Genomic DNA, 72089 nt, shown 5'->3' with positions numbered 1-72089 from the left:
GCAGAACCAAGTCAGAGCTTCACCCACCATATTCAACGTGACAGGACAGAGATATCTCATGAACAGAACAGTTATATAAAATATAGATATAAGGTCTCCTGCAGAGGGAGTCATACACATATAGGTTTTGGCTCTTTGCAGCAAACTTGCCATAATCTACAGGATTTTTGTCTTTTGTGTAGCACAGTGATAACCCTTAATTTCTGACCATACTTTTTTTGCCTATGGATACTGGATCTCCCCTATGTGGTGGGTACATACACCACCTATGTGGATGATATGGGATACATTGACACTGAATTCTGAAAACAGGACAATCTGATTTTTACAGTAGGCTGATGCATTGGCCCAGTGACCCTTTTCACTGTCTTCTTCAGTTTTTCACTCATAGGAAGGGAAAAACAATTTATTTCTTTTAATAAATTCCTTTGAATGAATATTAATATATTTATATGAATAAATTCTGTAGAGTGAATAAACTCTAACATTGCACTCCCAATAATTTCTGTTACATAAGTATCATAACATTTATATATGAAGAACTTAAGGATTAATAAGATTCATATGAATCTTGATTAAGTGTCTGCATTAAGATAAAACATTTCACAATATTGTTAAAATGCACAGTGCAAAACGTAGCCGAAAATTATCAATACAATTCCTCTAAGAGCCAAGTACACATGAACATCAAACACTTCAAACAGTACCAAAAATGTCTATTGCTTGGAAAAAAAGGAAATAAGAAAACAAATGAAATTTTTTGGGGTTGGAATTTAATTATTTCTGAAATTAGATTTCTGTCGGGAGTCTCGTGTGCTACTATTACACACTTACGCAGACCTGACCAACCTGCTCAGGGCAGGGGGAAAAACCCAAGAACCACAACAAACCAAACCAAAGTAAGAAAACTCACTGGAATTTGGAATTTACAATCTTTCTGCTAAAACAGAAGTATCACTGCTGTTAAAGTAATCTCCTTGAGCAGGCTCATGGGTTACAAATTTCATTTGAAACAAATACCTTTAGCTTGAGTCAAGGCACTTCAAAAGATTATTTTTCATCTCTTAAAATTAAAATTATCATTATTTTCTAGAAAACAGGAGGTTAATTAAAGAGACACTGAACTGCCTTTATTGGGACACTATAGTAGTTTTTCTTCTTTTCCTTCTTTTTGTAGTTTGCTTGGTTTTGCCATATTTTTAGCAACAAATAAAAATTCTGAAAGCCCAAAATTTGTCACTCACATTATCAGGTGATTTCATTAAATGAAGAAATAAAGGAAATAAGGACATGAAAAAAATTATTAATTCTGTTGACATAAGGAACACAGCATTAATACTTGGGGTTTTTCACCAGCTTTATCACTTAAAGAAAAAAGTCTACATTGTTAGGTATACTTTTTTTTTTCCAAATTACAACAGATATCCCTGAAGAAAGTTTAAATAACCCAACATTCCCATTTTCACTGCATATTGGCTCAGCCTCATAGCTAACCAGAGGTCATGTCTCTGAAACACAGGATTGTGGAACAGAATTATTACTCCTGCTCTGAGGGCTTAACCCTTGTTCTAGAAGGGTGACATCATTGCCAAGCACCAGTAAACTGAAATAAGACCGAGCTGATTTCCTGTTACTTCGTGTACCTCCCTGAAAGATGCACTTTACAGTCCAAGTTCACTGCTTTGCAGGAAGAGGATGCTTATTTTTAGCAACATCCTTGAATGTTTCGACCAGTGTGCAGATATAGAAGCAAACAGGACAATTGTTAAATCTCATTGCTCTGGATTTTTTTTGTTACTGAAGAACAAAGGTAAATAGAATAGGACAGTGGATTTATATAGCACAATCAAACACCACAGACTGGAAAGAAAAATATAATCATCTTATGTTCTTTTTAATTAATTTTTTAAGAAAAAAAACTAAGACGAATTTAGGTCACAACTTATTTTTCCAAAAAGAATGATTCATATCTACAGTTATGAAAACATTACAAAATTCAGACTATGCAACCAAATCCTGTGGTAAGATGCAGACCAGCTTCAGAAGATTTGACTTCAGAAACCTCCAGCAGCAAATCTGCCCTTTTCTTCTCACACCAACAGCATTTGTTCTGCCATGGAATCTGCCAAAAAATCCTGAAAGGAATTCTGTATTATTTCACCAGATTTTTCTTCATCCCTCAGTTCAGAATCAGTATTTCTTGAATTGAGACAAAGACAGAGGTTGCAGGTTCTAAGATTTGCCATTTGGCATGTCAGAATTCACATCTCTATTGTAGCTTTGGGAAATCTTAAGTATTCCATATGCTATAACTACATGGACCTCTGGGGCCACCGAAGGATTTAAACACACCCACATCACCTTTCTGCCTCAGTCACAAACAGCCCAGCCCCACTACTGTAAGGCAGAGAGCAGGAGGAGCCCTGCATGGCCTAGGTTATGTTTGTGTGAGCAGGAGAACGTGCCAACAGCAGCACTGGGGACACATGGTATGGGATGAAAGCAAGCAGCTGTGGGAAAGGGACATCACAAGACACAAGTCACTCAGGATGGTATACCTGATTACTATCCCACTGGCATCTTCCCTGCCCTCCACACTCCATCTTCTTCTCACAAGACCCTCCAAGCTTTTAAGACTGCTTCTCCTCCACCAGGACAGCCCAGCCATGGTATGGATCCCAAATATTGACCTCCCCAGAAGAAGGAATATCAGTAGATTTTCCTGCAGCATCCTTGCCAGGCATTTTGCTTCCACCAGAAACAGAAGCAGATTCCATAGTCCCAGATGTGGCTGAGAAGAGCAACTCCCAGAAGAAGGGCATGTTTCCTCAAAGGATGATGTGGCTACTGTGATTAATGACAGAGAAAATCCTTACACCAGTGAAAAGGCATCAATCCAATCCCTTCTGAGCAGGCAACAAGGCAAAACCAGGAACTGACCAGTAGTATCAAACCCTTCCCACAGCAGATCCAGCCAAACACTCCCAACTCAACTGCTTTTCCCACAGAAAAACTCATTTCAGGTTCTCATCTCTAGGTTATTACGAAAACAGGGAGATACTGCACACAGGGCACTGCCATCCTCTCCCTCCCCACATCAAAGGATGTTTAACAATAGTTAATAAATCATTTCAATAAAGACCCTTATCCAAGAAGATTTTTGTTTGTTTGTTTTTTTGGTATTGGCATCAAATTGAATATTCTTACCAAAACTTTTGAGATCCCAGTAAGCTAAACATACATAGCAGCAACAGTGCATGTCTTCAGACTAAAATAGTTCCTCACCACAAAAAGATGGGAGACTTCAGCCTCACCTCTCCCCAGGCAAATTTTATTTGCACATAAAATTCCACGTGGGTCATCCAGCAGCAGGCTGACTGCCAAAATGTTACAAAAAAGAGAAGAGGGAGCAGTAGTGTAGCAAGTTTCCAGGCAGAGGTCGAGTAGGCTGCCACTAAGACAACTGATACCTCATTCCAGTCTCCTCTCCCCACAGGCTGGCTGGATCCTTATTTAAAAAAAAAAAAATTCTTTCAAAAAAAGTTGGTTTCAGTGTTTTGATGGGAGCCTTTTCTGCTCCTACACCTCTCACAAATACTAAGCTTTTTGCCAACAAGGCAGCCCAAATAGATGGTTGATATGGTTGATACAGAAATCAAGGTTGCTAAACAGATATATGATGGAGGAATGCTTTATCTCCACAGATAAAAGGCTGCAAGCAGTAAGGAGAAACACCCAGAACATGTAGAAGTTTGGTCATAGCTAAAGAGCAGCCTCCCAGCAGCGTAAGAGGTTTCACAAAAACTTTCCTAGCCCTATATAATAAGGATTATCTTTTTGGTAAATTACAGCAACATATTGATTATGCCTTGTATTATACAAGTGTCCTCATAAAGTGCCCTTATGGTTATGGGATATTCTGTGCATACAGCAAGCTTTCACTGTGGAGAACAGATCAGTGCTCTAGGCGGGGAAACAAACAATAGAGATGAGTGCAATGTCTGGTTGGGCAAGAAGGAGAACAGGGCAGTTTGGAAAATGGCAGCCTTGGACAAGGCTGAGCCTGCTGAACAATTCACTGGGATGAATCGTTGCACAGCTCACAGCTCTGTGCACAGTGGTTTCAAGCACGTTACACTGCTTGTAGAAAGGCTTTTCCATACCATCCTTCTCCTTAGTGAGATGACAGAAAACACTCTGCATGCCAACCATGAAGAGTTAGGAGACTCTCAAAGCAAGTGCATGAGCCTCTAGGTTCATTGGTAGAGTTGAATAGTAATGAACACCATGGAGAACAAGTTTTTCCTTGAGGAGAAGAAATGGATCTTTAGTGGAAAAAGGCTGAGGTGTTAAAGCTAGTTTGTGATGTAAGCAGTTTTCTATGCTTTTGTTGCAGACTCAGAGACACAACTGACCTTTCACAACAGCTCACAGGGCCTGTGAAATGACAAAATTATAATTACTACTTAATTCAATTATAATTTTATTACGAAGACTGCATACAGAGATGCGTACTCCTTTTCAGTTGAGAGATCATTAATTACACACCAGTAGTGATTAATCTTGGGTATACAACGATTAAAGACTGAACTATACTAAAAGTGAAAAATGGCATCACAAGCTTAGGCCACCAGCAGGTGGTCATCTTACTTCAGGAGGAGGTCAATTCCTCACTGATCAGAGCAAGTGAAGGATTCCCAAGGTCCAGAGAGCAGTGGCAAGGCTCTCTTCCAGAGGTATGAGCTCCCAGGAGACTGCCCTTTCAGTGGAAATAAGCACTGGGCACAGTGACTGTAGACAGGTTGCTCCTTGTTTCTATAGCAGTGATACACAAAGGCTGAGCATCTGTGCACAGTCTCCCTCAAGTGAGTGACAAGGTGTGTGTGTGTGTCTACATTAAGTTTAATTTTCACCAGGAATGTGTTTCCAAAGGAAATGAATCCTCATTGTTTCCCAAGGTAAATAAGTTCTGCAAATCTGTACCAGGAGTGCGCCCAGAGCTCCTGAGGAGCACTCGGGCCAAAAGAGCAGCTGGTTCAGAGTAACAAATCTGAACAGTAACAGGGAAACAGAGACCTTGGGCATTGCACCCTTAGCAACAGGCATTTTACTTGAACAAATTGGCTTCTTGCAGTCTGTGCTGCTGGCTACCACGTATAGCCAAGGTGACTGTGAGACAAGTGATCCACGAGCAAAGGTGGACCAGAGACACATTCCAGAAAAAGCTGGAGTTAGTGTTCCAGCTGAACCACAGTACAGCCCAGGCACTGCAGAGCACACACAGGAACAGCATGGCAACAAGCCAGTCGGCAATACTTGGAAGGAGGACTCAAATACCCTCCCTGATGATCCCTACTAAACTTAACAGAGACACAACTCTGCACAGATCCTTTCTATTTGCAAGGTATGTTACAAGTGTTCTGTTTTCCTCTAATGGATATAAAAAGCATGCCATGCTGGAACAGGTCTGGCAATTTCAGTTTCAGCCACCAGCTGGTTTTAGTACCAGCTTTTATGAATCCTTGAAAAGATGTTCAATTTTGCTTTAACAGGATTGCTGATAGATCATATTCTAAAACGTTAGTACATAACATTTACTACCTTGTGTCTGGATTTGAGAACACTATATCTGAAGAGAAGCTATGAAATCTATTTTCTATGGGGAAGTTAATACCACTCTGAAGTCAGCTATTTTTTATCAGAGAGAAAATACGATAAAACCAACTAATTTAAGATAAGATTCAGATAAACATGTTTTCTAAAAGGACAAGCCCACATTTTCCAAGAAAAAGGTTACAGATATAGTTTCTAAAGCAGCATTTTACTCTGTCTCTCTGAAAAGTTTAGACTGCTTTTCTAACCTATGCCTTTAAAGAAAGGCTCAGTACCTTTACAGGACATGAGAATAATGAAATACTAAATAAATTATTTGTACTACATCACTGCAGCTCAGAGATCCAGATCTCAGAAATGGCTGAGGGATAATAGTGCAGCTTTAGGGATATCTAAAGAGTAAGGCTGAATATGATTATCTTATATTCACTTGCTCTGCCACAGACCTCACGTGCAACTTCAAGTAAGAAATTTACTAAAATGAGTGAGGTATGCCAGGAAATGGTCTTTCAGAGATTCTGCAGAAGTCAGTTTTGGCTTCTGTTTTCAGTAACAGAGTAATACTTCATGCCATTTCCACCAGTGGAAAAGAAGTTCATTCCAGTTTGTTCTTACAGAAAATACCTTTAATACATGATAGCACATTACAGCATGAAAAGGGACTGTTTTACAGGTAAAACTCTTCTCACATATACTGCACATGGTATTGTTTATATACTCATACATAATAAATTTAAAAAAACTGAACTCAGAATAAAAGGGAGGGGGTGTGTTAAAATATACAGAAGCACCATCCTGTTGCTAGTATTACCTGATGTTACTGTTTATAACAGCACTTCAATTTTTATTCCATCAGACTAAACAGAGACCATCTTAAGTGCTCACTGGATACTAAATACCATGCTAAAAAGTTCTGCTATCAAACCATGACACATGAGCCATTATAAGTCCTGCCATGTTAAAAAGTAGATGCTTACTTGACTTACTGGCCAGCATGGGGCTTTGTGGTCATCACAGGTAAGTCAACACTAGGTTAGCTGGTATCCTCTAACCTTAGTAGAAGCAGAATTTGCTGTGTGGGACAGACAACACTGAACACAAAACTCCCATCTATGCTGCCAGCAAAGCAATGGGCAGCATTGTCAGGTAGGTTTTAGCATTGTATCCTAGTCATAGTACCCCTTTATTGTGTCTTGAGAGAAATTCCCAACCTCTGATGCTGGTCTTGAGGGATGAAATGTGATGTGTTCTGATGCTTGTGAGTTTTATTTCCCTAAAGAGGATTTGTATCCCTCTCCAGACTAAGCTAACATTTCAAGCTTATTTACTGCAGTGAAACTCTGTCTGACTGATAAATCATGATGTCCCTGCACATGCGCCAGACTCCTTCAGCTGTGATTCACTTTGTGAAATGACTTCTAACATGTCCCAAATAACTGTGGGGAATTGAATGTCATGTCTTATTCTCATTAAATGCCATTCCAGATAATTCACCTCAAATGATCATTTATGGAAACAAAGCACAAAGAGGTTTGCTTACGAGGTCAGAGTAGGTATTTGTGTAGGAAATCAAGCAACTTCCAATTCAGGATGAGTTTGTTCACTTTAAATGGAAAAGACCTACAAAGTCTGGCTTTGGCAGTCCTCTGATTTGTCTTGAAGCATCACTGCTTCATCCCTGATTTAGCATGGTTTCACACTTGGCACTCCACTGCCTTGGGTCAGACTGACCAGCTGTGTCTCCCACCATTAAAACAGAAGCCAGCCGGGAGTTTTTGTTCCATCAGCAGGGTAAGAGTGACTGAAAACAACACTTTTAAAATACCAATCCCAATAAAGCCATGATTACAGTGTAGAGTGGAGCATAAAGCATTTAAGAACACAAGACAGCAAATGCTCAGAAACAAGTACCAAAACCTTCAATCATACATAGGACGTGTAGCTCAGGAGTTGCATGGAGGACAGCCAGCGGCTGTGTATGTGACCATGGAATCATCACAGGAAGTTGTTACAGAAGAGGAAGCACATAAGGATTCTATATTGCTTTAAAAGGGTTTATTCTTTATTTTTCCACAGAGTGCAGATCTGACAGCCTCTTTCCCTCTGCTTCCTCTCCAAAACACTAAATATAGCATTCACAAGACAGATGTTAAGATCTTATTTTTCAGCTATAACACATCTCACAGCCACCAGCACCCCCAGCTGCTTCCTCTTCCCCAAGATCCATTCACTGCATTTCCTGTTACCTCCCTCTCCTAATAAAAATCCCCCTAGATCAATTCATCACTTGGCAAGTGCATTTATTGTAGCTGTAGATAAATAATGAGAGAGGGGGCAAGAAAGCCCTGCAAATAGAAAGGTACACTGATCACAGCTTCATGGCACTACTCAGCTTTGATAAAAGTGTGTTTTGAGAGCTAATGGCCCAAGTTAAACTACCGAGAGATCTCAGGCAGCCTGAACTAAAAAGTAATTTTGAAAAGCACTAAAGAGTAATTTTAAAAAGCACTAGTCTTCAAGTGCAGTACTAAAACAGGAAAAGAAAACATGCATGACATTTCTAAACTGCAGAGGAAACAATTATTGTGTCCATAATAACTGATGTATCAGCAAGACTGTAAGTACTTGTGGGGTTTTTTTGACAATATCTTAAGCACAGCTGCAGTACTATAGAACACAGAAAAGAGTGCAACAGAAAAAAAAAATTAAAAAGGAAGCCACAGAAGGAAAAAAGACCTCTAAATTAGACCAAGTAAATATTTAAACCCATAGCAAGACAATGAAAAACCTTAGTATAGTTATTTGAGGCATTTTCCATATATTGTGGAAGATCGTAGCTCCAGAAGAGAGAGAGTGATGAGGGAAAACTTTCCAACAAAGACAGTAGGAAATTTTTTTAAAGCACTACAAACTACTAAGGCCACAAAATTACCTACCTGCCTCTTGAGCTGAAGAGCCTCCAGGGAGCAGCAGGCAGCTCAGATTTAAAACAAAGTCCCACTGAACAAAGCTATTCAAATATCCCACAGAACTATTGAGTTCTGTCACTCAGCTCAAGCTCCTCCATTATCTGCAGTCTTTGGCCTCTAAAGCAAACTCATCCTTGTGACAAAACACACTCTGATGATGCTGTTTCATGATTATCATTCTCTGCAGCATGACCTCAAGGTTGTTTAACAGCAATAAAAAACCAAATCAGATATTAATCAGTATAGGAGGATAAATTATTGTACCTCCTCCCCATACTTCATGTGGCATTTCTCTTCCAAAGAAGTCAGCATCACTGGGCACCTAACAAAGAATACAAGTGAAGAGGTGTGCTGATAGAATGGCCAGCAAAGTACTTTATTTTGGTATAATGAAACACTATAAACATCACTCTGCCGTGTTTAAAGCACAGAAGCCAGTGTAGATACATTAACTCTACAATTTTACCTTCTAGAACAAAACTCGTAAGAAAGATCCGCCTCAGAAGTCCAGCTTATACCTCCTGGGCCATTGGAAAATTGACTTTCTAAGAGTCTCTTTTTGAACACAGTAAAGATTAATGGCTCTAAAGCACGACAGTGGTTGGCAATGAGGCGATGCTTTCACAGCAGCCTTTAGTTAAAGTCAATTCAGGCAAGGGACAAACACCTTGCAAGGAAGCTGCACACCTTCATTCAAGAATTTAAAATTGTTCCATTATCTAAACTCCTGCAGTCCTGTTTCATCATACAGCTTCTCCTCAGTGTGCTACCTGAATTCTTTCAGAATGAACACAGTATTCTGATTTTTGTCTGTCTCCCCCTGGTCTAATGGCATGATGAGTTAATGAAGCCATCAATTAACTATTCTTGTCTGACCAGAAAGAGGACAGAGGCAAAAAGGTGGTTTAGTATTTTATCAGTTTTCCTTTCAGTTTTTTTTGTAGAAAAGCATATTAAATTGTTTACTAATCTACAAGCTTCTCAGGTAATGTCTAATCTTTAGGAATGGAAAATTTTGAAGCTTGTTGAGATGATTCAAATTGGTATTTTTTAGTAAAACACTCATTTCATATTCCATCCCCATCCATCCTACCAAAAGGAAATTAAAAAAAAAAAAAAAAAAGCTTTCCACTTTTAAAGCCCTTTCATTTATGAATAACTCACAATCCAAGACACACAAGGAGAAATGGAAACTGGTGCAAGAAAAAACTGCAAGAATGATCGGACTAAAAATGCATTGTACAGAAAGTCTCCTCAGGCCAAATCCATCCAGCTCAAGAGGAACAGCTAAAAGATGACCAGGCCAGTCTTAAGTGCACTGGTAGCTCAAAAATGATTAATTTCAAATTGAATTAGACATTGTGAACTATTATAAATAAGATGTTCTCTGTGGTGGAAAAAAATGTCTGAAAGGATGATTTTGTTATCCAAAGGTGAAGAGGAGGGACAGCAATATTCTCACACAACAGAGCATAACCAGTCCAGGTCCTCCCTCAGGACAGCGACAGAGTTCAGCTTCAGTTCAGAGCAAGGGGCTGAGAGAGGGTCTCACTCTGAGACCTTCTACTGGACACATTTTACTTAGTAGAAGATACAGACATTTGCTGCAAAGGAATGAATAGTTAGTATTGGTAACTGTGACACAGACTCTAGTCCTTGCAAGAGGTCAGTATCATATAAATGAAATCAAATCAACATGACAAGGTTAAAAATAACAATTCCAGAATATTTACTTGCCCACCATGTCAGATTTCATGGAAGATTTTTCTCAGATTTCAGCAGGCATGTGTAATTCAAATATCAGACTGAGTTTGAGACTTAGCACCCCAACTGCCAGTGGAACATCCTTGCAATTGGACTTTAGAAAAATACTCTTAGTGTCATCATCCCTTCACTTCTGTAGAAAGTAAGGCAGTAAGAAATGCTACCTGGCATAGATCTATTTCAAAAATTGAGTTTCTGAAATGCTGGCATAACATGATGCTGTGTGTGTCTTTGGAAGAATGCAAGCCTTAATTACCTAATATGTAAGTTTAATTTTTCAAGTTATTTCCTTAGTGATCATGCCTTCCTCACTTCTCAGAAGTACAAGTTTTGTTATTTTAAATAATATTAACTACACTTCATTTGCCAAATGCTCAGGAAACATATTACCCCATGCCACCTGACAGGCAATCACTTGAAACTCTTTTAGCTCCCTTGAAATGCTGAACATTAAAGTGAAACAAATTATGCGTTTCTAGCAGAACTGCTCATTGCTTTCTGCTCATTGCAGTCCTTTTACAGTGATGGAACAGGTAACTCCTTCCAAAGCTTTCAGAGAAAGCCAGTTTGTGTAAACAGCCCATCTGCAGCAGCCATCAGGATTTGGCCTCAAAAGACCTGAACATTTGTACTTCTGTAATTCAGGGTCCTACACCATTGATACCATTCCAGAATTTCTTTCCTCTTTGCCAAGGATGTCAACTGTCAGTATACTGGATTAACAACACCAGTGTTATCAGGAAGTGCTATCAGTTCTTAATTGAAATTCCACAGGAGACACAAATGCCTCCTTCTGCTTTTCTTACAGCCTAAGGAAGTGTCATATTTCAACACTGGTCTTGGAAAGACTCACACAGTGCACCTGGAGTTCTCTATTCATCTTCATTTCACAGATTTATTTGGGGAAAAATGAAGTGATATAAAATAGCTTGTTCCTGTCTCTGCACTTTAATATTTAAAACACTATAAAATTCATTTAACCTCATGATTTATCTTTCAGATCATATTTGAAATGCTGCAACACTAACATTTCTGGTGGTGAAGACAAAACTCTTTCAAGAATAGCAAATTATTACTCTGCTAGCTATTCTTTCTGGCATTGCTTTTAACTAGAGGAAGAAATATCTTGAAGGACTGAGAATCTGATAGGACAACATGCTCCAAGATTAAGTGTACAACATACCAACAGCTGTCTCCTAGCAGCACCCAAATACATCATCTCTACTTGTAAAATTGCATTAAGTGCCAATAGCTTTCGAATACAAGCTTAAAACAGGACATGAGAAGCACAGCTGTGTCCCTCCTCCTCTTCCACCTCTCTTCACTCTGCTGAAGAGTGCTCCCTCTCTCCTCTCCAGGAGGATCAGGGTGCCTCCCACCCATTTCTTTTGGCTGAGTAGCCCAGAACCCTTTCCCTCAATATATAGAAGATGAAGCAGCTTGAGCCTTTAACGCAGACATCAACAGCCTTTCCTGGGAAAAGGATAAGTAGCTGAGCATCTGCAGATACCTTACTGTTACTGTCTCACGATTAGAGCTCCAGATAACAAGGGCAGGCAAGAACATACCAAAAAACAACTTTATGCCACAACACTCTCAAAGCTGCTTCCTTCAAATGTTGGACAGAGCTGTGAAGATCATTGCTGAATGCTTTCTTTAATGCTTTCCCAGAACATTAATCTCATATATACCCAACTGACTACAAACATCTTGAAAATGTTTTTTTAATCTCAGTGGATGATAAAATTTATGACTTTCTTCCATTCCTTAAATTGAGTCAGAGGGCCAAAGACTGAGAACTTCACAAAGAATTAAGTTAATAGGTAGAAAAACAAGGCAAATTAACAGCATTTAAGCCAAACCAATGCAACACAGCTATGAAAGATACTGGCTGAATCTACATGCAACAACTTCAGAATTTGATCAAATGTTCTCATGACCATGTGCAGTCCCTAACAAATTCAATCTTTTTTCAAATCTGTCTAGAATCATGAAGGATTAAAACAACATTTTTGTTAGATGCCAAAACCAGTAGAAAGGCCATAATTAGAGACTGGATGTAATAAAGCGTCCTTGTTGACTTACAGACCTGCAGGCCAAATTCACATTTTCAACATATGCTTCCAATGTTTATAACAATAAAATCACAATGTAATTTTTTTCTGGTTGTGCTGTTTTACATTCTAGATTATGCAGTTGATAACTATAGTTTGGGGTATTTTTTTAATGAACTCACCTTTAATTGTCATTAATAGGAATTGAAATATATTTTTGGCAATTCACACCATGTCAAAGTTAATAGCATTCTCACAAAAAATCCTGTGTTTTAATAAAGCTCTTGATGAAAGACAAGGTTTATTAGTTTGTGATTTAAAGAATAAAAAAAGGAATAGCTTCATCTTTGTTTTAATCTACTAAAATAAAAATCCTGACTAACAGGCCAAGTATCAGCATTTTTTAATCAAAACTATTCAACATTCTCAGGCTGACAGTTTCACAGCATTCTTAGAATAGATTTTGTGGGTTGGGGTTGTTTTAATCACATTTCAAGAAAATCATGACACTGGAACAGAGGAACAGTGAAAATTTGTGACCGTATCTCCCCATATTTTTTCCACAGGAAGATGATATAAGTTCCAGAGACAAATTATGATGGAACTATGCACAAAATAGATGGTTTATTCATTTGATTTAGTCTAGAAAACTGTTCCTTTATTTTGACAAATGGAAAAAACTTAAAGTATGTTTCTATTTGCAATGTGTTTCCCTCTCAGTCACTTGTACTGTACTGTCTCACAATGCATTCTGATTTTGTAGACAGGGGGAGGAGGTATTAGAGATGTGCTTGGTGTTGTGTTGTGAGGACTTCTGATCAGACTGTGCACCATTGTGGAACTGTAAACTACAGAACAAAACGGCTTCACCTGCTCAGGTTCCTGGTTTCCTAGACTTTTCTTCATGCTTTTCAATACAAACACATGCAGTTTTAAGTACACTTATTTTCTAATCTATCTGCATACTCTTACATTACCATATTAATAATAATCTTACATCAGGCATCTGCATATCCTTTATCTGCAAAAGAAAGTACAGATCAGCATATTCTGCACGACTCAAGGTACCCATTCCTCAGATGTCGACACAAATAGCACAACCCGTGAGGGAAAGTACAGTGACACCACCTCTCTCCAAACTTCTCTTAGTGGGAGGACAGAAAAGGAGGAAGACTAAGGTAGCTGGGAACAGCTAGTTCTGTGAAGCTGCAGTGACTTCCAGTGAGGACATAATTGGTTTTAAATGTCTTTTGTTCCACTGCAATTAAAAGGAGTCAAATTTCAGATAGCACATTCTTATCAGTACATCCTTGCATGCATAAATCTTTCTTTTGTAACAGATGCTCTGAAATTCATCTCAGAATTGTCACATAGCACTAGAGAAATAGTTCTACTACAGAAGTGTATTTTTTTCACTGTGGGCTCAATTTTTCCTGTCCTAATACCCAGAAGGGAGTATGACCAAAAATGGTATAGTATTACACTACCCCATATATATCTCAGCCTATTGACTGCACTTTTAAAAATAAGCCTAACTATGCCTTAGATCAAATAAATTACTCCTACAATAAACTGCTCAATAATGCTGATCTCTGTTGTGTCAGGTAACAGTCAGTCCTCTCAATATCACAAAAAAGTAAACACAAGCAGAACAAACCAGCCAGAAGCATTTTGTCTGGAATCATGACCAACTTTGAAAAGCACTGCTTCTAAATACACTAAGAATAAAAAGCTTGATAAATGCATTTTAACAGCCATTTTTAAGAACAGCATATATTCATGATCTGGAAATATAACTAAAAAACCCTCTGGTGCTAGTTCCCTCTATGTCAAGCCAGATTCTTTGCAAGAACTCCAGAGACAAAACTACAAAATGGTTTTCTTGCACTTGTGCAACTGAAATTTCAATATTACTGTTCATCAGAGTCCAAAAACTCGACACTTTTGCAAAACCAACAAACACTGCTTGTAGTCCATTACTGTTTAAGTTCCTCTTTTACCAGTCTCACCTTCCACATTCATGGTCCGTGAGTGCACTTCTGCATTATTCAAGGATGAGGTGCTTAAGACTCCTGTTGCACCTTCTACACTTTTTGAAAAATTTAATATAGCTAAGGCTTTGAAGCTTACAACCCTAGCATTACTCTTTGACCCACAGGATCTTAGTTACTAATATGAAGTGTAACAACTTTAAGACACACTCACACAGTAGGATAGCCAGCATCTTGGCAGGGTTTCCTTTTTGCTTGATTTGAAACAGACAATTATCCTTTAATTTTCCCCAATTCTGAATGCACACCAGCCACCATGCTGTTCAGCATGCTGCAGATGGATCTTTTTTGCTCCCTAAGGTTTTATGTAGATTTTAAATCATGAAGCTGCTAATTGCCTGCATGGAACCAGAAACAGCAATCCGGCATATCTACACTGTTCCTATGCTGTGATCCTGGACCTTGTTTTAGTTAATGGAAGGTTACTACATTTAACACCAAATTACCTCCAGATTCCACGGGATAATGAAGCCAAATAGCAAATTTTCCAAAGCACCTTTTCACAGTGTTAAGCCCCTCAAAAACAACTACATGCCTAATGACAGCTGCATTTTACTGAGAGACTTCAACCAAAAAATATGCACAAGACCACAGGCCTGGAGAAGTCTCCTCAAAGGTCTGGTTGCTTACATTTACTACATTTACAATAGCCTGAAGCAATTTCATAGGTAATACAGGGAGCTTCTTTGTGACAGGCTAGAGAAAGCAGTTTGCCTGCACACTGTGCATGAAGAAATCAGAGGAATGGGGAACTAGAAGACAGCAGAGCTTAGGCTGCTGAGGGCTAAGACAGACACCCTTAGACAGTGGTGTACCTGCAGCATTTCCTCCATTTTCTGCAGTGCTCTGACAGAGAAGCTCCTGATGGAACAGAGATGTGGAGCCTTATTACAGCTGCAGTGAAAACTAAGTGTGTGGCTCCCACCACAACTACATGCAATTCCTCTTGCGGTGTTTTTTTTGTAGCTAGAGAATTGGCCTAGGCTGACAACTTTATTTCTGGACAAAGCTGGATCTACCAGCATAGCACCTCTACAAGGAAACACGCCTTCCGGACATGCACCAGGTCACAAAACCCAACATTATCTGTGGACTAGCAAGCCAAATTACTTCAGTTTTGTTTCTGTGTTAATATATGCAGACTTCATAAACCACTAGCTACAAAATTCCAAAAATTCTCCAACTGAAGGTGTTAAGAAAAGTATTAATTAATTAATAAAAATATTAACGCTTCTAGCACAAAGTTTTTACATTTACTCCTGACTTCCTATCTTCTCATTTTCATTCCTAGTTTCCTCCACAGAATGGATGCAAAAAGATTTCCATCAGCACTTTTAATGAAAAACATTTCTTTCAAGCAAGGCACAAAATTTAGATTTATTTAATTTGATTAATCCCAATTTTTGTTTTACATTAAGTACAAAAACCAGCTGGAACGTAGGTGTAAATACAATTCCACAAAGTAGTTCAGTGAGATTTAAAATCATAACCAGAACCGTAAAGCACAATTAAAAGCAGCCCAGGATATACAGATTGCTTACCATAACTGCTGAAAGAGCTCATAATGTATCAACATATTTAACAACCTCCAGCAATAACTTATCTCCTTTCTAATCTTTCAATTAAAATGCATTTTGCAATTCTGTACCTAACAAAGCATTAAAGAATGAGAAGGGCAGGTGACTTTTACTCAAGCAGAGGCCTAACTTAAACACATACACAATCAAAAAATTAAACAACAGAACAATGACTTCAATATTTTGAACATTTCTAAGAACATAAATGCTAAGATAATATAGAAAAATAGCCACAGGCTCCAAGACTTATTTACTTCTCAAAGAACTTACGGTGTACTGTAGCTGCCTGAAATATTTTAACAGTTATAGAAAATTGTATCTCCAGGTTTGGTACGTTTGTGTTTTCTAGATGACAACATACATTTAAGACAACCATCAACTTATTTACAGTTAGAAGCTTATTCCTTTTAAAATCTGTATTAAAAAAATCAGGTTTGGCACTATCCCTAAGGCAATGGATGATAGGTACCTAAGACAGCAAATCACATAATGAAAGCATAACCAGAAGAAAATCATCTTTAACTTATAAGAAACTCCGAGGCTATAATTAAAGAGGAAATCAAAGAATCAGCACTTCTAAGTCACTAAAACACCCTACCCCAAACACTGAAGATTCTTGCTGTATGCAACAGGAATATGCTTTAATCTCTGAAGCCCCCTTATCTTGTGGGAGAACCCAGTACTTCTATGGGTATTAAGTTATCAAACTAGTTTTATTACCAGAAAATATCAAAAAGTTTAAGGAAAACATGAATTTATGTTTTAAGTAAGCAGAAAAAAACATTACTCTGAAGTCCAGCCTTTGCTGTCTATTTAAAACACCCCAAAAGTAATTTTTCCATTCACTCCACTAAGTAAAGACCACAGCATAATTTTTTTTATTATTGGTAAGAATAGTTTTAACAACTTCCTTTTTGCATTTCCATCAGCTTCAGTGATAGCTGACCCTTAAACATCAATTTCCCAGTGTTGCCACATTTCCACTGCAAAGACTGCAAGCCAGGATTTCATAAACTGTGGATTTCATTTAAATTTTAAAATAGTCTTTCCATTTATCCTAAATTTATAAAAAGATTTTTTTCAAAACTTAAGGCAAAAAACGAGTTTATTGGTTATGTTTCTTTAAGTTTGAGAAGGTGTATGAGGCTGTTTAAATATCAAAAAAGCTAATGCCATATACAGTATTACCAACAAAAGTAAAGAATAAGGCAGCATGCACCCTTAAGATGAAAAGAAAATTTAATTTTACAAGATGTTTAAATAATCCAAAGGCAAAAAGTATCTGTCTCCTCTAAGAGTATCTTCATAAAACATGGAAATTTTAGAGGAATGTTTTAGAGGACATCAAGTTACTAAAATATTCCGTTCAACGTTTATACAAATACATTACTACAACTGTAAGTTTACATACAATTAATTGACATCTCAGTGTTAACTAATTACTTAAATTTACAAGACAAACATAAATAAAGCTGTTAAAACAGGCAAGTACAGTACTGATCTATCATTGAGCACAATGCATTTTGTACTTCTTTCACCTTGAAAAGAATCAATTAGAATTGTGCGAAGTGGATCTCCAAACCTAAAAATAAAATAGAAAAGAATTAAGTATATCTAGGCAGGTTTTACACAGCGTGGGCATATTCCAAACGTTTAAGTCCTGTTTTCAGGGATGTAATTTACCATTTAACAACTTTGTATCTGTTCTCAGAAGAGGCCACAGTCTTTAAGGTTATTTTTAATAATGACATCAGTTACAGCATCAAAAACAAACTGCACATTTTTTGTGTCTGTGGCACACGTGAAGTGAGTGTAGATTTCCTTTGTGTCTTTTCTCTTGTTCAGATCTTCAAACTGACACTGAATGTAAGCAGCTGCTTCTTCATAAGTGTTTGACCCTAGAAGAAGAAAATTGCTCAGTAAGCAGTTTTCCAACAGAGGAAGAACAAGACGCACACTGTCACTGAAGGAAGGGGCTCTTTGGAAACCTAAAAGTAAAGAGAAGTTCCAGAGCCATTGCTTTAAGATACCATTAAAAAAACCTTGGAAGGAGACCTTTTGGATGCATCTGTAATAGTAAAATCTTAGCACTCAATTTGGTTCCAGGTTCAGAAATAGTCTTTCCATTTACTTCAGTGCCAGAAGAACAAGTCATTAATGACCCATCACTTTCCTAGTCTAGGATATTTTGTTTCCTTCATTTAAGTTACTTGCTTTCACTTTTTCTGTTTTTAAAAGGTCTGGGATTTTCCCACACTCAGTTAAAGACACTGGCAAACACATTTCTCCCAAGCTTTTTTACGTCCAACATGCTATTTTCTCTCTGAAGTTACCCCGAGAAAGATACATAAAAATGCTAAGGCTTGTTAAATGAATTTGTGCTCTTTTGCTGTGTATTTCCTGAGTAAGCCACAATGTCAAAATGTATGTACACTCCTGTTCAAAAATCTCTCATGTATCTCAAGAATTCCTATTTATATCAAAGTACAAAACTAGGAGAACATCAAAAATAAGAACGGCCAAAATAAATTAGTCTGAACAGTTGCAGCAGTAACATTCAAATGCTATCAGCATTACTTCATCCGGTTAAAAAGATTTAAGAACTGTTTTATTTGTGATCCATCAAAACAACCCCCATCTTAAATTTCAGGTCATATAAATATTTTAGATGCCTAGTTATACAACTCCTCATGATCTGTGCATCAAAAATCAGGTATTTTAACAACAAAAAACCCCATTGACACCTGCATCCCTCAAATACCTGAATATTCAGGGTAGCAAATAGTGAGAGGACTTCTTTTAATTTTTTCTTCAAAAAGATCTTTCTTGTTCAGGAATAGAATAATAGAAGTGTCTGTGAACCATTTATTGTTGCAGATACTGTCAAACAATTTCATGCTCTCATGCATCCGATTCTGTAATGAAAAAAAAAAAAAAGGCCATCATTTTCTATTTTATCAGACTTAAGCAGTAAAATAAGGATACACATTTCTGATTACTTACAAATGAACCAGTTACAAAACAAAATCACATTTTACTGCAGACAAATACAGAGAGGCCAAGACTACCACAAAGATCACTTCCATGAGCAGGGTTTAAGCAACTACTTTTTCTCATTTCCAGGTTTAAGTTATGAATATTTCAGAATTTTTTTGTGTGTTTTGACATTTTGCAGTACAGATATTCTACAAGAATTGCTGAGTTACCTGAATTTGTCTTAACACTGATTAGACCTTCTGGAAATTGAAAATAAATTCTGCACCTAGCAGATATTCCAAGAATAAGGAAAAAAGTTCTACAAAGCTAAAGAATCAAGTAAGCAGGTGTTTTAACTCTTACCATAATATTTTACTCTGTAGAAAAATTATCCAACATGTAAGTACTTTGGCCAAGTTCCAGTCATTTAAGTAGCAGGATGCTAGCTATGACCTTCTTTGACTATATTTGACTTGAAAGGTTTTCTTATTTCTCTTTCCTCCCCAAATTATATTTTATAGAAAGTTGCAGAACACAAAGAAGAGCACAAGAGTCTGTTAATGATTCACATACAGAGAGAGGAAAGCATCACTTCAGATCACCCAAGACAGTAAAATACACAGTGACACAGAAGGAGTAAACTCTTGAAAGAGGAGAAAGGAGCTTAGGGTGGTGGAAAGGAAAAGGAAGAGAAACAGTTCTGCAACTATGACAAGAGATTGGAGAAACACAGTTATAAAGAAACAAAAATGGAAGACTGAGGAAGGAAAGGAAAACAAAATGTGGTAAAGCAGATACAGGCCAGTAAAAAAATTTCTTACTATGTACTTCTAGCATCCATAAAGAGACTAAAATGTGTATTACTGACAATGTATCCTCATTAATTTATGCTTCCTTTAAACATGAGAAGTGTAGCTATTAGTATTCCTTCTGAGAATATGAGGAAATACTCTGGAACCCAAAAGCATGAATTCTATCACCATTTCACTGAGACCTTTTGCACAAGCCCCATACATCTTATAAAGCAGTAATACTTCAAAAGACCCATTTACAGCTTTCCATCCAAGCTTAGCTTCTGTCCAACAAATATTCCCTTCTCCAAAATTACAGTACTTGCCATTTCCTCATCTTCGGCCAAGACCAAGTCATAATCACTTAGTGCCACACAAAAAATAATTGCTGTAACACCCTCAAAACAATGAATCCACTTCTTTCGCTCTGATCTTTGGCCTCCAACATCAAACATTCTGCAAAACAGAAATAAAAAGCAGTAAATAAACTTTGGAATTTTTAGCTTCCTGAATATTAATCAACAAAATCTGGAATTATCAGCCATGTAAGTCTGAGAACAACATCTTAAAAAGAAGGCAAAATCCCTGTATCGTTAATTGCTATTTTTCTCAATATACACCTCAATTTTAATAAAGCCTTAAAAGTCCTCCTATACATTTTAGAGAACATGAGAAAGTATGAAATGAAAGATTAAAAAAATTTAACTATTTACAATATTATATTTCATTAACAAAGTTTATTGTATAAAACAAAAACATACAGTCAGCTTTACTAAGAAGTCTACCATAATAAAAGATACTGATCAACAATGTGGACTGTCAGTCCTGGTGAGTTTTAGCTTCCCTCTCTTCTAAGTCAAATTACAACTTAAATCTATTCTTCAACTGGCCATGTTTAAATGGGATATTTTTAAGAGATTATCTTAGAAGAGAAAGTAAGCATTATGTAGTAAAAAGAACCCTCATTTTTCCTCCAATAAACGCATTTTTTGAAATGCGATTAAGTCTCACATATGACACACTTACCAAAGTTGACTTCTGTTTTTATTATCTCCCTCTCCTGTTTTCTAGGAGTTTTAAGATTGCAAGTATAGGGCAGGTAAAAACCCTACTGATTTAATGTTAGTGTACTACAGAAACACTGCAAATTGCACTTGAAGGGATTCAATTACAGTTGTTATTTTTAGATATCTTCAAGTGTTCCAAGTTGCTAGGTTTTAATTTGAAAAAAGAAAAAAAAAACACAGTAAAAATAGGTAGAGAAGGAAACAAATTAGAAGAAAAAGAAAGACCCTTTGCTTACTCATGGAAAACTGTCAGAAACAATGTAACATCTAACAAGGTCTTCTGCTTGGGTAAAATACTGCAGAAGTGACAGTGCTCACTGCCCTTTTTATGTTCTACATTGGGATAATGCATTTTAAAACCACTTGAAAGATTATTCCTGCTGAAAAAAGGATTCCTTAGAGGTGCTCCCTACCTTCAGAAAAATCTTGGAAGGGAAGTCTTTGGATACCAGCCTATATAAATGTGAGCCAGCTACTGACTACTTCTACTTAGTTCTCAAATAATTAGCAATGGCTACATCCATAAAATATACTTTGTACCTGTATATCTTAATTAATCTCTTAAATTAATGCTTAACTAATGCTATGCCTTAAACTGAGAACTGATTTTCCATAAGAATTAACATTTCAACAAAAAAAGTGCTCTTTGAACACAAAAGTAGTAAATAATCAGACTCAACTTTTGGACTAGTCTATAGAAACAGGATGAAGATGACTTGCTATTTGCATTTTGGATTGAAACAATAATCAGAGCTATGCTAATTGCTTTACAGAGAAGCAACTGAATTGAGGCTCAACCCAAAGGAATCCAAAGACAGACAGAAGAACAGGAAAGCAAAGATAATGAAAGGAATTGATCCTGTGCAGCTAGTCACACTTGTGTACCTTGTCTTAGTATTATTGAGCCTTTCATGTGCTTGGATCTTAAAAGTTCTTTTCAAGGTTATGTAAGAGTGTACTTCAAGCCCCCCCAGTAACTCATTAAGCCTATTGCCTAAGGCACAGGTACAGGTGTTTGAATGTACAACATTCAGATAAATAACTCCACAGGCCTGGCTCAAAGACACATTTTACAGAAGTGTAACCTCTCCTCGTAACAGTCCCAATAATCTGTACAGACTGGACCCATCTACAGTAGGGAACAAGAAACACTGGAAAGTAAATGAAAATATGATGAGCTCCTGAAAATACTGAAGTCCTCTCTTCAGGCTTGGCCAAGGACTACTCTGTTTACGTTTGCAAGAGATTCATTACCATTTATCAGCTATTCTCTTGTGGATTAAATACAAATTTTGTATTCTTAAACCCTGAAACTAGGAAACAAAACAGATTTCCACAGTACTAATTTTTCCAAAGTATCCAATTTCAGTATTTCCCATGCATTTCTATGAGAAAAGTATTTCCCAGATAAAAAGATACTAAGCTAATATATCATACAAACATGCTGAACAATTTCTGCAGAATCTAAATTCATATTTAATGTGTGTTTTACTGAGTTTTCTCCTCATTCTTCCTCATCAGTAGGAGGCAGAGTACACTGATGGTTAATATTATCTTGTGTTTTCACCTTGAATGCTTCACGTGTGTCAGGGCGAACTTTTTACAAGAGCACACTGTGACAGGACAAGGGGGAAGGAGTTCAAAGTGAAAGAGAGTTTAATTTCAGATAAGGTTTTAGGAAAACATCCTTTACTATGAGAGTGGTGAGGCACTGGAACAATTTGTCCAGGGAGTTATGGATGTCCCATTCCTGGAAGTGTTCAGTGCTAGGCTGGGACTTTGAGCAAACTGTCCAGTGGAGGGTGTCCCTGTCTACAGCAGTGGGGTTGGAACTAGATGACCTTTAACATCCCTTCCAACCCAAACCATTCTATGATTCTACATCTTTAGACATAAAATGCTCAGAATATTATCAGTACTTTCTAAATCTTGCACCACAGAAAATGTAAGTTACATTCTTTCATCTCTAAAATACTGCCTTAAAGTACAGGACATATTTAAATTCAGCTGTTTGGAAAAATGGATTTACTCTTTCATACAACACCAGCAAACTCTTGTAAGCTTCCAGTTCTCCAACAGAATTCAAAACAAGAATCCAATAGAATAGCTACTTAACATGGCAGAAAATGCAGTATGTTTTGAGATTTAATTTATATCAAAAGGATCTTTACAAAACATTTCCAATATAACAAAAACATTTATTGGCGCTCCAACAACTCTCATGTGCCTTCAGAAAATTGAGTCAAGCACAAGAATTTTTTTTCTTTTTTTTCCTCCCATAAACAGTGGGGGGAAATAAACTTGTGGTTATACAAATCTGTTAAATTACACTACTGAATGCTATATTCCATAATTTTACATGAACTTTGATGGACAGATAATCATGCAGCGTGATTTACATACTTAAAATGAAGATCTTTGAAAGTGAAGTGAGTTTCCACTATTCCTGTAGTTTTCACTCTAGTCCTGAGAACATCCTGTTGAGTTGGAATGTAGCTGGTTTGTGCTATCCTGTCCAAGTCATTCAAGTAACTAAAGGTAAAAATAAACACTGCTCTCAGTTATTCACAAAACAGCAACAAAAGAATTACAAAGAATCATAAAAGCTCTAAATAGATTCATTACACTGTGCTTGAATTCTATAAAATAGTTTTCTCTTAGACACAAGACACAGTATTCTAGTCAAATTTCCAAGTTTTTTCGAAATAAGCTTATGAGACACAATGGTATTTCATCCTAGCTGAAAGAAAACTTATGCAATTTATTCCACTATGAAGAATTCTTCTTTAGAAATTTCGAAGTGCAAACATGGTTCCATAAATATCAGTGTTATTGGCACAAATCAGAATATCTTTGTCTTTGCAACCTATTGAACTGCAGGTTACTTTGAACCATAAAAAAGCCCAAAATCACTCTATTTGATAACAGATATGAAAAGAGTAACTCAGTGTTTTGGCCAGACTTAATGTGTCTAAGAAAACACCTAATACATAACGATTAACTTTCTATTGAGATTCCTAATTGCACATATTTTTTACAATCAGTATTCTTTCATTGCCAAAATCCTCGCAATGTAGGCCAAGGCCAGTGTTTCCAAAAAACTATACAGCTCCTGTACTTTTCCCATAGTAACTAGGGAAGGCAATGTGTTCTATTTTGTGTGTAACCAGAAGTTAACAATTTTACAGATACACTTATATGGCCAGAAGAACAGTTTTCTTGTGAAACTTGAGTCACAGTTGTCTAAAACAACAAACCAGAACACAGGAGGTTACCACAGGAGACTATGTGAATCTTCAAATGAAGTGCTCCATATGGAAAAAGTTTATATAACTGAGAAACAACTTCAAGCACTACAAAATACTTTAAAATCATAAAAAACTGAACTACAAGGCAGTATCACTGCTATTACCACTCTTTGCCATCTTATATCTCCTTTAGTCGATTCTTTTGTTTACCATTACTTACTGTCACAACATCTTATTTTTGCCTTCCTAGTTCTTAATATCTTATTTTCTCACTGAAGTGCCCTAGCACAGAAGATACATTCTAATTGTTTCTTGGCTCAACACATTTCCAATAGAGACCATTAATTAACAATGAAAACACAGTAACATTGAAACAGGAAAAACCTCTATTACAAAAGAAAGCAGTATCCTTGGTATTACAGATACAGATCATGTCATCACATTTTTGGACACAATCAGATACTAAAAAGGTACTTTAGTCATGCTTTTGTAATTGAAAACTTATTAAAGAACCTGACACCTAATTTTGTCTTCTTTAAGGAAGTGAAACACTTTGTCAGAATATGACAAATTCATAATTACGCTATACCATTTCCTTTCCAACCCCAAAGCTTTGCTGCAGCGTTTTGATCCAAGCAGACACTATTTATCTTTGTCCAGATACTTCTGTGGTTTCCATCTACACAGGAGCAGAATTTGTCAGAAGATGACACCTCATACTGCTTTAGCTACTAGTTAGAAGGCGAAGAGAATCTTGTCTGTCACACTGTACTTACTAGGCAGCAGAGTCATTGAGCTGGTATTCTCGAGATCTGTTAAAACAGGCTTGAACCCCACTGTCTTTCCACAGTCTCTTGATAACTCCTGCAAGCTCTGAAGTCATAAATCCTTCCTCTGCTGCTCCAGCCAACACGAAGAGCTGACGAGCATCATCCTTTAGGATGTAAACACAGAGTGAAGGGAGAAATATTGAGAAACACAACAGAACTATTATCACCTAAGAACTAGATACAACAAATGCACTACTAAACCTGTAAATGTGAATGTAAGCAAACCAAAAAAGGTAAAAGAAAACTATTTATTTTAACGTTCTGCATTGGATATTAATTCCCACATTTTTCAACAACAGAAAAAGAGTAGCAAATCGAATTAATCATTAGCTGATAAAGCTTCTGATCTGTTTGTAACTCGAGTTAGCTTTTATAAACAGGAATAGTAAATTTCGTGCTCAAACCTAAAGTTAACCATATTTGCTCATAAAATACCACATACTGGATAAAAATACAGACTAGACCCTTCAGAAGGGTAGCTGTATATTGAATAACTGAAGGAAACACATTAATTGCTTAATTTTAATTAATTACACGACTTTGACAGTGACAAATAATCACTTCTTTCCAAATCATGAATCAGTAATTCAAAAAACACTTCTAAAAACCCTTCCAGATAAATCAGCTACAAATATCCATTGCCTTAATTATTCTACAGAGACCAGGTTTTCTTGGTAATCCAATATCAAACATCAAGATTTTTTAAGAACAAATGCTAGATTTAAAAACTATATATAGTAACTGGCTTTGAGAGTGAGACTAATGGAGGACAGGATGTAAATCCATCATTCCCCTTTTATCAGCATTTGGCCAGTTGACCAGCAACATCCAATTTTGACTGAGCAACAAAACGTAGTATTTTATTTTCCAAAGTATTTCTATTACATTTAGACCTGTAAGGCACTGAAGGAAAGACAGCAGATGGGTATAGGGAAGACCCATTAGTACTCTCCTGTGGGTAGCTGCTTCACCTTGGTTATTAGCAGAACATGATCCAATGCCAAAATGTACAGCAGCCAGAAAAATCAGCTTGTACTACTACCCACAGCATGTACTGTTTGCCCAGCAATTAACAGAAAGAGAACAATGAATCTGGAAAGGAGGAAGGAGAAAAGGGAGACTCAGACATGTCAGCTGGGAACTGAAACTATTTCAAGAGGAGGATTTAAAAAGGCAACATATAAGGTTATTCTCACAAAACAGTAAGTGAAGACACATATGCAAATCTGTAGAGAAATCTGTCACTTTGCTGTTCCAACACTAAGTTGTGGAGGAAAAAAAAACATTTTCAGGATAAGCACAGAAAGCAGTGATTGTTCTAAAGATCCTTTGCACTGTAGGCTTCAATAATCAAAGATTGTGTGAGTTAACAGGGAAATTTTTTACAGATGGATCGCGTAATACTGAATTTCAGAGGTTGAAAACTAAAGGCTTGCAGTTCAGTGAACTCCAGCCAAACTTGAAGAGATTTAAATATATATATACATTTGTAGGTATACATATGAAGAACAGGTTATTAATGTATAGTTAAAAATGTCTTTTAAAAGCTAGAATAGGTTGAAATATAAAAGAATAATCATCAAACAAAAATACTGATTACTATACATTTACAGGACAAACTATAGACAATAATAAAAATTTAACAGAAAGCACTAATAATTACATACAAAATCCAGAGCTTTAAAGATCAAAGGGTTGGATAGTCAGATTTCAGGGGCTTTAATTTGATCACTATGCTGCATAAAAGAAACCTGAATGACTGTTCTAGTCTTCAATACTGTTTGTGGATACAAATACAAGGACCTACAACTAACAAAAGCAGCAGATCTTTGGGAAGAGACAATATATTAAAGACATGTGATGGAAACAGCTTAGAAACTGACAAGTTTTGTCACAAAAGACGAAGACATTTTATACCTAAGATGGTCTGACTTTCATTTATCTCTTCATGCTCACAAATAGGGGAGTGGGGAAAGGTAAGTTAGAACAAGAGAACTGATTTCAGCTTTTTAAAAGGCCAAACATTAAAATGTTTTTGCTAAAAATAGCAACTACCACAGACACCACAGGCGAGGCGGTATGCAATGATCAAGTCCTATTTTCATTATTAATCAATGCTAGATACTTTCCCTTAGTTATACTGAAATAGGGCAGCTTCCTCTACAGGTGCCACTTTTCTAACCAGATTCCATACATAAGGCCATATAAAAAACCTAATTTAACCATCACTCCAACTAGTGCAAATCTCACATTCAGAAAGTGGTCCACAGTCCTTTGAAGCACATTCACTGAATGCTTCTCAAAAGTTTCTACCTGAACTGTCCTGTAGCACAGAAGATACACCAGATTTACAACTGACCTGCTAGTGTTATCTATGCTCCCTTGAGCCAATAACTGGAAAAAAGAGAATGTTCAACTCACTGCTCTACCATTAGTGTTACAACACAAATAAGACTATGTGATTCTCAGAAAAACCTCTACACTATTTAGTAAAACCCTCAGAAATTCACCCCAGAAATTCAAGAAAAATAATCTGAATATAACAGTTTACACCAGGAGTTACAATTTTGAGTTATTTTTTCTGCAAAAGACAAAATTAAAACAAAATTGAAAATAATCGAGGCATAAACATACTACTGCTAATATCTAGTGCTAATGTTCCATAGTAATGTTCATCTGACAAAAAAAAAAGGATTTGGACCACCAAGACCTGACTAAGTACAAATGGATGGACAGCTATTTTAAGATTGTTCCTGACACAAGCTTGCCTCATCATTTATACAGCTCTCTCAAGTGGAGAAACTCAGATGACTTAAAACTGACATCATATATAACATAGCCCTCAAAGTCTTCTTGTTAGTCATTTTATCTGCTAACACCCAAATTTCCTCCTCCTCCGTTTTCTCTTACCACACATTTAGTAACCTAAGTCTACCATCTGCCTCTTTCCAACATGAACTGCCAGACTCCAGAGAGGACTGCACAAACACTGAACTAACAAGCAGTGAAATACTCTCAGTGCCCTGGAAAACTTGGGTCTTAAGGGCACACTACAGGAAACATGAGACCAAATGTAGAGAGGAATAACCAATGAAATTGAAGCTTTTACTAGGTATGCTTACAACTGAAGAGACATCAGGTAGAATTAACATATGTACATAAAATAATGGCTATAATTGGCTGTCAATCAGATTTAGACTTCAGATACAGCTTCATGACTCACTATATATAATCTTGTAAACATCTTCCTTATGACAACCACACATACTGCATTTCACAAGGTTACTGAATGAATACTGCCTAACATTTATAAACTGCTATTCAAACAACCAATAAGATCTTGAAGGCTGTCAAGAATGAAGAATACTAAGTACAAGTACAGGGAGGCCTGGCAGATTGATTACATCACACTGCCTCAAACCCGCCAGTATGCAGAAGAAATCTGCATACTGTTTCTTATACCTTACTTATGAACATGTTCATGAACAAAATCCTTCCTCCATCTTTCCTGTGAGACACTCACAATGTGACAAGTTCCAGCTTCAAAACCAGTACTGGCAGGCATTTCCCACTGTGAGTGATTTCTCTGGGGAGGAGATAAAAGCAAACATCCTGAACTAAGCTTAACTACTGCTGCTCACAATAAAAACTCTGGAGATCAATTCAGCACTGCAACACAGACTGTATAGAGTCTTGGAATGAGAGGACAAGCAAAACCACATAAACTGAGCATTTTACAGAGATATTCCAAAAATCTCCCCGCCTGACCAGATGTGGATTTAATCAGGGTCACCATAAGTAAGAGCACAGGATTAGGACTGGAGATACCAATAGGTGGGATGGCAACTAAACTCATCAGACCTTTGCATGTGAGACATTAGACAAAGTAAGATGAAAAAGGTACAGAAAAGTTTAGGAAAAGGATTCATTGCTTGGGAAAAATCCCAGGATTAGTATAATGAAAAAATGGGATCCCAGCAGCAGGTCCATGCCCATGTCTCTTGGAGCAGAAAAAAGTGCTCAACACTAGAAATCAGTATGAAACAGGATCCAGCTCAGAGGCTGGCAACGTTTCAGGCACTGCTGTGTCTATGACCTAATAGAGAAGTGCAGACAGTACAGTGCAGAAGTAGCTAGATGCCTCCCTATTTAAGCTGTATTTTTTAAGATGTCTAACTTAAATTACCTACCTAATAGCCCACAAGTCCATACAAATAGAGACATGACTGTGGACTCCTTATGATTCAGATGTTTAGTTCTCCAAATTTAGATGGAATTCAGAAAATAGTATCTAAACCAAATAATTGTTGTGAATCAGCCCAGTTCTGACTGCTCCACAGGTCACCTTGCCACGTAAAGAACAAAGGCATTTAATTATCAAACACTATCTCACAAAGATTTCTGAAGGAAACAGTATGGATATTTCAGCTGTATGTGTGTGTACTTCAATACTCACAGCCCTGACTGGATCACCAAAGTCTATCTTCAACCTCCCCATTGCTCTAATGATAGCAATAATGGACTGAATGGTGTTACTGTAGACAACAGCTTTGTACTGTTTACATTCGTCTTCTGAATAGCCAGCTTCATGGATAATCCTATGAAAGAAAAAAAAAATAAATTCTCTATTCAAATTAAAAAATATGCCTTTATCACAGTATTTCACCACACTTACTTCATTTGCTTGACAATTGTGCTTTTCCCCGATTCACCAGCTCCTGAAAAATAAATGTGTGGAAATTCAACATTAGGGTTTTACTAATCTAAGAAAATAAATTTTGATTCTGCACTTCATTTATCTAACAAATATAAAAACCTTCAACAGGTAAAAGAACATGTTACAAATGGATTTTTAATATAAAAATGCATCTTCAGCTGGAAATTGCAAAATCAAGCCACTTGAACAAACCTCAGTTCTAAAAATCTTTTTGTTTTACAGAAGCGAGCATAACCTTTACACAGTCTGCTGATGTTTCTAATGTGAACAGATGATAAGTTGCTCAACTTCGAAGGGATCTAAAGCTTAATTCCTCTAACTGCCTTTTAAACCAAAATCTAACCAAAATCCAATCCTTACACTGTGTTAATGGTCTTCCACGTGGCAAATGAACACCTCAAAATTCTTCAGGGCTGTAGTCCTTGCAACCCTCTTTTAAACCTTGCATGAATAAACCAACAGTCAGCCTACTTTTGGTTAGAACAGATGACATGAGGTTTGTCAGTCAACTTGATATCATTTTAAGTGCTTAACAACAACAGAACAAAAGCTATATTAAAACACAAAGCTTAGAAAAACAGTATCTCTGTCAACAGGCAGGGAAAAAGAGGCAGTTTTTGCTGTCTCAACAATCTATCTTTAGTCTGCTTCTTACTCTAAAAAATACGTGGAACTCCTACAGCTGCGGTCTAATCCCTTCAGACAGCACATTCCCAGTTTGTCTGTGACTTGTGCTGAATTCTCTCACAGTTTCTCCTGTAAAATTTCTGTGAAACAGAATTCCTGTTTCCCCTTTCTCAATAAAGCTTTACAGAAATGGGTATAATCTTCATACAGTCTACAAGCATTTGTAATGCAAAGACATGACCCATTGTCCAATTCCAATACAACCAAAGAAAACTCTGACCACAGAAAGGCAGTGATAAAGGCTGTATTTATTCATCTCCAAATGAAAGGGCAAGAACCTGATGCATGACAGTCGAACTCATCTTGGACAAAATAAATGTTATTGAGAAGTGCCAACACAGGTTTACAAAATACAAACTGCACTTAATAAATTTTCATGAGGAAACAGGTGGGTTTGGGGGGAAAGGCACTAACAGATGTAATTTACTTCAACTCTAATAAGGCTTCCAATGCCACCTTCCATGGCAGCCCTTGCGCCAAGCAAAGCTAAGTACTACCTTCGGGGTGTCTGAAAATCTGCCTAGACAGCTACACACAAAGGCTCATGTCAGTGGTTCAAAAATCCAATGGGAAGGCATTTAGGCAGGCTCCAGGAGACAATACCAAGCTAATACAGTTTAGCATCTTCACCAAGCATCTGAAAGGAAAGGTAAAATGCCCTGACATCAAGTTTGCAGCTGACATGAGCCAGGGAAGCCAGGAAGTTGTTGCCAGTGTTAGAGAACAGAGGTGCTATTCAGAGGGTCCTCAAATGCTAAAGGACTGAGCTGAGGAATCTCATGACAGGGAACACAGACAATTGTGAAGTCCTGCAAGTGGCACAGAATAACAGACCCAACACATCAGATTTGGGACTAATGGGTTAGAAAAACTGTGGGGGCCAAGAAACTGAAGTGTCAGAAGCGGGGCCTTGTGGTGATGAAGGCCAATCACATTCCAGGCTGCTGTACTGGCTCTGTCTGGGACAAAGTTAACTCTCCTCACAGCAGCCCTTATACTGCTGCACTGCAGGCTTGTAGCTAAACCAGTGCTGGTAACACTCACTAGTAAGAAAAACTGATGGCTCTCTTACAGCTGAAAAATGCATGCACAGCATCAAGGCAGTTTCTCTTTTCCACCATGTCCCCATCCCTAGGGAGTAGGCTGGGTGTGGACAACACCTTGAGAAGGGACACAGCTGAGACAGCTGACTGAAGTCAACCAAAGGGATATTCCATACAACATGAGGCCAGGCTCAGCAGTAAAAACTCAGGGAAGGAAGAGGGGTGGTCATTTGTTGTGATAGTGTTTGTCTGAACCTTTTATTGTTATAGCCTTTGGAACTGTGGTTACAGCGAAGGGCTTGGAACACAATTTATATAAGGAGCAGCTGAGGGAACTGTGGTTTTTTAGCCTGGAGAACAGCAGGCTCAGGAGAGACCTCAACACTCCCTACAACTACCTTAAAGGAGGTTTTAGCCAGGTGGGCCCAGTCTCTTCTCACAGGTAAGAAGCAACAGGACAATAGTAAATGGCCTCAGATTGCACCAGGAGAGATTAAGAGTGGCTATCAGGAAAAATGTCTTCATCAAAAGCACTGTCAAGCATCAAAACAGGCTGCCCAGGGAAGTGGTTAAATCACCATACCTAGAGGTATCTATAAACTCTAGATTTGGCACCTGGGGACATGGTTTAGCAGTGGGCTTGGCAGTGCTGGGTTAATTGTTGGAGACAATGACATGATACGCTTTTTTCAAACTAAACAATTCTGTGATTCTTTCCACACAACCATTATGCATGCCAAGGCCCTGCTTTCCAGGAAGCAGCCAAACACATGCCTCCCAGTGAGAAGGAAGAAATCAACTCTTCTTTCTGCCTTGTTAGTGGGTGCAAGCTGTGGCCTTCCCTATTAAAACATCATTATCTTGATCTATGAGTCTTCTTGCCTTCCTTCTATTTTTTCCCTTATGCCAAGGGAGAGGAGAGTGATCACACAGCTGTGTGGGTGTTTGGGTTGACTCTGGCCAACAGCTCCCACTGCTGCAGTGGCAAAAGTGCAGACAAGTCAAAGGACACTGTCCTTCCCCAGCAGTCAGCATTCATTATGCTGTATCCAAGTCCTGTGTACGATTCTCCCCCTCAGCACCCAGTAAATGAGATAGACAAAAACCAGTTGAAGGTCACATTAGTTGTTTAGAGGGCAACGACATTCAAGGAAAAGTTACATGGAACTTGGGCATTTTAATCCTAGAAAAATTGGTATGGGGAGAAGGTTGGGTATTTGTAAGTTTCTGTCCTTCCCGTAACACCCACCTAGGACAGCTTAAAGCAGAAGTAAACTTGTCAGACCTACACAACAAGATGTGAGCCAATTAAGAACCTCTAGCACAGCCAATTTCAGAGACATATAAGGGAAGGAGGTGCAGGAACCTATTCCCTGGAAGAGGTTGTATTGCACAAAGAGGAAGGAGAAACTCAGCCTTGGAGACCTTCAAGATGCACCTGGACAAGGCTCTGAGCAACCTTACCTATTTTGATGGCCTTGAGCCAAGGGCTAAACTACACAACCTCCAGGAGGTTTCCTCCTACTCAAGTATTTCATTTCTGTAGAACAAAGTATTTCTATACTTAAATACTGTAATGTGATGCTTTTAGGATATTCCTCTTAATAAACCAAATACGGAGCATCAGGACAGGCTCAGCCAGTTAAGACTGGCTGTCAAAAGTTGTCCCACTTCCTCCCCAGCACTGGAACTGATGTGGTTACATTTCTCTTCCTCCAACACCACAGAATGAATGCAGCACCAAGAGGAGACACTGAGCTCAGAGGAATAGAGCAGGCCTGTCAGCATCAATCTACAATGCTTAATGCCATCTTTAGCTCATGTCAAAGCAAAAGACTTTTTATAAATCTGCAGGTTTCTTTATAGAGCAGCAATAGTTCTCAAGAATCTGAGCAGCCACGGAAGTACATTGAGATAAACAGAAATCAGAGACACCAGCCCAAAAGTCAATTGTTATTTAGACACCTGAAGCATTTATAAAGCAAATTAACAATCTCAAAATAGCTGATTATGCACTTAAGCACAAATAAGTGACAGAAGTCTAACAATTAGCTTTATTAATGAAATTATTATAATTTGCTTTGGATTAATATTTTTGTTCAAATATTTTGAACACAGTATATTCCCTGCATTCAACAGCAATTTTGGAGATATTAAGAAAAATACTACAGCATTTAATTTACATAACCCCATAAAATGTTCTGTTTAAAATTTATCATATTTGACTAAAGAAGAATGTCAGTGTCAGGGCTATTTATGGTACAAAAATTTAATTATTTTTGTCATACACTTTGTACTCCATTTTTTGAGTCACAGATGCATATTTCTCTGTGGTGTTAGAATTCACATCTACCAAATACCTACAGTTATCATAAAAGCATCCTCAATAACATAACCACAAACACCCATAATAAACAAAAAGAATAATTAAGTCATTTATTACAGAGTACCTAACATCAGCAGTGAGTTCCTGGAAGGTGCATTCCCCTGTGTTATTTAATGGAAAACAGAAATAATTGTGTTTGGTTTGGGTTTTTCCTTTAACTGCACACAAATGACCGCAGCATTCCTAATAATCTTTGCAAAGTAGATGTGAAAATTTCACCTTATTCGTTGTCCCATATTGAAAGGAAATTCAGTAGTTTTGCACTCCTGGATACAGAACTCTGCCAGGTTTTCTGACAGATATACTAAAAAATTATATAAAATATAATTATATAAAATATATAAAATTTCCTCCTCTATCTCAGCATAAGTTGCCCATACAGCAAAATGAGAACTAACTAGTTTAGAAAGTTTTAGAAAGATGCAAGCAGTGTTAAATATTACATGTGACAGCTGTGTATAAAATGTCAGAGCTAGCTATACTGTCACAACCAAACACTACCTAAATTTAGACAGACTTGATTGTATATTCCTCAGTCATCTAGTAAATGACGCTATTTATTGCTTGCTATTTATGTATTTTATATATATATATATATACCTGATCTCAGATCACTACTGCCAACAATTCGACCAGTCTTACTAGCTCTGTTACTACTTATTTATAACAAAAATATTATTAAAAAGACATGACAGTTCTGCTTAAACTAGAAGAACAGCAGCATGCAATTTCTGCATTTAAAAGAGTAGTGGGCATTTTTTGTCTACTTTTAAATGGAAGTCTAAGTTAACTGTAAGGTCATTACATTAATGGAAGTTATAATAACAGATTAGTCCTTTCTTCCCCTTGCACATTTTATATCCTTCATGGGCTCCTCAAAAAATGGGCAACACAATCTACAAAAAAATCAAATTTAAAGTAAAGAATTTTAAAACTTTTGTCCACAAAGTTGAGTAAGAATGTAACTTGAATTAAATCTAATACTCTTCCTACACCTGCCTGCCAGAAAGCAGGTAGATCCTTATGCTTCATTATGCAGACTGCCAAAGAATGGGAGCAAAGCACATCCAACTTATACAGCAAAACGTCACATTTTCCGCATGGATTCCATTATAATGTGAAGGGTCTTCTACATCCAAGTTTAACACTCAGGCTCTCCCTTCACGTGTCATTATTTCCCAGCCAGTACTGTGCTGTCCAAAGCAGCCATTTACCTGGATGCAGCATGAATTCTGACAACACTCCCTGGATTCAGAGCAGCACACAAACCCAGGCTGTGACTAACCTACCGCACCACCCACAGCATGGTGAAGCTGATGCTCAGCTAAACAACAGGGGCTAAGCTCATATTATGATTCTTCCTTCAAAACCAGCTCTCTGCTTTGGAAACATAGGGAAAAAAAAAAATCACAGCATCCTCATGTTAAAAAAGCCAAACAATCAAAAAACCATTTAAACCATTTAACAGAACAGTCTCAATGAATCTTCCCCTTGAAGGAACCAAGTAAGACAGGCAGAGTTCAAATAAATTTAAGCAACAGCTAAAGCAATATTTGATTCTCCAAGCTGTGATTTGGCCATTTACAGAAAAAAAAAAAAATTAAAAAGACTGGGTTGGACTCAATCTTACGGTTCTTTTCCAACCTAAATGATTTTATCACCCTATGACTCATTACTATGAAATTGTAGCAAACACCATCTTAGATTGAATATTCTTTCCAAGTAGAGGAAATCTGTGTTTAAAATTAACTGAAACATTTAATAACTTGATTAAAATTAACACGTAAGCAAAAATGTTACTTTAAACTACTTAGAATGTCTCATGATTTATTATCCCACACACTGCCTACATAGCAAGCATTCCAGAACTACAAATTTCTGGTACAAATGTTTTATGCACCCAAGTACCAAAAACACTGCTTGGAAGGGCTGAGAGCTTAATAGTAACATTTCTAACTTGTGACACATTAGCTAATTGATTACTGAAGAAATCAATCAAATACCAAGTAAAAAGCAAGGCAAACTTCAAGTTCACAGTATCCCTCTTTGGATGAAATCATCTGTCAAGTACAACTATTTCTAAGAGAATAAATATACTCCTTGCAATACTAAAATGGAAAAAAAATGCAGACTAAATTAAAATAACTTAAGCATTAGATAAAAACTAAAGAGTAAAAATTGGGCCAACTTTGAAATAACACCAAATAAGTCAGACTAAGGAACAGAACCCACAGAAAAGTAGAGCAGCCTTGTATGCTGCCAGAAGAGAGTTCAAGTATGGACAAGAGTAATTAATTTAAAACTTTCAACAGATGTTTGACAGCTTTTAAGCCTGTAGAATAGGACACTTAAATCAATCTGGTCTAAGCATAAAGACACATGTGAAATTTAAAATAAAATACATGGACATGTAAATTTTTGGATTCAGGTACTATAAAGTTCTATCTCCAAAACTTTCCTATCCAATTCCGTCAGACACTTGAATTCCAAAGTAGAAGGCACAGGCTGAATGGAGTCTGTTTCTCTGCTGCCACTGATCACAGCACAAGCTAAACACCCAGTGATTTCTACTCTTTCTGCTATGGGATCAGTAATCTCTCACAAAAACACAGGCTTTGTAGCTTAGAGGCACAATCTCTTAAATTTATCACCTCATGACACATTAGCAGACATGAGATTAAAATTAGAATGCAAGCTGCTAATCAGTATTACGATACTCAAAATGCATCAATGCTAGTACAGGAAACCCACAGTGGAAACTTTGCTACAACACACTCTGGACAGACTGAAGACCAAATGAACATTCTCTGAAACCCACACTGCTCTGTCTGCTTGAATTTTCTTATTTTGTCCACTCCCTCTTTTTAAGTCACACAACAATAATCTACCACCACTTGGTATTCTCCTTATTCTGGGGCAGCTGCAGTTTATGTCCCTTTTCCCCTTCCCAACTGCTTTCCTACAGTCAACAAAAGGTAGATAGTACTCATCACTTCTAAGGTGGCAACAGTCTTGGAATTTCCACAGCTACTGGAATTCGAATGTGCCAGGAATCTTCCAACAAATTAAGAATCTACATGGTTAGTATCTGTCAGAAACTATTTCAGTATATTAACCATGTAGTAATAGTGTGAACCCCAGATTATGTCACTGATTCAAACCAGAGAAGTGACAGACTCTAAAATTATGGCACTGACTCAGATGAGAATCATCTCAGATCCTTTAAGGTTTCAGTAGCTGCATGCTTAGTCCTACAGAAGCCACATCATTTACACCCATACGCCTCTGTCACTTTTGTAAATTCCCGAACTAAACAAAAAATTAATTACAATTATTTATTTCCTAGGTCTTCAACATTGCTTTTAATAGATGTTTGAAATCAACCACATACAATAAAATAGTCAATCTATTATGTATAAAACATCATTTAAGAAAACTGTTAAGATAAAATGTCACCTTGAGAAGCAGTCAAGTATAAACTCATGGTGGCACCCTGTATGTTTATTCAGGTCTAGATGTCTAATAGACTGCTCTGAGTTTCTGAAATACCTAGGCTGTTACTAGAGCAAACACATAAGCAAGTGATAAAGACAGTGTTAATTAGGATTGAAACAAGCAAAAAATATGGATTATATTCAGTATAACCTCTGGAACCCAATGAACTCTAAAAATAAATCTTCTAGTGAAACAAAGAGAGTGCAGACTCCATTTTGCCAACCTGAAGGTAACTTCTATTCACATCTTCATCTTTGTAAGCGTGAATTGAGTTTTGAGCTACTTGTAATCTTCAATTAGTGCTTCATATCTTTTTATGACAAAAGTGTTATGAAGAGTTTTTTGCTTAGAATTCAATCATGTGATAAGCAGATACTTTAGCAGAAATTATGTGCAATTTTATGTACCACACAAAATTAAACACATGCAGCTTTTGAATACAAATTCTACCTAGCCCTTCAAAACCATTTCTATGTTCCTCAGCTGTTTTAAAGTAGTAGCTACTGCTACATAGTAGGAACCCTTTTATCATTATGTGCATCACTAACAGCATAACTGGACTGGGGAGTCATCTCACTCTAAAGGAGAGCACCAGTACAATGCCAAGTGTCACATTTCAGAAACTTTGTGAAACATTCAAAAGGAAATGTGGTACCTTGGAAATGGAGCTACTTTAAAAAGTTATCTCTGCTCAGAATGTACAAGAGAGCTCTTAAACACAACACCATTATCACAGCCTTAGACAGGGACAGTGCCACTGGAGTTTTTCCTTCCATTAAGGCAGAGGATTCCTTCATGTGAAGCGCCAAACCCAGGAGGACCATGACAAGAACCAAAGGTTTGGAAATAAACTCTCACTTATGCCAGAAATTAAATCCAGGCACTAATGCACCTTTGGACATGAAAACCACTTGGCAAATACGCTGGCTGCCCAACAGCTCTGTGGCACAGCACCAGGAACTAAACATTCGTGGCTTCAGGTTTATCTAAGATGTCGATACTGACACTAGCTTGGTAAGATTAGCAGCTGGCTACTTAAATGTATCAAAGGCCAGCATCCACACTACTGTCATCTAAAATACTTGGGAATCTCTTCAAAATTCAAAGTCCAAACACTTGTTAGTATTTTCAATGGAACTTGGATATAGCAAATGAATACCTCCTCTACTAAACTGAGAATAGATTTAAATTTGCTACTTAAAAAAAGTCAAATTGCTTTCTTCTTCCATACAAAGTAGTATGCTCAGAAACAATTACTACATAATTTAAAATCATGGTATGAAAGAATATGATTAAAGACCTTCTTGAACATGAGTTTCAGTGGTTATTGTATATGAGCCCAATCTAGGAGATAAATGCAGACTGTTCCAACAAAAAGAACCAAGTCCTTTACTCTTACAATGTCTATCATGAGAGTTACCATCAATTTCCACCAACAGAGTACAGCACGCCTCATCCAGACTTCCAAATGCATATCTAATAAACCTTCCAAAAATGCAGAGTGCCTTGACATTGCTCTCCATAGTGTGATTTGCCTTCATGGCCTTTTACAGTTGCAGCATGCTATAAATACAGTGTGCAGAGATGGCAGGTTCAGAGATACCAGAGCAAACTTACTAAGCAGGCTATCATTAATCACAATCAAAAATCCTTTATAAAAAATCCTCCTCTACAACAAAGGCATACTTTATGGAGGTTGTTCTGGCAGAGGGATACAACAAAACAACTTGGAATAACAACATATTTTCCTTGCAGGCCCTGGTTCCAATCCAGAACAACACTACTGTTGTTCTTATCTAGGATTTTGACAGAACCCACTGCCTCATATAACTATGTAACTGAGCAGAAAACTGTGTGTGCATTTCTGCCAAAGCAGGAAAAAGTTCTCTCACAAAAATCTCAACTGATATTATTCAAAGCTCTGCTTGTTACACAACACCAAGGCATTAGTTGCAAATGTGATAAATGGATATTGTCAAAGTTTATACCAGAGAAAAACCAATTACACTAAAAGCTGTCCCATTACTGTAGAAACAAAGCAATGAACTTCATTTCATGTAAATTTTCAGTATTCCTCCACATCTAACTTACAAGTGTTTTTCATCCTGTAGCTCAAGGACTAAAGTCTACAAAAATAAGAATAAGCATATTTATTGATAGTTGACCTAAATTCACTTCAATGTCTCCACTCCACCAGAACTTGTACGGACTTTAAGTAACAAAGATGAAAACGTAAAAAGATCCTAGATATCAGTGAACAATTGCTTTCAAATACAAACATTTTCATAACTCCTATTTGTATTTGAAGCAAGAAAGAAAATTCATGAGCATAGCCAGCCTTATTTTTTGCTACATGCACATGCATTTTGCACTTGAAACAACCCTCAAGTAAGGTGAGCAGTACTTTCAAAACATGGCTCTTTTGGGTTTTGTTGTTGTTTAAACAGAATTTGTATTTAACCAGTCTCATATTAAACTGAGACAGCTTTGAAGTACATAAAAACTTCAACTCCCTCCAAGACACAGTTGCACCCAATAATCCCAGAAGGAAGGAGTAAGGACACCTACATAAAGAGCAGCCTGTCAGGCTTCAAACAAGAATGTAATCAAAGGCTGATCTGACCTAGCCCCAAATGCTTCCATGCTCCAGAAGAGCAGATAGAGAAAATAATGTAAATAGACCCTCATCTAGGAATTAGCTGACAGCTTTTGCTACCTAACACTGCAGCTCTAAAGCATATTAGAAGGGATCCATGTCAAGGATTTAAGAGCTTTATGCTTAAGCATTTATATGCTTTAGAAAGTATATAAAAGGTTTGCCAAGAGTTTACCAGATTTATTAAGGATCTGCATATAGATGAGAAATCCACTTTCAACATGCTTCAAGAAATATTTAATGAATCAAGACTACAGACAACACTTAGATGAGATTTAGCAACTTATTTTCAGTCCACCACTGTATAAAATATTACTGGCAGACATGAAATCAAGATTCAAAATAGCATTTATTTAAATAAAATCTATAAATGCTCAAAACAATTGTCTGGTTTACTTCCAATTTGTTTACTGCAAGATCCACATTTCCAGCAATAAAAATACTGGATATATTAATATTAATAATAATAAAAAATAATATTCCAATACTGCATTCACCCTGTATTCTGTTTTAATATTACTACAACTTTACTGTTGCCTCCATTCTCTTCTCTATTGTTTAGACAATGGGCTGGCAGTTGTACCTCTTGCCCACTACCAGGTTGCATTCTTCACCAAGAAGTGCTAAAAGAGGATTCTTCCTAATCAAGCCTACAATCTACAAAACAGACGAGCATAAAGAAGCACAGAGCTGATACTCCCTGGATTTGGAAGGAAAAGAAACTCCTACCTCTAATTTGCAGTCCTTAAGGCAGGCTGTCCCTATCTCCTATGGTAGCAAAGAAGTCTTTAAAAAGTGGGTTTTAAATAAAGTTCAGCATGTCTACCAAGTGGATCCTGCAGGTGAACACAATTTCTCATTATTCCTAATTCAATTCTACAGCGAGTTGTGACATAGAAATACAGAAATTGAAAGTATCCTATTCTGCATCCATTTTCCCCTCCAGCTGCTCCTCTGCATTTCCAGCACATCCCTGCTCCTCATCATGCTTTCAGTCAGGTCCTCAGCAGACCAGTATGAAACACCAGTTGAATACAGCAAACTAAGTTCAATCAGGACAGCCAGTTTGACAAGTCAACCAGCAAAACACCTGACTTAAGCATTTAAACGTGACAGGGAGAGGGCAGAGCTATTCAGCCAGATGCTGCAAGAGAGCTTTCCTTTTTAGCAAGACACAACTTCCAGAATAGCTCTGCTGCTTGTCAGACAACATCCACTGCTTATTTCCAGCGTTCCAATGCAGATTTAGAAAGTAGGCAAGAACTTCTTGAGTTTTACTGGAAACTATTAAAAAACCCCAGAGATTCAGAACGTCCTCACAACCCTGACTGATAAAAACTTGTAGCATGATTCAAACAACTACAACAGCTTCATCCATGTAATACACCCAAAGCCGTATGCAAAACATTATTTTATCAACTTTGCAAAAGGAAGATGAGATTACAGGGGGCCATTTGATTGCAACAGTTCTTTCAATTCAAGAAACAGGTCATATTAAATTCTAGACTATTAATTATAAACCCACTTCACAGTTTCAATGGGAATTTTCATTACAGTACATTGATTACTTCTATAAAAACAACCTGCTTAGAGCAATGATTGTAAAGACTTCCTGTCCATTCTGGTTGCCTAGATACTGTTATATTTCACTAAAGATTTAATCAGGTACCTTTGCTAAGTATACTAACCACTACAAAGGCAACACTACATGTCTAATTAGAATATCTGAAAAAGTAATGAGATCCAGTCTGTTTCAGTAGTTGAAGCACAGCATATTTGAATGGTGTTGATTCCTTTAAATAAGCTGCTTCACAAAAAGGATTTTCTAATTTCAGTATCAATTTTATAGTTACATACAATATGGAAGTTTCCATGTATTGGTAAATATAAGTACTGAGTGCCCATGTAAGCATCCATCCATAAGTCAACACAGCAACTTGATTATCAGGTTGTTACCAAAACATACCAGAGGTGGTCTTTTTAAAGCTTCAATGACCCTTCAATTACCAAAGCCAGAAAACCAATTACTTGCTTATCATATGTTTAACAAGGAATTACTTGCTTATCACACGTTTAACAAGTCTCTTATTTAAAGAATTGGTTCTTAACTGCTTGCTGTCAATTAGCTCCATCAGTTGAGATCCTGAAAGAATTATACCAAAAGTATCTTTAAAAAAACCCCACAGAAATATGTTTCAAAGGAAATGGTAGTCAGCAATTGAACCAAAATGAACCAAATCCAAAATCTAACCTCAGTAGGTAACTTTCAAATCAAGGACTGGTACATATGGACATCTGTGACTCGAGGAGATACTTGGGCATATAAGCTTTAAACTATAGATAACTCCTGAGGCCTTGAAGTTGTCTCTACAGCTTTGCAAACTCTAAGGGCAAAGCTGTGATGATGAGAAGCATCTTCCAAGTCCCCAACTCTAATGCATCCTACACCTGTACTGTAAAAGAACTAGGAGCAGTCACAAATACAGGCAATTAGTTTACAAAAATCACTCCTTTACTTCCCATCCTAACTAAGAAACACCGTATTTTGTCTTGTCTGCTCCTACTTAATGGTCAAGGAGAATAAAATGTTCAGCAGTAAGAAAAGAGTTCAAACCTCTTATTGCAAATGCATACAGCCCTGGTATACACAAAAGTGTCTCAGCAAAAACAGTTTATTTTTGTCCTAACAGTCTAATTCCTAATAGTCTAATATCCTTCCACTCAGAAATGTCACTAAGTTAAACCACTTAAAAAACTAGACTTCTGAATGTGAAAAGTTTTAAGTGAGAAAAATCCAAAGTTCTGATTTTTCCAACTACTCTACATACTTTACCAACTTCAGGATTTTGTGGATACAAAAACCTCTTCGGTAAAGCCAACCGAGTTCCATTTATAGAATAATTGTGTAATTTACACAAAACCTGAAGTAACAGTAGGACACTGAGCAAACAAGGGAAAGAGAGAGAACACCAAACCTAGGTAAAAGCTGGACTAAGAGTCAGAATAGGAAGTGTTTATTAATATAGGTTCTCCTATACATGTCTTGGGAAAAAATCCCTTAACAGAACATCTTAAATACCTCTTTTCTACACCCAGTTTTGCTGTACCACAACATTTGGCAGATAGCACATTACAGGAAACACTGCAGACATCCAGCAGCCAGACAGCAAAAACTGACTTCAGAATTTTATGCCCTTTGAGCCAGGCTCATGGCTTGGTTTCAAATTATTTAGCCAGACTTTAGGATGTGCTGGCTACTCAATTATGCCTTCTCAGAGAACCAAAACAACTAAAGGGTGAAATGTAGCAGCAAAAGAACAACCCATCTTTGGCAAAATGAGTACATAAATCACTACAGCCTAACTACAGCACAAAGCCCTGAGTTCAAGTTGTGCCAACACAACCATGCAGGGAGCTGGACTGTAAAGTCTGGTTCTGATGTGAGTTAAAAATAACTTCACCAAAGGAGGTGAAAGCTGAAACACACAAGCACTTTGGTGAGATAATCCACAGGACAGAATAAACTGTCATATATGACAATGATGATACAATAAATTGTGCTGCCAGAAAAACTTAGGAAGACACTAATTAGATCATAGCATATTACAAAATTTATGAGCGGTCTTGAGGAACCACTGCTGCTGGGAGTGGACAGCTTAGCAAAAGATACCTTACTAGAGTTCAGAAAAGGGAAAAAAAAAAGCAGCAGCTTTAGATTGTTTTTGAATGACTATGCAAACACAATGATAACTAAATGAGTGTGCTCTCTGCACATCCCTGAGTCTCCCTTCACAAAAGCATAGGGATTATTACACTCTGAGGATCCAGTCACTCCACATGAATAACATCCAGCCTGGCAGAGTCCAACTGCACCACATGAAAATTCAAGAGAACTCCTAGTTCAGAACTCCTGCTAAATCTAAGAAGATAGGCAGGAATGGGGGGGACGGGTGTCCACATAACACAGACAAGACCAACAAGCAAAAAACCAAACCCGAACATTAAACACTTCTTTTAAGTATCACAAATCAGTTTTTAAATAAGAGGTGAACTTTGTAAGCATTTGTAAATAGTTGTCTCTGAAGGCATGACAGGAAATAACTTGTTAGAATTTTTTTAGACTAGACTGGCATAATTTATGAAGGTCAACATCTCTGAAACGTGCAATACTTGTTTGTGAGAATAAGGCTTTTTTGAGAGCTCTCTTAAGTCTTTCTTGCCTGCCAGAGTAGAGAAAAAGAATATTCTGGAGGAAAGGCAAGAGAAGTAATGGTACAAACAGCATAAATGTATTTTTTCAGTCCAATGTGCAATGAGGTCTAGAAGAAGCCAGGTATTACCAAGCTCTGTGAGGATCGTGCTGCTGAAAAGATGAGTAGGCAGCAGCAGCCAGTTTGGCTGAGCAGACAGAAAGATGGAGGTCTGGAACAAAAGGAAAGCAGACAGAAAAAGATGCCTGAGATATGAAGAATTAGAGAAACAATTAAATAGAATTGTTCTAGTTACCATGTTAAGGAACAGGAAGCTGCAATGGAAAAGATTAAATGCAGCAGTGCCTGAAGTGAAATGTCACTTATCTTTGAGAACATGACATGCACACATTCCAGTATGAATCACAGGGATCTATTCAGGAACAGAAGAGTGGCTCTGCTAGTCATGAGGACGAAGGTGTCCACTGAACTTCCACCTACAACCGTGATTATCCAGAAAGGAGACACACAATGGCAGCTGTCAGACAGGCCTGTGACCTCCTGGATCCCAGCACCCATTCCTAAAGAATATTTAACACAAATCTGTTGCCTTTTTCATCCAAGATACAAAGCCCCTTAACACCAACTCTGCTGTTAGGTGAAGGATGTGGTAATTCAAAAGACAAAGAGCTAATCCTATAAACTCATGATGCCAATTTGAAAGTGTTGATAAAACCTGACGAGTTTAACCCCATACCAGAAGGCATTCTACTAAACCAGATACTGCCTGTTCTCCTGCAGTTGGCATCAATTCAGTCTCGTGTGCTCCAGCCAATTCAACAGAAATGTGCTGGCAGATGCACACCTGTCCAGGATCACAGCTATTAATGCAGCCCACAGACCCAGAATCACCACCTCCCAGCATGAGCACAATTTCATTCTGCAAGCATTACTAGAATTTTTATTTGTTGAATATTAAAAGTTAAGATGAAGAACCATGGAAGAAAAAAACAACTTGGATCTACTACTTTCTCTGCCTGGGAGCCAGGCAAAATATAAACTGCTTTTCAAAAATAATAAGTATACGAGTTTCTCTGTTAATTAAAAAAAAAAAAAAAAAACAAAAACACAAAAACAAGAAAAGAAAATATTATTTCAAGTAGGACACAGAAGTTTAGGAACTGTCAACTTGTCACAAATAAACTGCTTAACAAAAAGTACATACTTTTGCATGTTGAACTTTTAGTGTTGGCCAATGTACTGTACTGCACTTACATTTTTTGTTGAGTTCTCATAAAACTGAAATATTTCTCTGTTACACATTGATTGAAAATATTATTAAAGTAAATAAGCTTGTTTATGTAATGGTTTTAAGAGAGAAAATCATCAAATCTCAAGTATAAACAAGCATTTTCCATCTGGCTTACCAACTACAAGCTTGAATTTAGCTTACTTCTAAGAACAACGCTTCTCAGAAATTTTTCAGGAAAGGTTTTCCTGCTGTTGGGACAGCACACTGAAGTGCACAGAATTACAAATTTAAAATACCTGTACATGGATAATGTTTAGAATCCAGTATTCTTATTCCTAATACCTGCATTCAAAATTTTATGAAGTAAACTAATTTACAGATATGACAAAAGAACTTAAATAATCCAGTTCAAAAGTATTTTGCACAGATTAAATATATCTGCTTATTCCTAGAGAATATTCCTAGACAACAAACTACAAATCTAACATGGATCAGTGATATTGTTGACAGTGATGGTTCAGGTACAGTAATGTCACACACATCTCTCTCAATTGAATCCCTGCAATTTCCTATTTTAGGAAAAAAAAAGAAATAGTCTGATTATATGAACACATATTCCCTCAACTAAGCATTCCAGATCAAACTTCAGTAGGATTCTCTAATCACCGTGCAAAAAAAAAAAAAAATAAAAAATTACATATGCTGGAATAAATCCAATTTATTGGGTCAATAATAATAATAGGTGTACAGCTACATGACCTTTTTCCACATAAACAAGGTGTTTCAGATGCCACTGGCACATTGCATTTTCCTGGCAGCAGACCACAAATTGTACTTTTCCTTTCATTCCAGTATCTTTTTAGCAGAACAAGCCCATAAATAGATGTAGGAGTACAACGGAGTAGATGATAAACTATGACATGGGGGTGGAACAAGCAATTGGGAAAGTGAGTGGTGAGAGGAAAGTGACTCTAGTGGAAATAACTTTAAATAGTTTTGCCATCAGATAAAGCATTCCCATCACATTCAAGACATCTGACAGACTTGCAAGGAAGAGGAAGGCAAAAATGTGCATTCCCAAACATGTGACCTACATATATGCATCCACGGGTGTGTGCACAAAACCTCATCCAGACCTCACTAACCATTCGGGAAATCATTGTTTAAACGCTGGTCCCAGGGGCAGCCGGGCTGGAGCCTTCACACCTCCTTTCAGCAGGGGAGAGGGAAAGGCTAAACCCGGCACGCTGCTGCTCACAACACCCTGAGAACCCACACGGATTTGACCATTTGGTCCATGTTCTTACATCCCAGAGAGCCCAGAAGAAAGGGGCATTTCCAGCATTAGAAACAGGGAGTTTATGAAATTTAAGCTCATAACGTAAGACTTAGCACGTAAGAGCATTAAAACAGCGACAAAATCCATTCTTAAGTTTAAAGCATCTTTAAACAGATATCATCTGTGTCCAAGAATTATGATGAAAAACAGGAAAACGAGCACCAAACTACAGGCACTACAAGTTCCATATAACAAAAAGAATAGCAAAATACTGAAAATTAATTTCAAATGCCTTGCCAGATGACACATAAAGTGTTACCCGGCCACTTTTTAAAAAGGCATCTGCAGTTTTGCTATGATCACACACAAGAAAACATTTCCATACAACAATCTGAGGATTCCAAAGGTGTTCAGGACTAGGCACAGCACCAGCCACCAAACCTAACAGATTTAGGTTTCCACTAAGGCTTCCACTTCAACTTCCCGGAAAACAATTAAAGCTTTTGTTTCTGGCTTATCTCACAAGGTAAATTTTCAATCTAGAAAACCATTTTAGGATCTCTGTATTTCCCGTTCTAGGTTTGTTTCGTTTCTTTGTCTGCAATAAAAGTCGCTCAGTCTTTTGTCCCTTTCTGGAGCCATCTTAGAATTTAGCAATAGAAAGTTATTCAAGAGGTCTACTACGTTTGTAGTGAATAGAGCACTGCAGGAGAGCAAAATCAATGTCGAGGGGAGTGAGAAATTGTGCATCATTTAAAAAGTTTGCCGGAAACTTCACCAATGAGAAGGAAGCTACAACTCAACAGCTATTTTAACTTGGTATTAGAAGCATCCAGTCCAGTTTAGCTATACAGAATCTATTGCAAAACTTCCCACAATATTAATTCAATGCAAATCTTTCAGCATTCAGTTGTCCCCAACCTACAGTAGTTTTAGTCCTGAACAAATGTATTCTAATTAAAACCCTCACTTCCTTTTTTCTTGTAAATTTTAAAATAACCTTATCTTTACAGACAAGGATCTCTTAAAACACACAAAAAGGCAAGCTTCGTGTGCTTGTGAGCAAAACCGAAGAACACACGATGCCACGCTATAAATCATTATATTACACATGCCGTAGCTCCATCAGGGTGGTATTTCCCGTTGTAAGATCTCAGAAACATTAGCAAGTTCCACAAAATTTAAAAAAAAAAAAAAAAAAAAAAAAAGTAAACCACCAAAAAGTTAAACGGTGCTTTGCCTTTTGTTCTTTTGACACTTTTCTGTAATTTACTCTCGTAGCAACAGTTTAGGAGTTCGGATCTACAAGAAAGATTAAGTATCCCCTCAACGTAACGTTTCCTTCCTTTCAACAGAGGAACGGAGAATCCAGGTCAAAAGTTTCAGGCGTTATCCCTTTCCTGCGGCGGTCAGGGCCCGGACAGCCCACGCCGGGCCGCCGCCTCTCACCCCGCAGCCGGCACAGGCGCCCACCTGCTGCAAGAAGCCGCCGCGACCCCAAAACTCCTGCGGGCCCCGAGCACGTACCCGGGGTCCTGGGCAGCACGGCCCCCGCCCAGCCCGGCCGGTTCCTATGGAACTACACCCCCCGGCAGGCGAGGGAGCTTCGGGGGGCGGCCGCCTCAAGAGGAGCCTCCCCTCACGGCATCCCTTACCTAAGAGGAGCAGCTTGACCTCCCTGGCCGCCTTCTCGCCGTCCTCCCGCAGGTTCCTATCGATCATCTTGCTCCTCTCCACCGCCGCCTTGTCCTCGGCGCTCAGCGTGCAGCCCATCTTGGGAAGGGGCCGTGTGGCTCCGCCGGGAGAAGTGAAGCAGGGAGCGGCGGGGCTCGGCGCCGGGAGCGGCGGGGAGGCGCTGAGGAGGGAGGGGGAGCGGGTGCTCCCCGCTCGCTCTCTCCTTCCCCCGCTCCCTCACCTGGGGCGCAGCGGCGTCGCGGGTACCGCGCGCCCGGTTCGCCTCACGCCCAAGAGGGGAGGCGGCGAGCGGGAGGGGCGCGGGTAGGCTCGGCCCGGGGAGCGCGGAGCGGGGACAGCGGGGCTGCGGACGGGCGGACCGAGGCCTCGCACCGCGGCCGCCGCTCCCGCCGCCGGCCCTGAGGCTGCTGCGCGCGACACCGCCCCCGCCCCGCCGGAGGCGCGCGACCGCGCGCGCACCGCCCACGCCGGGAGGGGAGAGGAGGGGCGCGGGGAGCGCGTGCACGGCGGGAAGCGCGGCGGGCGCGGCCGCGCGTGCGCACGGCGCCGGCGAGGCGTTTTGGGGCGGGGGGCGGGATGGGGGGAGCGGAATATCAGCGGGGGCTGGAAACGGGGGCACAGCGGGGTCCGAACGTGAATGGGGCTGGGAGCGGAAGGCGAATGCGGCTGGAATCGGCGGGCCCGTATCCCCCACCGCCCTGAAGCCCCGGGCACCTGCCGGGGTGGGGCTCGAGTTTAAACTGCTCGCGCGCGGGAGGCCCCATTGCGCTGCGGGCCGGGGGAGCGCCGGGCAGGGCCGTACCAATGGGTACCCGCAGGGGTGCGGAGTGGGTGCCGGAGCGCAGCTCCTCGTCCCCTCCCGCCCTGTCCCGCTGTTTCCGCTGCCGGGATCCAGGGGAGCCCCTCAGGGTCCGGCCCCGCCGGCACAGTGCTGGCAGTCGGCCCTCGGGAGGGGCAGTCGCCGGGCCGGCTCCTACCTGGGCTGGTCCGTCAGCGCTACTTTACCTCATGAGCCCAAAGCCGAACGAACCATCCCGCCCCATGGCTCAGAGCTGCTCATCCCGCTCTTTTCCTATGGACCTTACTTCGTCCGTGTATAGAAGTATTTAAATGGGGGGGTGGGTGCCAGCAGGACGGAGCCGGGCTGTTCCCGGTGGTAAACACGGGAGGTAACAGGCGGAAATTGGTGCCATCACGGTTTACGTGTGGATGAGAAAGAGCTTCACTGTGCAGTGACCGAGCACTGGAGCAGGTTGCCCAGGGAGGCTGTGGAGCCTTCCTCACCGGAGATACTCCAGAGCCATTTGGAGTAATCCCGGGCCGAGTGCTCTGGGCTGACCCCGCTTGAGCAGGGAGGTGGGAACAGATGTCCCACTGTGGTCCTCTCCAACCTGACCCGCTCTGGGATTCTGTGCCCTATCTCCGAGCCCAGGCATGGGGCTGTCTGCACATCTGTGACCTGTCAAAGGTTGTTTTATGACTTGTTTTGCTCTTTTGATTTAAAAACCCTAAGAAAACTATGCGATGTTTACGAGTCTTTCCCCATCGTGCACATCTTGCGCTGTTGGGATTGCAGGAGAAAGATCCCGTTACCCGATAACAGGATCGCAGAACAAACGGGGCTGGAGGGACCTCGGGATAACACAGCCCAAGGTCAGCTGAGCTGCGGTGCCACCGGGACTGATTGAAGCAGTGATTTCCCTGAAATTCGTAGATAAAACTCTGCACAACTCGGTGAATCTCAGGGAAAACTTCAGTCAAAACATAAGGCGCAAAAGCCTACAAGGCAAATCTGTTAAATTAAGATGCATCCTTCCAGTGAGTCCTTAGGATTTTGTGTTTCTATAGAATCTCAAGAACTTCTGCCCCCAGAACGAGCTCAAAAAGAGCAGCATTTTACAGCACAGAAGGTGTTTTAGCATTAGAGTGCAAAGACTTTAAGTCAGACTCAGCTATTACTATATATACTTAGCAAATTAAAAGGCTTTTTTCCTGTAATACTCAATGGAAAAGTGTATCAAATGTTCTATTTTTATTGGAGGTCTTGGTTTTTCTTCTTTGCGGGGGTCTTTGGATGCTGATGATGAATAAACTATAAGTGATGGTGTAAAAAATGAACTAGATAACACTCTAACTTAAATATTCTTCACATCTTCTGGTTGGTCGGTATGCTCTCAGCCCTGGCAAAGGATGGTATAGAATTCTTTCTTAAAGAAACCCCCAAAAACATCAGTTCTTAAGACTTTTTAAGACCTCTGAGACATTTTATTTGGCCTTCTTCATTGTCCTACTGCTATGGAGAATGTCAAGGCACCTGAGAGGTGTTTGTTGCTTTCTGCCCTCCTGAGTTGTTCCAGTTATTCCATTTTGTGCTCTCTTGGGCAGACTTTGACACTGGTACTGCATGGGATAAAAGCTTCTATGAAACAATTCATCTCACATATGGAAACCCAGTCTTGTTTTAGGGTTCCTGGCCTCTGCTGTAGTAGAGACAGTGATGTCAACTGCTGCTCAGGAAAGAACAGAGTTAGCAGAGATGAAAATTAATAAGCTTAGGGATACTTTTCTGATTTGGAGATCAAGGATAAAGAATGATTTCTGAGATAAACAACACGTGGTTAGGATATTTGCAAGTGAAAGTAGAGATTAAAGGATAAGAAAGTAGTAAACAGAGATTATAGTAGGTGGAAATAATGTGATAATGAGAGTGGCAGATGTTACAAGGATGGGGATACTACAAGTAGGACACCTCAACTTTACATGGATTTTGTTTCATTTAATCACATGCATAGAGCATACATTTCTATACTTTTGACCAGGAGTATCTGAAAGGGTGTTCTCTCCATCCTTTTTCCCCCTCTAACACTGTCACTAGATTCATAGGGGAAAAGCATGAAATAGACCCAATTTCCTTTTGTTTTTATCACCCTGTTACTGGAAAACAGAACTGTATAGGATCTCCTCTTTTGCACATATAGCTTAGTCTTGAAAAAAGATTGAATTCTCTTTTTAGTTCTATTTAACCCAAGCCCACTTTATTTTCATAATTAGGACTTTTCTACTATCTTTTACTATTACAACCCTGTGGATAAATTGTACACTGTTGTATGTGGGCAATATTTAAAACAAACCAAAAACAAAAACAGGGCAACTCCTGAGTATCTAATGGTCATTCATTTGAAATTTGAAGCCAATTTGTATTGATTTTTAATTTTTCAGAAGTGGAAGTACTACATGGTACAGATTCACCAATACTATTTCCTCATGCAGTCTTCTTTGAAACCATAAGAGATCTTTTCAACAATGCTCAGCAATGTCAGTTGTTTAATTCTACTTATGCAATAATGGCCCAGGGGATAAATTATTGTATTCTAGTTATTTCACACACATAGCAGCTCTCAGGATCATGGAATAGCAGAAACTTTTTACAGTGCCCAGGAAGGCTGAGGAATGATTGTACTAACTCTTGTGGAAAGGAAACTCCCAGTATTCAGAACAAAGGTTGTCAGTGGATTGCTTTATAACAAATAATGTCTTACACGGTGCTGTAGAGCAGTGTAGGCCTGAATCACTGCCTGGAGCTACCACAGATCTGTACCTGATGTCTGAAAGTATTTCTTCTAAGACAGTCTACTAGAGAGTGAAAGAAACTATTGCTAAATAGATAAATCTAGTCTGTATTTGGTCAGTACAACAATGATCCCTTTAATTCCCAAAACACGGGGAATGTGTAAGCTCTAACTCCTTGATTAGCATTGTCTAACAGCAGTATGGTTATGTGAGACAGTGTATTCCATCCCTGCAGTTAGAACTGTACAGCTTTTACCTTCATCTGACAAGTTGTGAGACTGCTCAGGAGCTTTGTATTTCATGGCCTCATTCCTGAGAGGTGATTATTTCAAGAGATTTTGTTGTTTTGCTTGGTTTAACAACAAATAGCTGTTGTTTGATATGACCTCCTTTTGAGTCTGCATCACCAGCTCCAAGGCTCATTTTTCTGTAAGATTATCTTTAGCTACTGCTGCATGGGCTTAATAGATAAATTTCTTGTGTTTGTTATGGAATACACGGTGTTTTATGGGGATAATGATCAGCCTTCAGCCTTCTAGTTCACTATTTTTCAGATTTTAATTTAAATTATCTGATTTATTCACCTTATTTGCTCTCATCTTCAACCAGACACAGTACACAAAAAGATGTGTGAGAATTTTTACAGTTGTTACAAAAGAAATAGAAGAAAGTTGGCAAGAATTCAAGAATTTGAATTCCAGCCTTTGAAAAAGTAAATAGAGCAGGGTAAAATACTTTCTGAATAAAGCATGTAACTATATGCATAATTATAGCTCAATGCCTGAACTACAATATTTTTACTTAGGTTATTTAATTTCCTTTTGTGCTAAGAAAATAAAATGTTCCCAAAGTATGGTGCAAGATATCTTCTTCCATACTGTTCATTCCAACCCTTCTGCCATGGGCAGGGACACCTTCCACTAGACCAGGTTGCTGCAAGCCCCATCCAGCCTGACCTTGAACACTTCCCGGGATGGGGCATGCACAGCTTCCCTGGGCATGTTGTTCCAGTGCTTCACCATCCTCACAGAAAAGAATTTTTTCCTAATATCTGATCTAAACCTGCTCTCTGTCAGTTGAAATCCATTCACTCTTGTCCTGTCACAACACACTCTTGAGAAAAGTCCTTCTCTATCTTCCTTGAAGGCTCCCTTCAGGTACTGAAAGGCCACAGTGAGGTCACCCCAAAGTCTTTTTTTTTTTTTTCCAGGCTGAACAAACCCAGTTCTCTCAGCCTTTCCTTATAGGAGCAGTGCTCCATTCATCCACCCATCCAATCAACTTGGTATTCCTCCTCTGAGTTTGCTCCAACATGTCCATTGGTCTCCCTGTGCTGGGGATCCTAGATCTGGATGCAGTGCTCAGGATGCGGCAGAATCATCTCCTGACCTGCTGCCCACAGTGCTCCAGGCACAGCCCAGGACACGGTTGGCTTTTTGAATCTAAAACAACAGCTGTACTATACCATTTGAAACTTAAATTTGAAACACCGATGAAAAAATGATTAAACAGGGTAAATACAAACTGTCCATGTGAATTAAATGTCAAACCCCCTCTGCCCCATTGCTGCCTCTTCTGACAAAGTGCTTGTAGTCCACCTTCAAGAACCTCTGGGTTACACTGTATGCATACACATTCTTCTCTCACATTACTGTGATTAATTAATGGATAGTGGATACTTTAGATATTAATTAGCTAGGATAATGTCCCTGTTCAGCAATGTCACTAATGACAGGGCAGAGCTCATGCAATACGTCTGTGAAGGGCCTTTCTGACTAAGAGATTTTATATGCTTAATTCAAAATGAAATTTTTTCTTGGAACCACAAAACAAGTTTGTCTTTAAAATTCCCCAGCGTTGTAGCTGAGCAAAACTGAATTGATTAAGCTGTAGCTCAGTAGCATTCTAACACCTATAGTGCTTGTTAATATGGATGCAAATGCTTATTGTCAGCCTTGGGAGATTCCAAGGTGTGTGTTATGTGAGGGAGGTGCTGTTGGCAGGGAGAGGAGACGTGTGCTGTGTTTGCCAGTGAGTGCTATGCACATCTTAGTACTCACTGTTGCCTTGAAATAAACAGTGAGAATTCTGTTTATTTTAATGAAGGCAGTGTAATTACAGGGATGTGGGAAGAAAATCAGCTTTGTGTATGTGTGCTGTGTAATCCAGAGGTCCTTGGAGGTGGACTGCATGTATTTTACTAGAAGGCTCAGCAATGTGGAAGAGGGGAATTTGACACTTCATTCATTTTATGTTAATCTTTCCAAAAGACCAGGTTTCCAAGGAGTTGTGGAAGTATCTAAGTTGATGATTTCATGTTCAAAACACTGTAGATAGGTCCTCTTCTAGAATATGATATAACCAGGAGTAAAAGTTCAGCAAAGGAGGTTTCTTTTTGTGCGGTCGGCATGTCTTTGAAATATTACCATTTTAGATTTAATTCTGAGTAGTTATAGCAGAAGAAACTACATAATCTACTGTCTGCAAATTAACTAATCATGGTACAGACTTCATAATATAAATAAAGGAAAAACTCATTGAAAAATTGAACACTTTATTAATAAAGATTATATTAATTTATAGGAGAAAGACACACACACTCATAGACATTTGTTTCCATAGTGCTAAGAGGCCAGCACAAAATCCTGTAGAATTTCAGGACATAATGTCTTTAGTATATCCATAGCAGAAATGGATTATACATTAATTAAACCACAAAAAATCAGGTAAACCTGTAATATTATGAAATACATGGTGTTTTGGGATGTGATCCAAGTGGTTACTTTATGTTTTGTTCCTTTGTACATATTGGTAAATTGAAATTATTTCCCAGTTAGTGTGAAACAACACTGAAACACTGATTGCTGTATTTGTAAATGTTATTGCATGTCAATAAAAAATTAGATACATAAATAGGCACATTCATGTGCAATTGTCACACCAGCAAAAATTAAAATTATAAAGTGGAAATCATTTAATTCCTGTAAAATCTTTCTTATAGTGGCTGCATGAATTTTGAATTATAGGAAGTAAATATCAGCATATATAAGCAAGACTATCAACCAGTATAACACTAGGTCTTCATAAATTTGTGTCTTTTTAAATGACTTTACAATAATATATATTTATTCAAGATTCATAAAAGCACAGTAAATGAAACAACAGCATAAGATGCTACATTAAATGAGACATTAAAAAAATTGCTGGTGGAATGGTCAATTTTTATCTCACTGCAAGACAATGCAAGAACACATTGACTGTCATGCTCTGAAAGGCAGCTCATATCAGTTTTCTTTTACTGCATATGAAAATATGTGAAGATTACTTATTATGATAGATTAATTTATAATGTATTAATAGAGGCATCTAATTCCAGTTGTAAATATAATATAAATCCAGCAATGATTTTGCTGACAAAATATATCAACAAACCAAAGAATAGGACTGATTACTCATGGAAATTCAGAGAGTTTTTCAATAATTGCAATTTTAAAATAAATTGCAGGTAAAGTGTGTTGATTGAAGGGAATGGATTTTGACCTTGTTATCCAATAAATATTATTTTTTTTGTTTCAAATGAAAGTGGAACAATATTTACATGGAAATGAATTTATTTTTTTTTTTTAATATGTAGTCCTTTTTATTTTTGCAACTCTTCATGTGTGGGCTATGGAAGTAGTCTTTCCATTTTAGAATGCTGAACAACTGTGCGTGCTGATCTATAAATACCAAGTAAAATAACTTTGAAATATTTATCAAAGTGGGTTTGTCCTTCTCCTTAGGAATGATGACAGATACTCTAATACTAGACCTGGGGATTTTTGTTCTACAACTCCAAAATATTCTCTAAAGTGCTAAAACTGACTGCCTTCTTCTGTGATTGTTGTGGAGCAGTGGCATGAAATAGGTCTGAAGGAAGTCCTTTGCTGTGGTTTTATGTTTACACATTTGCTGAATCTGCAAAATGTTTCTCTTCATTCTCAGTCATACCAGGTCCCAGGTCCAATCCAGAGTTATACTTACACCTATGTTCTCTTTTACTCTAAGCTTGTAATTGGCTCTGAATACTGCAGAAGGGCTTGTGTACCTGAAATTTTGTCTTTTTTCCTCAGCTACACCAGTTAATCTAAATAAACCAACAAGCCTTAGGTTTAGGCATTTTGTTAGAAGCAATGAAGCTCATGGTTCTGGATACACTAGAGTCAATGGAAATGTGACTATTACTATTACTTTACCATTACTTTATGTAAATACAGCCTCTTTTGCAGCTACTCAAGTGCTTCAAGTTACACGTGTTTAAGTGAATTCCCGATCTACAGCCAAACTCCTCAGCATCTTTCAAAATTGTTTTGTAGTTAAACAAATTAAGCTGACACTGTGTTACAAAAACATTGGTTTTACTGGGCAAATGAAAAAGGTTACTATACTTTTTGTATAAAATCTGATCCTAAGTTATTTGGTAGGAAAGATACAATTAAATTTTAGAACTAGAAATAGTAACAGCCAAGTTTATTTCCATTCAAAATGTTGTGGTTTTGTTGGCTGAGTAATGTTCTCATTTAATTCTCTTTAAATGGCCTAAAAAAGGCAGAACACTTCATGTCATCACAAAGACCTGGATAAATATACAGATCACTCTAATGCAGTGACAAGACTGGTCATATCCTGTTTATTTATCTGAAAGTAATAATTTCTCAGAGCCAAGCAGGTATGAGCCTTATTGCAGGAAATAGCGGTTTCAAATGTTACTTCCTTTGTCTTGCAAACAGGAACACGTAAACCCAGCACATATTTGGTTATATTCCAGTGCCCCTTTGTTTGTTTTGGCCTTTTCTTTGCTTTTATATAAATTAGTAGAAGTTGCCTGGGTAACTTCTTTACCCAGTTGTTTTTCATACTATTGTTTGTTTACATGTCCAATGTCCTTAAAGCTTGTAGAAATAATGGCCTGTTACTTTTTTTCTCAAGTAGACTAGTTCATTTTTCTCATATCTATGCAGAATATAGAAAATCAATGGTTGCAAAGTTATTAATTTTTAATTTTTACTGTGAATTGGATACTATTATGGTATTCAGCTGAATAATATATTATGTCTAATGGTACCTGGTATTATGAATTACATTTTGAACATAATATTTACTTTGAAAGCTAAGCAGTTTGCCTTGGAGTACTCTGTTTATCTGTTTAAATCTCACCCCTCCACTCCCGCAAAAAAACCTACATGTGCCAGAGGAGAATCCTGAAAGAAGGTTTTCTTTTCTTGAGTAAATTATGTAGAATGAACTGGGTGAACAAAATAAAACCAAGCAAAACAAGCAATTTTTTATAAAAATGCAAAGGTGAAAGTCATGACATCTACTTGTAAAAAAACATGAAAATAAGTTCAGAAATGTTTTGTCTGAAAAATATTATTATTAACAATAGAAATAAAATACATTAGCTAAACACTGTCAACATCATTAATACCAAATCCCAGGTCCCCTGTAAAGAAAGATGATCACTGTCATCAATATCTGTACAACTTGCTTGTAGCTTTGCCTTACACAATGTTGGAGACAGTGGTAAAAGGAGCTAGAAATAAAAACCCTGTGTAACAAAATAGTTTCTTCTCTCCAGTGTGCAAAAATAATTCTTCCTTGTCTGTCACAAGATCACCTGATTGAATAATCTGGCAAACCACTCTACATAGTTTAGTCCATCATGTTGAATTCTGGCTAGTTCATCTAGGATTCATTCCCAAGAAAATAGATGCTGTTTTCAAGCTTCTCTCATGAGGGAAATTTGGAAGATCCAGATATTTCCCTGGCTGAGCAGAACTATAAAACTGAGTTGTGAGCCTCTGCTGCAAGAATTTGGAGAACCCAGATTAAGAAAACTATCTATTGATAAAACTGTCTAAGGGAACAAAAACAGGAAATGTTTTTAGATGAGAAAGAACCATCAGGAATTTAAACAGGAAAGGCTGAGTACTGTTTGTTACTGCAGAATGCTAATGCTGTGTGCAGAATGACCATTGGCCTGACTGTGAGAGCTTTGACAGACATTCTGTCCTAGCATAGGCTGTCCAGATCAGCAGTGCAAAGTTATCCACAAGGTGCTTCACTGTCTAAAAAAAGCTTAAAATGCAATTAGAGTCAAGGGAGCCAAGCATCCAACTATCCCCTAAATTAGTAGGACCAAGCAGCAAACAAGAATTATGACCAGAAAAAAGATCTTGGACATGTTAAAAAGGCGCAGTATTGCAGCTGAGGTTGGAGAAGTCAGAGGCAAGCTGAGGAAACCAGACAAGCAGCGAGCTCCAGCTGGAGCTGAGTGTTACAGCATGGAGAGAGTAATCCAGAGCTGGTCACAAATGGAGATACGAGCAGGCACAGTGCTGGCACTCAGAATGGTTTGTCATTTGCAGGACAGAGAGCCTTGGAAAGAAGGAGGAGGGCTCAGTGCCGTCCTGGCAGGTGCTCTGTGGTGTGAGTGCAGGGCTGCCCTGCCCGAGGCTGTCGCAGGTGGGTTACATGTTACAGGACAGGCACATGCTGGGCCAGGGGCTCACAGGTGTCCTCACCCCTTGTGGGCTCTGAAACTGAACAGCCGAGAAAGCTGTGTGGGTCTCAGCAGCCCCTCTGGTGATGGGAAAGGATGGTTCTGTCAATGAATAGCTGCAGTTCTCAGGCTCCAGTTCCGCATGCTCACAGCAGACCTTCCTGCAGTGAAGGGCTGGGGCAGAGCTCTGGCTTCCCAACAGACCTGGAAGCAGTTTTCCCCTAGAACAGTCTTAGAGTGAAAGCTGATCAGTAGTGTAGGGAGTGAGCAAAAGAATTTGGAATTCATAAACTGCATTTTTACAAAAAAAATCCAAAACAACCAAACAAAAAATCAAACCCCCAAGACTCTCCTTGCAATCTCCCCACAGCAGAACATTCACAACATTCTCAGAAGTTCTTAGCTGATTTATTTGGTAGCCTTCCTTCATATTAAATAAGCCTTCTCACTTACTGACCTGATACTTTGTATATTGTGGCAAAATAAGAGTAAGTCCCAGCCCAACTCTTAGTTTTGCTAGGTAAAGTTGGCATGAGTTTGGGCTACATTGTGCTTTTCCATTTCTGAAGTATTTTCAATTAATGCATAAAAAATACAAGCATCTCTTCCTACAAAACCAGATCTGATGTTATTGTATTATCTATTATAAAAGCAGCAATGAGATTATACATATAGAAAGTTATTTTTAAAAATATGGAAATAACATTGCAATAGTGCTGCTAAGATATCCCCTGCTACAGTAGGCTGGTCAGTCTGACCAAAAATAACAGAAAACAGATACATAGTTAACTTCTTTATGAAGTAAAAGGTAGGAATAAAATCAGTTCCAACCAACATCTTACTGAATTTTGTTTTCCAAAAATGAATCTTTTAACTTTTGTGACGAAAATGTGTCACATTTTTAGGCTTTTGACTAAGTATTCCATGACATTCAGACTTAAAATGCAGCAAAATGCTTTTTTCTATGATTCAGACCTTAGAGGGATTGCAGAGAAGTGAGCTGGCAGATTTTTAAAATGTATATGAAATTTTGTGTCTTTTTATATGTATGTATTTTTGTTGTTTGTGACATACATGTAAATAATTTGTCCAGATTTTCATGGATGGATGGAATTTGTAGAAGGATTCTGCAGAAAGCAGGATTTATTTCTGCTCTGCTCAACCTAATGCATGATAGCTTCAAATTAGATATCATACCATATCTGATAAAACATGCATATGACACACAGGCCAACAAAACATTAAGTAATGATGAGGCTAAAGAACTTATTTGCAGTATCCTAAAATTCTTTTTCTGGAGGGCCCTTGGAAGGGGGGTAAAAGTTGTTTATATAGCTAAAGAGTAAGTGTATGAAGAGGCATTTTTATCTCTCCTTGAGGTTTTAATGAGACCAATATTGAAATACTACTTAGAGAAAAAATGGATGCACCAAAAAAAAAAAAAAAAGAGAAAAGTTTGCAGTATAAATCATCATTAAAATGCCCAGGGAGAATTCTCTAATAAAAAGGATGAGGAACATGAGCAGCAGAAGGAACTGGCTGCCCTGCATCTGGCAGCGGCTTGGATGGGCTCTCAGAAGGTGTCACACATCCAAGTGGTACCAGGGAACAGGCAGGGATGGAGGTGAAGTGGCTGCCTCATGCCAGGCAGGGCACTGAGGAGACCACTGAAACTTTCTTTCTCAAATGACAAGTGGCACAATTTAAGGGCTAGTGGGAGATGGAATATTAAACTAGATAATCCACTTTTTATACTACCTTAATATCAGCAAGTAAAGAAGATTCTCGATATGGCATGATTGTCCCCTAGTTAAAATAAAGCTGTGTGACTTGCCACAGAGAGCTGTGGTGCAGAATTCTGTAATTTACATAAAAGGAACCTTTTAGTTCATTCTGAAACGTGGTGGAGATACCTGGTAACTTTGATGTTCCTTTGAACTCCCTTTTAGCTCATTGCTAGCCAAATGGCTGCTGGGCCTTGCAGATATAGTTCAAAGCCTGATTTATGTTACTGATTAAAAATCATGTAAAGGCCTCTGGAAAAGAGAAGTATGAGCACATAATAATGCAGTATAGGGCTATCCACCAGCTTTACTATGCCTTTTACTGGAACTGGCTGCAGAGTTTTGATTCTTGCTTACTAGTTTCAGATCTTGGTGAGCAGCAGGAAAAAGAAGTTGGTGTTGGCACTAAAAACCCGCTTTGGTAGTGATATTATTGTGCAGCGTAGTCCAACTCCTCAGTCTCTCATCTGATATCTAAACAGGATAATGTATGTAACTGAATAAATGTCACAATGGGGAGAAGAGATGGTTCTTTCCAGTTATGCCATCATGGGTGAACCTGTGATGTGACTATGTGACTTGGCTGGTGTCAGACACAGCTGACACTGTCACCAGCACTGGCAGGGAGCTGCCTTTGCACAGAGTCCCCACACTGTACAGTGCAGGAGCAGGGCAAGCTCTGAGCTGATGGGGCTGTGAAAGGAAAACATTTTGCATTATGGTTCTCCAAGGAGGGCTGGTAAGGCCAGGCAGTGCTGCCATATCTGGCTGCACTGCAGAACTGGGGCCCTGGCCCCTCTGTCCCCTCAGAACAGCGTGAACATGTCTGTGTGACCTGGACACCCTCTGCTAGCGTCCACAGTACAGACAGTAATGAATGCTCACGGCTCGCTGTGCCCTAGTTAAGGCCATAATAAGACAGCAAACAAGCTGAATTTCAGGGATGAGGTTCTATGGTAATAGAACCATGGCCTTTTTCTTAGGAATAGGTGCTCTTCAGTACTGCCTTGGCCACAGAAACCTAGCCCATCCAAACATAAATGTTATTTTTCACACCAAACTTTTTAATTTTAACTTCCTCTTTATGTATGTGTATATATTGTTTATTCACAAGCATGTCACAGCTTACAGTGGGTTGAAGCAGGCAGTGGGGTATCTCTATTCATACATTTCTGCTTTTTAATAGGATCTATTCAGAGCAAGACAAAAGGCTGATTGAATGCTGGGAGAAATTTTGTATCGTAGAGTCATTTAAATGTGAACTAGGACATTCTCTGGAAAATTACATAAAAATGGCAAGTGACCCTGTGTACAATACTTGCTTTCAACATTATCCAAGGCTAAGACAGGCTTTTGACAGTTACATAATGCAGATGGGTCATGATCAGCCAACTCAGAAATGTTCAGTATTGTGCAAAATGAGAATCACATTTAACGAAGTTGAAACAAAAAATAAAAGGACAAAAAACCTTTCTTTTTCAGTATGCTGATCAATTTTTAAATTAATAATATCCAAATTTAGAAATATTTAGAATCACCGAGTCATTATGATTGAAAAGACCCCCAAAATCATCAAGCACAATTTTTGAAATTTTATTTTTTTGTTGTTTGAAATCTAAATGCTGGTAGATAAACTGGAAAAGGCTCAAATGAAAAAAATCTGGGAGGTCTTCAACACACCTGTTCGCAAAACCATCTGCAATATATTGCAACTGGTTTGTGAAGCCACAGATGAGTGATCATATCTGCAACTGATCTCTATGAAATATGTATATCTTGATTTAGAGATATTTTACTGTGACTCTAAAAGAGCCATAGACTGATTTAGTTACAGAACTGAATTCCAGAATTCACAAATCCAAATAATTTAGCTCACTGCTAAATCATCCTGCCACCCCTGCTTTTCTTCCTGATTTTTCCACTGCAAAAAATTATGCTTAGGATTTGTGTTAATGCTTATTTTCTCTTTCTTATGCCAAAACAGTAATTTCACAGAGAAATATCAACAAAATATCTGAAAAACTGCACTCACATCAGTAAACACCACGTGGCAGCAGTGTGAGTTTTCTCCCAGTGGTAATAAGGTTCTAAACTGCATAGAATTGTGGTTTCAATGCACACAATTTGTACTGTGTAAACAAGGGTTTTACACACAGAGAGAGATATATAGATATAGAAATATGAATATGTAAATAAAAATAAACTGTAGTAAAAAGCCTTATAGGTGTATATATATACAGGGGAATTAGAGCAGCAGCTTCTTCGCTATTTCTGCAATTATTTTTTTACTGTAGCCTGAAGAGAAATCTGCTGATGCTGAAGGATAATTTATGGTCTTCCTTTGCATTCTCTCCTTCTCTTCCAGGATGAGACCGAGAATGTTAGTTACCAACATGCAGCAATTGTAATATTATCTCAAATTAATTATACTTTTGTGGCATTCCTTCCTTGAGAATATCTGGCTTTTAATGTTCCTCAGTAAGTATTCCAAAATACTGTAATGGACAATCAGGTAAGAACACACCAACATGGCAACCTTTTTGTACCTGAGACTACTAAATGGTTTGTTCATACAAAGTGGTGCTGCAAGTATTAGTATCTTGATTTTGTATGACTAAAGCCTGTATTTTATTATTCACTATGTTCTATTTGCTCCCTCCTTAAACTTTCTTATAGTCACAAAACTACTTTATAGTAGTGAAGAAGTGACTTAAAAGTTGCAGTGAAAACAAGATTTCCATATCTGCCTTTAGGTTTCTGATTTGAATATGTATAAACTGAATTACAGTGGTGAATTTAATCAAGAAGTGGGAGTTTTATGTGTAAATCATAAAAAAAAGGCCTCTAATCCTTGTCATCCAGTCTTCTGCTTCAAGGCTAGCTAGTTTGGATTGCTACTGCTTTTTGGCAAGATGCATGCTGTCAATCTGGAGTAAGTATACAAAGACTGAATGAAACGAAAGTGAAAATTAAATTTGATTCAAAATAACACTGAACATTGAAGAAGTTTTGTTTAATGCAAAATGTTTTTGTAACTTGGGTTGTCAATCAGTGCTTCTTACCGATATGATTGTCAGAGCTTTTCTTTCTAAAGCTTAGTTAGATAGGGAATAACCCCCAAAAACTTGGATCTCTCAACACAGTAAATATGCAGAAATTTAAACTTTAACTCTTTCATGGAACCTTCCTTACTATTAAGTAACAGCAAAGAGGAATAATAATTTTTTTCTTGCTAAAAGTGGCTTGTTTCCAAAACCTCTTTCTGCTCTCTGAAATTTATTTCTTCCTTGTGGACTCCTTGTCGGCTCCACAAGGGAAACAGCATAACAAAAGCTACATCTTTTTTCAGAACCCTGGTCCTGGTCCTTGACTGAAGCCCTGCATCATCTCTGCATTTCACTGTAGAACTGTGGAGTCAGGGCAATAGCAAGCACAGATTCAGGCTGGGTGAAAAATGGATTGAGAGCAGTCCTGAGGAGAAGGACTTGAGGGTGTTGATGAGGTCATGACATGCCTGACATGACCCAGCAATGTGATTTTAGAGCCCAGAAAGCCAGTTGTGTCCTGGACTGCATCCAAAGCAGCAGGGAGAGGGGGGGATTCTGCCCTCTGCTCTGTTCTTGTGAGACCCCACCTGGAGTTCTGCATCCTGGTCTGGGGTCTCCAACATGTACAGGACATGGACCTGCTTGAGCAAGCCCGGAGTAGCCACAAAGGTGTTCAGAGGGCTGGAGCACCTTTCCTGTGGAGGCAGGCTGAGAGAGTTGGGGTCGTTCAGACTGGAGAAGAGAGATCTTTGGGAGACCTTGTTTCAGTCTTTCAGTAGCTAAAGGGGGTACAAAAAAGCCTAAAAGCAATTTTTTACAAAGGGCATGGAGCAAGATTAAGGGGAGTGTAGTGCTTTAAAAAAAAAAGGATATAAAAATCACATTTAGACTTTTATCTTGATCCCAATGAACTTATAATTAAGAGAATTGTGGTGAACTTATGGTAATGTTCTTGTTGCACAGAGTATTTAATAGTGGCCTACATCTACTTCAAGTCAAAGCAAAAGTACAGACCTACAAATATTTAATGCTTTTCATTTTGTTTGGGTGAATTAATCTGTATAAGTATAGTGTTTAGTAACACAGTACCCTTTGCTGTATTTTTCAAAAGCAGGTATTACAATGCTGCCTGAACTCACTTTGGGTCATTAAGTTCCATTTAAATTTTCCCTGTGGTTCTTCACAGTTGAAAATGTTATTCTTCACTAACTTCTTTGGGGGCTCAGCTTGATTTTTCCATATTAAATGTGACTAACTTTTCTATCCATTTTCTGCCAGCCCTTTTTGACTTTGCTGCTCCACTCCATTATTATATGTAAAACTGTCCACCCCTAGTGTAGTGCTGTTACATAAAATTAAGTCAAGGTGCATGCTAGACAGGAAACTAACCAAGGCAGAGCCTAAATCCCGCTGCATTCCAAAGAACCATCCAGACTTAATTCAGTCTATAAGTAGTAGTACAGAATACAAAACACCTCATGTTGACAAAGATGTCATTTTTCTGTTCCAGCTGCTATCTAGCAATGTGTACATTACTCAACTTAGTTCTTTGTAGTAAGCTCTGGATCAAGGTTGCCATTTCTGTTAATTCATAAAGACTGTTTTGACACGGAAGCAGAACTTTAGATGAAGTAGAAGCAGAACATCCAATCCCTTGGATGATGTTCTTAACATACCCATGCAAAATTGTATGTTTTTTTCTCATAAGTATAGGATGCGTTGTGAAGGATTCTAGGAAATAGATGTATACTAACTGTTGTCAGCTGTGGAGAGAAAGTGAACTTCCTTGATATTAATACTGTTTCTTTGTATAAAGACACACCAAAAAATGAAAAATATATAGCAAAGGCTTGTGGAAGAAAGAGTACTTATTCATCTGTTATCTAGAGGATTTAACCAAGTGATTTCCCCCCCACACCATGGGAAGGAAAATCTGTAAAGGCCTCTTAAAATATACAGTGTAAATGTAAAATTGTATGAGGAAAGCAGCCTGATGAGAACACAGTGTCATTAAATTTATATTGATTATAAAATGTGAGCAAAGCCAATGTTACAGTCAGTCAAGATAAGTGAGAATTTGCAAATGGTTGATGAAACATGAATATGGAAAAAAATAATGCACACAGTGATGATGTCCTAAAGTGTCAGAAGTGCCATATTCCCTGCTGTTATCACTGCTGCAAGCATTAAAATAACACCTTGCATCTCAAGTCACAATTACCAGGCCTCTTCTTTTGCTTTTGTGCTGAGCAGAAGAGAGGGATTGCTATGGAGACAATATATAGCTAATAGCTGGAGGGTAGGTGGAATAAATTCAATAAATAAACAGTCACAGCTGAAAAGAAGGAACAAGGGATGACAACCAAGTCTGACAAAAAGCTTCTGATTTTGTATAGAAAATTTGAAAAGGATGAAGAAATCAAATGTTGTCACTAAAAGCTGATAAAGCCATTGAATCAACCTGGGGAAAACATCAGGGATTGATCTAGTGTTCAAAATGAGAAGCTAACAGAGAATCATAGGACCTTTTGCTAAAGTCTACAGCTGTTTCTGTGGCTTTGAATAGGTCATTTATATTATTAAGTTCCCTGAACATCAGATTACTATGAAATCCCTCTGGGTTTTCAGTCTGGGCATTGTGTGAACACTTGCTCTCTCTATTTAGCCAGTTCATTTCTTCCTGTGCTCTTAAAACCAGCATAAAGCTGGGCTGGTATGACAGCTGACTCCAAGGGATGCAATCAAACAATCTTACAAATCACCTGCTAATCTTAAAAAGCAATTATATGTCTGAGAAAGGTCATTAAATAATGCATAGTATGGCAGGTGACGTAGAGTCACGTTAATGGAAACACTTAACAGTGTTACCATGGTTAGTGTGAAAAACTTGCCCAAAAGGGGCTGGTGCTGTTGACTGCCACTATTGATTCCAGAACACCTTCATTAGTTCTGCTTCTCAATTAATTATGAAACACTGGAGTAATGCCTGCCATTGTTCTTCTGTCAATTAGAATTAAATATAACAAAAGCTTAATCTGTTTTTTGTTTCTGTATTTCTGCCCTGTATAAAGCTCCTGCCTACAGTGTAAAATTTACTGTTGATCAACAGAAATATTTTAATGGTGGGAAAGGAAAACTCTGACTGCAGTCATTACCTCCCAGTTGACTTTCTGGGTACCTGGTCTGGCTTCACATCTTTCACTGCACAGCCAGATCATAAATATTTTTCCCTCTTTCAATCAGATGATTTTTTAATCATTATCTTGTGCAGTTTTACATTGCCTTTCCTCAGATTCACAATCTTTGTATACTCAGTTCTGGTTCTTTCACTGGCCACATCTTACATCTTAGGAAAGGAGAGAGGTCATTTTAGTAGGCAGGAGGAGAAGGATGGAAAGATTGAAGGGTTGTTGAGGTTTTTTTCCTAGAGCCTCCAATTCTCCATGTCTCTTCTGTCCCAGTTATTCACCCAAACTGTAACTAATCAGCATGACAACTTTGTTAATTTTTGGTGTTTCTTGTAAGAAATTAGCTTTGTGCTTTTTATTAACAGACAGGCTGTGTTCTCAGAGTTCATTTGAGTTTTTCATTACTCCTATGTAAAGTAATAAAAATCTTTTAATAATTTGCAAATACATCTGACAGAACTATGGTTAGAAGATTGCGTTCAGCTCATTATTCTCCCTGTCATCACTCAGTATCATTCGAATCAAACGTGGCTGGCAGTGACCTGCAGCAGTTGAGAAGCTGATATACATTGACTTTTGCTCCCCTATTGCAGATGCAATAACCTGCTGCAAAGAAAATGTAGTGACTTCCAAGAGCAGTAATGGGCTGAGATGACTAGATCTAATAAGTGCGACTAACCAGGGAAACTTGTGAGCCCTTTGTTTTATTTGCTGTCATAAGTGGTGGAAGGAAGGAAGTGAGGAAGTGGTTGTGTTGAATGAGGAAATAGGAGGGACCCTGGACTCTTACTGCCAACACATCTCAATTTTAATGCAAAAGGTATAAAGAGGAGCTATATTACTCAAAAGGTCTTTTTCAATGTGCTGGTATAGTGGATGGGAACATGCATTGTAGAATTTTCTATACAGAGAAATAAAAAGAATCCTCAAATTCTTCCAGGACAATAAAAGCTAGATGTGCTCAGTTCAGTGAGCACTGATGTGCAGTAGTACTCCCACTGTTCTCTGACCTACCTCAGCCTACACTTTCCATCTCTCTCACCTCTACACTTGGCTAGCACTACAGACATTGCAGCAGCACATGGCCTCTTACTTGACCTGTGCTTGGACCTGGAGGAGCACAGGGAGAACACTCTGGAGCTGGCCACAGGTGAACCTTCTTTTTGGCTCAGGCAGGTTCATGCTGGTGTCTGTCCTGCCACAGTGGTTAAAGGTGTCTTCAAACTCCCCTCCCATTACTAATGGGTCAAGACTTGATTTTTCTTCTCATTTTAACTGTCTAGAAAGGAGGTATGTAATCCAAGCAATTTATCTAGTCAGTGTTACCTGGATATAAGCAATGTGGAAGAGACATTCTGAAAGACATTTTGTCTCCTATTGTATTCAATCATTTGGGGATTAGATGAGTCACTCCTCAGATTTATCAGACCTTTTACAGTGATTACAAAAGAAACCTGTGTGACTAACCTAGATTGCAACACTTTTCAGATGATAAAGGTTGAACACAGGAATTCCACCTAACCTGAATGACAGAGAAATTGGTTGATAAAGAAAAGTATTTCAGTGAAGGAAGCTAAAATATAGGGCAGCATAGAAGGTAACAGGAAAAGCGATAGAAGTACTAAAACAATAGATCCACATATCATTGTGGTAAAGTATTGTAAATGAGTTAGTAGTGCAATGAAGCTTTGTTACAAAATGCCATACTACATACCCCAAAAGTGGAGACATCACGTGGTATGTTAAAAATATACGTTTCCACTGAAAAAAATCATCAAAGTTAATTAATTTTATTGTTATTTATTATTTATCAATAATTTAAATTATTGTTAATTAATAATATTTTAATTCATTCAAGTGTGCATTTTGTATTTTTTATATGCACTGGTAATGTTTGACAATAGTTTAATGGAGTTGAGCTATGGATATGTCTAGGCACAACAAATCTGTGAGCAAATTATCAACTTTGCAAATAAACAGAATTCCACTAAGCACAACAAAACTGATTTATGCCAACTGTGATTTTGAAACTATGTATTTTGATGGAAGGCTTTGAAAAAAATTCCATCATTTAAAAGGTGTAAAGAGAAATCTGAAAATGAAAATAATTGCTCCATTTAACAGTCCAAGATGAAACACAATTGCATCTTTTCTTCTTCTGTGCATTCTTATTTATAGCACACAGTAAACAAACAGCATATTGTGTAGCTTTGAATAGTGGCTGACACTACTTCAAATAGATGATCTTGACAGCATGCCCAAAGAAATCTTTCAACTTTACAGCCTAGAAAATGTGTGTTTTCTGTGAACTAGGTGCTCATGTAGATACATCTTTTAAATTAGGAACACAGTGTTTATTTCATTGTAAGTGGTGGTTGTTCAGGCTTGTGGTCCAACAGGGAGGACAAGGAGATCTCAGAGAAATGAGTGGAGTGCTGGTTGAACCCCACTGCTCATCTGAAATAGCATGAAAACTGTTCATACAGCTGGAGTGGCTGACTCAGTCCTGTGTTTTCATCTCTAAGAATGGTTTTAGCTGCCAGGCTGAGAGCAGCAGGCACGACCCCATCCCCAGGCTCCCCACGTGAGGCTGTGTGAGCGCTCTGGGTGTGCAGCACAGCCAGGGACAGGCTGCAGCTGTGGGGCCAGCAGGGATCAGGCTCTGGGGTTTGGCATGGACGTGTGTGAGCACACGGGTCTGTGAGTTCAGGGTGTATCAGCTCTGAAAGAAAACTACGGGAACAAAATGCATTCAAGAAGCTGATAGTACCAGGCTGTGGATGTTTTACAGTTTCTATCATACATGTTTGTATCAAATGTGTGAGAGGCACCTAGTTTGATGCTACTGATGGAATATTAAGGACTGAGTGGAATATTAAGGACTGTTGGACTTTTTTTTCTCACACTTACAGGTCACTGACTTCCTCTGCTGCCCAGGTGGAGTCATCATCCCTGAAGCTGTTTAAAAAAAGACTGGATGTTGCACTCAGTGCCATGGTTTAGTTGATAAGGTGGTGTTAAGTCATATGACTTGATGATCTCAAAGATCTTGTTTTGTTAACAACAATCCTTCAACCTAGTTAATTCTGTGATTCTGTGCAATGTGAAATAATTTGTTCAAACAAATCACATTTGTCAAGCTCTATTAAAAAAACATTCACCCAAAGCAATTCTAATTAGTACAGAGGCTTGTGAACAGACCAAATTCTTCTGATACTTTTCATCCCAAGTATGGTAGTTAACATTAATTCTCTTGGTAATTTCGCTTCAGTCACAGGGACAAGGAATCCAAACATCACATTGTAAAAAGCTGCAGATCAATCACCTTCACAGAAACCACCTGGACAAGGTGTGGCCTGAAAGGTGTGTTGAGTTTACAGTAAACTGACAGGATCAACAACAGGTTCTGCTCTTGACCTTGGTGTTCTGGACAAACCAACAGCTGCCAAACTTGTGATTCCCATCTTTTTTGTAAGAAATTCTGAGCCTGTGATACGTCTAAGTATAAATCTGACTTTATTTTAAATGAGTAAATACTCACTCCTTTCATAGTGCCCAATTAAAAGTAACTATGAAATGGTACAATAGGACACAGTCTGACATTCCAATTTTTGAAAGCATTCAACTGTTTAATAAAACACTAAGGAACAATATTTGAAGTAATGTACAATGTTACATTAGCCATATACATTTAGTTATTAACACGAGTATATATATTAAAATGATTTGTTGTGATAATTCAGACTGTGAGTCACTTTCAGATGCATGGGAAGTCTGCACTAACTGATGTGCTGTTTGAAGGGCAACCAAGTTGTCCATTACTGTGCCGAAGCAGGATGCATTGTGGCGTGTACAAAATGCAGCACAGCCTAAAGCGGAAGCTTTTAAGCCAAATTAGCTAGTTATTTCTGCCTTCAGTTCCACCACATACTGGATTTGTGATTTCAGGATTCTTTTTTACTCTTTGACCAGCTCTGTTTATTCACAAAACCTGCCTATGGTTGCTCTCATCCTGACAGCTCCAGTTTTGGCAGCAAGGGTTGGAACCTTTTCACCTCTGTTACTCTCTGGTGACTACTGGCCACTGAATCAGACCTGGGTCCTGTAAACCTGCTCCGGCACAGGGCTAAAACTCAGACAAGTTCTAAAATCACCTACTGATAATCATGACGCATTACATGAGACACTGAAGTGCCCAGAATGCACCACACTGGTTTTTTTTGTTATTAACATAATTTCAGTGTAATGCATGTATGTTCTTCTGCACCAAGAGGTCAGGTGATGACAGGTCAGATGAATGGAACCTGCATTTTCAGCATTTGTAAAGGTATGGCCTGATTGGGATTACAGGGAAAAAAAAAAAAAAAGGCAGCTAAATTTTAAGTTGGTGAGTATTATTTTTAAGAAAGTCAGTATTTTATTTCATTCAAATTTCTATGTTCCAGGCATTTTTTGAGAACAGGTTTTCATTCAGTAGGCCCATTCAAGAGAGAATAGCCTTGCCATTAGCATGTCCTAATTAAGAAGGTTTTTTAGTAGATAACAAATGGAACTTTTTAGCTGAATTATATACAATAATATTGACAGATTCAGCTCTGCATCTGCCAGGGCAGTCTTTGCTGCACTCTCATTCCCTTAATTTTCTGTAATGTGAGTGAGTACTCTGCAAATGACACCAGTCCCTTTGTTCCTGGGAGGGAACAGACCTGCCTGGGGCTTGTTGAGTTTATCAATGATTGGGTTGTTTTCTCAGAAACATACTGACCTAAACATACTGGCAAGTGTGGCAGATCTGATGAAAATAATTTACCCACCCAACACAATCATGGAGCCTCTCTTCATCTTGGAAAGGCTTTTGGGTATATATTGAACTGTGAACCTTATAATATTGATTGTATTTGTGCAGAAATAATGTGCATTTATCAAGCCAGAAGCTCAGTTTTACTCATCTGGGTCCTGTCCTCTGACTTATTTTCAAGCTCAAACATGGTTGTTGTTTCTCTTCTGTACAAATGTATATTTAAACTTTGGAGATAAAAAATATAAGAATTATAAGAAAAGAAAAAAAAAAAAACCAAACAAAAAAAAAAAAAAAAAAAAAAAAAAAAAAAAAAAAAAAAAAAAAACTTGCTGAGTGCTACCTCTAGATCCATTAATATTTTGTTCAGAATGTTTTGCCCAGAAAAGCTGTGGCTGCTCCATCCCTGGAAATGTTTAAGGCCAGGTTGGATGGGGCTCTGAGCAACCTGGTTTAGTGGAAGGTGTCCCTGCCCATGGCAGGGGGTTTGGAATTAGATGGTCTTTAAGGTCTATTTTAGCTGAAACCTTTCTGAGTCTATGAAAATGATCTCTGAATGAGGCTTTACCTCAAATTAAGACTAGTTCAGTGTATCATAACTTTGAGTCAGTAAGAGAACGTATAGCCTCAGCCCAACAGACATTTCTCCCTCCCAAACAGCATCTATTTTCTATTCTAAATAGAAAGTGAATTTTCCTCCGAAGCCTATAATTATAGAATCAAATATTAATTAAAAAGTTCATTGCCAAGAGATATAGTTTAAACCAAAAGCACAAAAGTCAGCCAACATATAATTATGATACCTTTGTGAGAATTTGAAA

At 38.3% G+C, this 72089-nt stretch overlaps 1 protein-coding gene across 2 annotated transcripts; it reads right to left on the bottom strand.

The window, feature by feature from the left end:
• Positions 1–17115: 17115 nt before the first annotated feature.
• Positions 17116–48740, bottom strand: GNAI1 (G protein subunit alpha i1). 2 transcript variants are annotated; one of them, XM_066318738.1, is made up of 9 exons: positions 48301–48740; positions 29616–29658; positions 29397–29538; positions 24887–25044; positions 23266–23394; positions 20122–20251; positions 18790–18943; positions 17712–17926; positions 17116–17610 (listed from the first exon to the last, which is right to left on the bottom strand). In XM_066318738.1, the coding sequence occupies exons 1-8, from the start codon at positions 48416–48418 to the stop codon at positions 17736–17738; spliced, it is 1065 nt and encodes a 354-aa protein (XP_066174835.1). In that variant the 5' UTR covers positions 48419–48740; the 3' UTR covers positions 17116–17610; positions 17712–17735. The 2 variants fall into 2 exon arrangements, with proteins under 2 accessions (XP_066174835.1, XP_066174834.1); XM_066318737.1 differs by having other exon boundaries at positions 17116–17926.
• Between the last annotated feature and the right edge of the window lie 23349 nt (positions 48741–72089).

Source organism: Sylvia atricapilla, chromosome 5 (genome assembly GCF_009819655.1).
Source record: "Sylvia atricapilla isolate bSylAtr1 chromosome 5, bSylAtr1.pri, whole genome shotgun sequence".
NCBI lineage: Eukaryota > Metazoa > Chordata > Aves > Passeriformes > Sylviidae > Sylvia > Sylvia atricapilla.
Note: the sequence above shows the minus strand (reverse complement) of the source record. Positions and strands in the feature narration are given on the sequence as shown.

Coding starts and splice junctions, on each gene's coding strand:
- GNAI1 (XM_066318737.1), bottom strand. CDS start 48,418: ATGGGCTGCACGCTGAGCGCCGAGGACAAGGCGGCGGTGGAGAGGAGC. Junction 29,539..29,615: donor ACAATTGTCAAGCAAATGAA/GTAAGTGTGGTG, acceptor TTTCTTTCATAG/GATTATCCATGAAGCTGGCT. Junction 17,927..18,789: donor TTGCTACCCTGAATATTCAG/GTATTTGAGGGA, acceptor TTCTTCTTCTAG/GGTCAAACACTTATGAAGAA.